We start from the raw sequence: 67,816 nt of genomic DNA, 5'->3' as shown, positions 1-67,816 counted from the left end.
CCAGCTGCCTCCAAATGGCTTCACCCAGGCAGGGGCGGGGAGGGAGCTCGGGCCCCCTCCAGTTATTGCCCCTTTCAGCAGGAAAAAGCCCTCACGGTTTCCCCCATCTGTGGCTTGTGCAATAAAGTCTGTGTTCTCACTCAAAAACGCTTCCTTTCTCGAAAAGCCCTGCTCTTGCAAAAGAAATCCTCTGCGCTTTCAGAATATTGCCTCTGCTGCGCGTTTTTAAAAATTCATCCAGAAAGTCAATTGATTTCCTTGTTCTTGCTTGTGTCTGCCTCCCCCTGAGGCAGGCCAGGGCCCCGATTCAACAGGCAGAGGCCACAGAGCAACAGGAAAACTGCGGAAAAGATAAAAAGCCTCTGTTATTAACTCCAAACTGTACAGTGTCACAAGTGGGCCCAGGCTGCTGGGGGGGGGGCAGGCGAGCCCCAGGAGGTCCTGGAGCCACGTGGATGGGATGGGGGTCAGCTGCCTCCCCCGGCCCCTGGCCCTAACATTCCCTCCGGCTGGGAGCCCTCCCTGCACCTCTGCGATGTCAGCCCCAGTTGTCCTGCGCACCAAGTGCATGGCCTGGCCAGGGAGACCGGGGTTGGTGCAGACAGCCCTGGGCGTGCACGGGAGAGAGGCAGACGGCACGGCGGCGGAACAGGGCTTCCGGTCACTGACGACGTCAGCTCAGAAGCTTTAGACCCACGGGCCTTGACCCCACCCTGGGGTAAAATAAACCTGAGGCTTCGTTGCTCGGTGGTAAAGAATCCACCCGCCAGTGCGGGAGACCCAGGTTCAATCCCTGGTCCAGGAGGATCTCACGTGCAGTGCAGCAGCCAAGCCCGCAGGCCGCGAGTGCGGAGGCTGTGCTGAAGCCTGGGAGGCAACAACTGAGCCCAAGGGCCACAGGCGCCAGAGCCTGTGTGCCCCAGAGCCCCTGCTCTGCAGCAAGAGAGGCTGCTGCCATGAGCAGCCTTCACACCACCACCAGGAAGCAGCCCCTGCTTGCCGCAACCAGAGAAAGCCCCTGCACAGCAGTGAAAACCCAGCACAGCCATACATACATACACACAATTATTTAAAAATGTAAACCTGAGGCTTCCCCAGATCCCTGCCCTGCCTCCTGGGCCCAAGTGGCCCCCTCTGCTTGCCTCTCAGGTCCTCTGTGCTCAGCCACTGCCTCCGGGGGCACCTGAAGGCTCTCAGCAGACACAGTGTGGGGCACCCTTGGATGCCCAGGTAATGCCACCTGCAGCCAAGAGGGGCCGTCTTATGGACACCCACCAAGCCTGCCCTGGGACGGGGATCTGAGTTCTTGGGGTCTTGGCTTAAACGGAGCAAGCGGCCATCTGTGACTGTCCCTGAGTCCGTGGGCATGGCCCACTGGGCCCTCACGTGGCCCAGCTCCTCACCTTTCTTGTGGGAATAGTGCGAAACTTTCAGCTTCCGGTTTTGGCTATCCTTGTATAGGAGTCAAAGAAAAACAGAGTGTGGAGGGCCCAGGAAAATCAGCTCACTCAACCTGCTTGTTTAAAGAGAGAGAAACTTGGATCCTGGAAACTAGGTCTGAGCCTCAGCGTCCAACACAGTGTGTGATCAGGGAGGGAGGGCCGGGGGAGCGTGAAGGTGGGTGGGAGAGGGAAGGAGGTGGGTGCCGGAGGGGGGGATGGATGGGTGGGTTAAGCATAAACAAGAGTGGATGAATATGTAAGCAGACAAAAGATGGGGGATGGGTCAATGGAGGTGAAAAATGGGTGGGTGGACGGGGACTCTCAGCGTCAGGCACTCACCGCTCTGGCATCCTAATAATTTTAGTCCATAATGTAATGAACTTGTCTGGAAATAAAACCTTCGGAAAAACTCTTCCAAGTACCCGACTCTAATAGACTCTGCGGATGGTGGAGAATGTGATGATTCCCTCCACCCAGGAAACTCCATGGGTGATGCAAAAGGCCTGGGGTCTCCGTGTGGGGGTCAAGAAACGTGAGCAAGTAGGTTCAGGGAGTGGACGCAGCGCGGAGGGACCACGCCCAGGAAACGCAGGAGGAGCTCCTGGGTCGGCCTGAGGAGGGACAGCACGCGCCTTAACAGCTGCCCGCTACCACGGGCCCAAGTCCGCACCGGGCCTGGTGCGGCTTTGTCTCCAGCAATTGACAGGCTGTTTGTAAAATTCATATGGATGCGGAAGGCCTGGATGAGGCAGAGTGACTGAAAAAGCACGAAGTTGGAGCAGCAGCGTGACCTGATCTCAAGACGGACTGTAAAGCTGCGGCGGTCAGACAGTGAGGTACTGGTGTGACGCAGACAAGCAGGCGCAGAGCAGAGCCCAGAAAGGGACACAGACATCCACCTTTTGACAAAAGCAGCTTCGAAGAGAGAGGACAACCATTTCACCCACGATACTGGAACATTTGGACATCCATACGTAAACAAACTAAGAGCTAAACACAAAAGCGGGCTGAGAAGTGGGGAAGTTGGGGGGCCGGCTGCAAAGAGACGACAGGAGGGACCTGGCCTACGGAGGGCCTGAGAAGTGGGAAAGGACTGGGGGGGTCTCTAAAGGTGGGCGCGAGAGCTCACGCATCTGGCAGGTCACAGCAGGAGGGAGCTCCGGCCTGAGGGGCCCCGCGGGCGGATGAACGTGTCGCTGAGCACCACGGGCCTAAGCCGCGCTTGACTGTATTTACTGCAGCTGGCCGTGGGCCTGGTCGCAGGCAGTGCTCGGGGCTCTGCGCTCCGTCCTCTTGGTCTGGGCAGGGACCCATGAGTCCACCGGCCCAGAGTGTGCAGAGGAGCAGCCCCTGGGCACGTATCCTGGGCTAGGCCACGAGCGGGACACCGCTTGCCCTCGGCGCTCCTCCAGATGCTGCCGGGCGCCCGCACTGCAAGAAAGCCCAGACCCCACGGAGAAGCCGCCAGTCAGCCCTCAGCCCCGCGTATCAGCGCGAGACGGAGCAGAGGAGAGGGAGACAGGAGTGGGGGACAGCAATCCCGAATAGAGGGGAAGGTGACGACGTGACAGTGAAGACCCCAGCGAGGCCGGTGTGAGCAGGTGGGGAGGAAGGCAGGAGCAGCGGCGAGTGCAAACGCCCTGGGGCAGCAGCCCGCCTGGAAGCCGGAGGGCGCGGGGCCGGGGCGGGGCCACGCGGCTGCGGGAGAGGCGGGGCCGTGGCCGAGGGCGGGGCCGTGGCCGAGGGCGGGGGTGGGGGGCGCACCGGGCGAGCAGGGCGGGGAGGCTGGGGGCGGGGGGGCCTTTGGCGGTCTCTCCCTCGAGGGGCTGGGACCTGGAGGGTCTGAGCGGAGCCCCAGCACAGCCCAGAGTTACCTGGCCTTCAGTTTATGTCTCCTTAAAAAAAGCTAGAAGTCAGATTTGAATGTAAAACCTCTCCAGTTTAAATCTTGGCGGCTGATTCTGATGATCTGTTTAACTGCGGCACTTTCATCCGAAGCCCATGTCTGGGGCCTTGCTGACACGGCGTGTGGAGCAGTGACTTGGGGGCTGACCCAGCGCTGGGCCGCCCTCTCCCACCCGGCCAGCCCAGACGCAGCACCAAATCCTCCCAAGGTCAGGAGACGCCTAATGCCACGGGCTCAGCGGCCTCAGAGGGCAGCTGGGCTGCCTCACACCTAATCTCCCTGACGATGGGCGGGAGGGACCCAGGGCCTGGGGAGGGCCTTGGGGGCCACACAGGGGCCCCCTGCGCCCTGTGCCAGCCTGGCCTCCGCCAGCCGCTGAGCATCAGGGCTGCCGTTTGCCTCTCCCCAGCCATGGCTTAGCCCAGAGCCTGAGACCCAGGGTCCCGTCATCTCCCCCGCCTGTCCCCCAACTCCCAGGCCGAAGCTCTCCGGCTCCAGATCCAACTTCAGGCCCGGGACGGCACGGGGGAGACCGGCAGTCTGGGACCCCATCCCCTCCAGCTGGCCCAAGCATCCCCTGTCTTTCTCGCTGCTTAATCCCAGGCTCTGGGAGAACACGTGGCCCCTGGGAGGAGAGGAGATGCAGACGCTGGGCCCCAAGCGAGGTGTGAGCAAAAGGCGATTTACGAGCATCTGTAACTCAGCTGAAGGTCGGCCTTGAGGCGCCGCTCCTCGCAGGGGGATCGTGGGCTCCCTCTGGGGTCTGAGTTCTTCCGTGTGTGTGTGTGTGTGTGTGTGTGTGTGTGTGTGTGTGTGTGTGTGGAGCACCTGCCCTTTCTCCAGGCATTGCCCCCTGACCTTCGGGGGTGGCCCCATCCTCAGAGGCCCACCACGTCACCCTGGTCCTTGTGGCCTCTGTTCCCACGTAACTGTCCGCCCTCCCCAGAGCCCCCACCAGGAACCCCCCACCTCCCACAGCGTCCGTCCCAGCTGCCTCCATCGCAGGCAGCCTCCTTGCTTCCCTGTCTCCCATCCACTTTTCCCTCCCTCAGGGCTTCCAGGAACACAGACCACACCGTGGATCACAAGGAGGGGGCCGTTACACTGAGCAGCGGGGGAGACGGTCAAGCAGTGAGGGGACCTGGGGAATCGGTCCCCTGGGCGGATACCGCCAGGTGCGGCCCCGCCTCACGTCACCACGAGGTGCATCCCCGAAGGTTGCAGAGCCAAGTGTGCAGAGCTAACATTTCCTTAACCATCCTCGGAGGGAGGCACAAATCACCAAGGGAAAGACGGGTGAACCCACCCAGAGCAAGATGAGAGAACTCTGTGATGAAGCACACCATAGGCACAGCCGTAAGACCACCAGACACGGGGTGTTCGCAGCACGTGCAACCAGCGAGGGGTTGATACCCAGGCTACGTGGAGGTCCTGCACTCCTGCACGACAGGAAAGGAAGAGGGACACTCGGGGAGCTGGCCGGGGCGGGAGCGAGGTCCCAGGAGAGGAAGTCTGGCGGCGGGCTCTCCCACAGGCACCTCCATCACCAGGATAGGCAGGATAAAGCCTCAGTGAGACCCCACTCCAGAACCACCAGGTGGGCAAAAGTTCAGGTTCCACAGACAGGAGTGTTGGTGAGGCTCTGGAGCACGGGGAACTCTGCCAGTGAGGGCAGGGCAGAGGGTACCGTCATTTCAGGAACTGTCCAGGATGCTCCTGGACCCAGCCACTGAACTCCTCGCCAGCACGTGTCGGGACCGGCGTGCGATGGGAAAGCGTGGGAAGAGCACGTGTGTGCCCAGTGGGCCATCAGTGAATGGCGTTCGCACAGGAACCCTGGACCGCAGTTAAACGTAAACAGGCCATCGGTGAGCTGGACCTGGACTGACTCACATGAGTCTCGGGAGGGTCAGACCGAGTGGAAGAGCGATGCTGAATGTCAGGGGCTCCCGGCACCATTTATATCAAGTTCAAACCTTGACTCTGTGGGCTGCACGGATGTAAGCATGCGTAGTAAGTACACAGAGGCACGGTGGGGCTGAGCCAAGTGAAGGAAGGCCCGAGAAAAGGGCGTGTATCGGAACGCCACGTCTGCTCAGCCCGGGTGCTGGGTTCAGAGGTGCCCGTGCCTCTCGGCCAGTGGAGAACGTTCCTAATCGTTCTGAGAGCCGCCTGACCTCCACTCCCAGGTCAGCTGCACGCCCATCTCTGCCCCCCACCAGCCCCACAGTGAAGAGAGGGCTTCTCACCCCGGGCCAGGCTCCCGGCCCCCCTTCAGGACTGTCTACCCTGACCTGGCTTTCCATCATCAGTGCCTGGGCCAGCAGCTTGCCTACTTAATCGAGACCCTCCTGACCCGGAAGTGGCAGGAAGCAGCAAGCTCAAGCCGCTCAAGGTCTGGGGAGGGTGCAACCCGAGAGAGGAGTCCCAGGTCACAGGCCCTGAGACGCGTCCTCAGCCAGAGCAAGTCAACCGAGAGGTGGTCCCAGGAGAGTGACCCTGGAGGTCGGAGGTCAGCATGGCCCCGAAGCGCTTCCACCGGGCTCGTCGGAACTGGGGAGACAGAAACGGCAGGAGGAGGGGGAACTGGGGCAGCACCACACGTCCAGCAAAGAGGCGTCTCTGGCACCTGCCCCGCGGAAGCCACCCGTGGGAGGAGCTGGCCAGCGAGGAAGCCACACCCGAAGAGAGGGCACATCCAGTGGGCAGGCAGAGGTGGCCTGCAGAGCGCTCCCATTTCACAGGTGAGAAAACTGAGATCCCGGGAGAACATGGGGCCCCCGCGAGGCCCAGGGCAGGGGAGGAACAGAGCCTGCAGGGTCCAGACCCAGGGCCCACTGCTGCCCCCGCCCCCCAGGCTGCACCTCCTGCTCCCGGGCGGGGCCGTGTTGCAGTATCGATGGTTTGCCTGCCCGGCCCCGCAGCCCCCTCAGCTCCAGCCCAGGCTCTCCCAGCCCTTCACTGCCCTTGCCCTAGACCTGCTCAAATGGGACATGTCCAAACACCCTCGTTCTCTGCACCTCGGCCGTGGCTCAAGCCGACACTTTTGATCATCCCCACTTCCCAGCACTACCCCCGCCAAGGCCAGGAGCAAGTGCAAGAGCCCCATCCCCCACCTCCAGCCAGAAGCCACACCCAGAATCCCCAGGTGTTCGCCCCTTTTGCTCCCTGCGAGGAGGCAGCTCCACCCTTCAGAGCACAGATCACACCCCCTGGCTTAGCCCCTCATAGAAGCTCCTCACACCCCTCCCACCAGCACGTCCCCCTCGCCCAGCCCCCCGCACCCACCGCCTCTCACGTCCCTTCCCCTTGGCCAGGGGGCTCCTGGTTGTCCAGTGGCCACGTGGCCTGTGTTTCCGATCCACCCCGGGGCCTTCGCACTCGCTATTTCTTCTGCCTGGGAAGCTCTTCCTCCAGGTGTGCACGTGGCCTCACAAGGCCGCTCTGGCCATTCGAGCCGAAACCCCTCCTTCCAAATAAAGACCCCAGTGGAGGGACTTCCCTGGGTCCAGTGGCTAAGACTTGGTGCTTCCAGTGCAGGAGGCTGGGGCTCAATCCCTGGTCAGGGAACTCGATCCAACATGCCACAGTGAAGACGGGTGCAGGGAAAACAATGAGAGCCTCGATGGACACAGGAAACTGCCCCTCATGGGAGCAGGAGTGGCCTCGTCGTCGTGAGAGAGGCCCAAGCGTGTGGCCGCGCGGCTGGGGTGACGGAGGGGCTCGGGTCCGCCTCGGAGTCTGGACTAGGGTCCCTTGCGGCCTTGAGCAGCCTGCTTCTCCTGGTCTCAATGAAAGGGTAGACCAGATGGCCTCAGGGCAAGGTCTGCTGGGAATGTGATATTTGAACTGTCTCCCGGTGGACGTCCAATCTGTCTGGCCCACTCCCCACCTCCATGAGAAGGACACTCACATTGACCGGTCAGGAAACCAAGGCCCTGGCCCTCGGGCTAAGCCAGGAAACCGGACTCTCTGTGCCAATTTAACCTAACCCAGCCCCCTGCCTGGCAAAGCCCCATTACGGCTTGTCAGCGTGCAGCAGCACCCCTCGCCCAGCCCAACTTCTCCAGCCCGGACGAGTGGCAGAACCGCTCGAGTGGATCTAAGACGCTCCTAATTGGAATCCTGACGATTTGGAAACTAGCGATACACTCAGCTCACCCTTAATTGGCATGGTGCTGCCAAAGACGCCATGGTGAGAGCGGAGGCCCGGCTCTGACATGAGGCATCATTAGAGCGCCTCAGGCAGCTCTGCGCCAGGGGCCAGTCCCCACCCCGCCCCTCCCGGAGCCACGGCCCAGCAGACCTCACCCCAGCTCCCCGGTCTGTGACAGCTGGGCCCCAGACGGCTGTTCCCTGTGGCTCCTGGGGGGAGCCCAGGCCTGTTTCCACACAGATCCCCACCTGGGAGGCTGGGCAAATCCTGGGGTGCTGGGGGGTCTCTGCTCTCCCCCAGCAGCAGCACTGCCTCTCCGGGCTGGCCTCAGCCAGTCTGATGGGGCCTCACAAAGTGCGCGGGGAAAACCCATGCAGGAGCCCTCCGCTTCCCCTGGCGGGGGTCCACGGCACACACATGGCTCCCCACCCTGGTCTGAGCCTCCCCTTCCACAAGCGCAGACGGGCATAACGTCGCTGCTGCCCCCCCCTCTCCCACAGATGGCAGTGGGCCACACTCACCGCATGGCCAGGCCTGTGGAAGGACAAGGGGTGTGTGAGGGGCCTAGGCCTGCCGTCCCTCACCTTGGGGTGTCCAGGCTGGCCGCACGTGCCCAGCCGGCTCTGGACGACCAGTCAGTACAGCCCAGCATGCGGGCTCCATGAGGAAGCCCAGAGCCACGTCTGTTCTGCAGGCCTGCAGAACAGGGCTGCACCCTGGGAGTCAGGGTGGGCCACCGACATGCTGGGGAGACTCAGCTTGGAGCCCCCTGAGCTGCTGGTGAGCTTGCTCAGAACTCGGGCAGTTCAGCTGGCCTGCTGCCCACTCACAGCAAGCTCCCCCCTCCTCCCAGGGGCCCTTATCCTGAGACGGGGGGGGTAAGTGGGCAGAGGTGCCCTCTCTGGGCACAAACACTGCTGCGGCACATGGGACAACTGGTCGACCACCTTCTCTCTTTAGACCCTCCCTCCCCTTGGCCCTGGGCCCCACGCCATCACTGAGCTGCCCAGCAGAAGGTGGAAATTCTCAAGACTTCTCCCCAGCCCTGCCCTCTCACCCGCTCCTCTCCCATGAGAGACCCCCCACAACCGTCCCCCATGGGAGACCCTCAGATGGCTCTCTGGCCGGGCCTCCTCTTCCCCTGGGCCACACCACCCGGGGGAGGGAACCAATCTTGTGTGCAGCGGGTGCTTCACACGCTTGCTTGCGGGACAGCTGGGAGGACGGTGGGATTTCGAATCCAGGCTCCGCCCCTTGCAGGCTGTGTGACCTTGGGCAAGCTGCCGATCCTCCCTGAGCCTGGCTATTCACCCATAACCCAGGAGGGAACACCTGACTTGGAGGATTGCTGTGGCACATACAGAATACTGTCTGGAAGGCGCCCAGCGCACCCTGAGCGCGCAACACTGCATTTTTAAAGTCTTCCAGCCCTGCCTGGCACGCAGTAGGTTCTCAATAAATGCAACACCCCCAAAGGGCTGCCCATCTGGCTGGGTCTTTGGCTTCTCCCGGGAACAGGAGTTCGGGGAGAGGCCCCAGCTCCAGGGCTGGGCCCTGGGTAGCTGCCAGACTAGACCCAGAGGCCGCCCCCTCTGCCCTCAGAGCTGGGTAGGTGACTCAGCCAAAGCCCCGGTGGCTCTGGGTCCCCCGGGGAGACGAGGGAGGGTCAGAGGGCTCATGACTGTGATTAACTTGTCATTTCTCATCAGACACCATCCCCTGGTCCTTCATGTAACACTGCTCCAAACCCTGCCTTTTCTGTTTCTGCCTTTCTCTTGCTGGATTGCTCTGGCTTTGCCCTTAATAAACCTCATTTTATTCTTCTAATTTACTCAGACAAAGTTGGATGGCTTTAATATCATCTAAATTATTAGCCATTCTGTCAGTTTAATGATATCTGCAAATGTTCACCCCCACGGATTTACCAGCCTGTCCTCTGGGTCAGAAATCCACGAGCTTCCTGGAGGCTGCCTCCAGCCGGGGTCCCAGAAGCGAGACACAGCGCCAGCCTCGAGGGCACCTGTCTGCCCAAACTACATCTCAAGGACCAGGCAAAACCTGGGGAGAGCCCAAAGCATGTGTGTGCACTTGGGGCAGCTGCTGGCCGCATCCACGTGAGAGGAGAAGGGGCCCTGTGGTCTGAGACCAGTGAGTGGGTGAAGGCACGAAGGGGCCCCCCCAAACAGGCTATGCAGAGCGAGAGTGTGGGTGCTGAGTGGCTGTGGGGAAGGTGGGAGGAAAAGGCCACGCCAGGCCCCTGCAAGGTGATGCTGAAACCACAGGCTGAGGAGCTGGCTATGAAGCCCGGATGTTAAAAGAAGTACAAGGGGACTTCCCTAGTGGCATACACTGGGTAAGAATCCGCCTGCCAGTGCGGGGACGCGAGTTCAAGCCCTGGCCTGGGGAGATTCCACGAGCCGCCGAGCAACCAAGCCCATGCGCCGTGACTTCTGAAGCCCACTCATCCTGGAGCCACGCTCCGCAACGAGAAGCCACTGCGGTGAGCAGCCCACGCCCCGCAGCCAGGAGGGGCCCCCGCTCGCCGGTGCCAGAGGAAACCCGCGCCCCGCAGCCAGAGGAAACCCGCGCCCCGCACCCAGAGGAAACCCGTACACAGCAACGAACACCCAGCACCGTCACAAATAAATCAGAAAAGGAAAAAGAATCCGAGGGGTGAGTGCCAGGCACAGCGGGGGCTGGTATGGGCACCAGTGCAGGGAGCCCTGCCCACCCAGGCCGAGCAGGCTTTTCGGGGCACACACAGCTTCAAGAGCTTAAAAGGGATGTCTGATTTTTAAGTTACTGAGCACTTAGCCTGTGTCAGGCACTATTTTAAATATTTCACAGAAAACAGTGAATCCACTGGACGCTCCTGTGAAGACAGGCATGGTGATGCTACACGGCTTTGCTGAGACATAACTCACAGGCAGATCACCCACTTGGAGGGCATGAGGGGGAGGCTCTAGTACCTGCACAGAAGTCTGCACCCACCACAAACAATCAATTTTAGAACATTTTCTTCACCCCAGAAAACAACTCTGCGCCCCTCAGCCGTCACCCCATCCCCTACTCCCAGCCTTGCTGACCAGGTTTCACGTAAACGGGATCGCACACTCTGGGGCTTTGGTGTGACAAGTGTTTTTCATTGAGCATCCTGTTTTCAGATTCATCCAGGCAGAAGCACATATGAGAAACTTGTCCTTTTTTTCTTTTTTTGCTGAATAATATTCCCCCGTGTGAATAATATTCCCCCGTGTGAACAGACCACATTCCATCATCTATTCATCAGCTGATGGACACTGGGGTTCTTTTCACCTTTTGGCTGTTGTGAACATGCTGCTGTGAGCATCTTGTGCAGATATTTCTGTGAACATGTGTTTCCCTTTCTCATGGGCAAATACCAATGAGTGGAATTGCTGGGTCACAGGGAAATTTTGTGTGTAACCATTGGAACAGCTGGACTCCCTGGAAAGGAAGCGATTCTGAGGATGAAAGGCACAGAGCGGGCCTTCAGGGCAGGCGCTGCGCTGTGTCTAGTGGGTGGCCGGGGAGTGGGGATTTTTTCCCTCGTTCATTTCTGGGTCCTCCGGCACCAGCGGGGCCTTTCATGGGCGAGTAAGTGGACGAATGAATGAAATGAGCTGATCCAAGGGGGCCGGGGAGAAGAGGAAGCGGAAAAACGAGGGGAGAGCCGGGTTTGCAGCGCTGAAGCGGGGCGTGGCTTAGACTGGTCAAGCCCACCTGCGCGGGGTGGGCCCGGGGAGACCCCACCCACCCCACCCACCCCGGGACCTCCGCCCCGCAGCCCGGGAGCCCCGCCTTGGCCGAAGTCACTGTCTTCCAGCCTCTCCCCGTGACGACACCGCCCCACACTGTCTGAGAGGTTGTAACAGCCTGTTAAAAAGAATAATGAGCGAAGTAAAACCCACTGAGACGCGGTCCAGCGCGGCCCACAAATCCTGATGCCCGCAGACCCAGGGGGGTGGGTGGGGGACGGAAGGGCCGGGGGCGGGGCGGTGGACCGGAAGCTCCCTGCTGTCCCGGGGCACCTCCTGCCTCCCGGGCCGCAGGGCTGTGCTCTCAAGGGCTGCACGCTGGGCCCTGGCCCCCGGCTGCTCGTTAACCATCTTAACCCTCGCCTCTCACCCCCGGCCCCGCTCCACGCCTCCGCCTCGCCGTGTCTATGCAGTCGGCTCCCTCGCCACCCGCCCCTCCCGCGCTTCCTGCCTGAACCCCCTCCTGGACTGTCTTCGAGCGTCACTGGAGCACATGGACTTCCCCAGCAATGACATTCCAGGGCCACCTGCTCTTCCAGAACCTTCCCCCATCAAGGGGGGAGGGGAGTCAGCTGTGGCCCCTCCTTCCGCCTGGACAGGCCTCTGACGGCTCCGGGGCCGCGCAGCTGCAGATGCCGCCCGGGCGGGGAAGCAGCAGACGCCTGTTTCTTGTCAGCTCTGGAAGCCGCAGCGCCGGTGCGGGCCGGGCTGCGCCTCCCCGGGCCTCTCTCCTTGATGTGCAGATGGCCGTCTTCTCCCAGGCCCCACGTGGTCGTCCCTCTGCGCGTCTGTGTCCTAATCTCCTTATTAGGACACCTGTCAGACTGGATTAGGAGCCACACACGTGACCTCGTTTTACCTTAGTTCACCCTTTAAAGACCCATCTCCACCACAGTCGCAGCCTGAGCTGCTGGGACTCTGGACTCCACAGTTTGGAGGGGACGCAATTCCGCTTGTAACACATGCTGACTGTGAGGCTGGGGCAGGGGGCGGGGGACCGGCAGGGAGGGGCCAGGAGTGGGGCGGCCCACCTGGAGGGGAAGGAGGACTCTGACCCTCAGCCAGCACCCATGCCGCCCCATGAGCGCGCCACCTTGCAGGCAGGCAGCCCTCCCCAGGACTGGCTCCATGCCAGGCGTCCCACCTAGAGCTGTCACAGCTGGCCTGGGGGGAGGTGGGGACGTAACCATCCCCCGTCCTGCAGGGGGAGACCAGAGGCTCTGGCTTGAGCAGGGCCCAGGCAAGACTGAACCCAGGCTGGTCTCAACCACTCTCGGCCAAGCAGCGAAGCATCTGCTCGGCCTGGACGCTCTCCCCGATTCCAGGCCTCGGCCAGCCCCGACTGGCAGGCGGGCTCCACACCTGGGCAGGTACAGAGCCAGAAGCCAGGAACTGTCCCCAAGGGCGGCAGGAGCAAATCACAAAGGGAGCAAAATCACGCTGCTGCCAGGGGCCTGGGCCAACGGGCTGCTGGCCAACCCCCCTCCAGGCAGCAAGGAGGGTGGGCCTGAGAGGCTGGCACCTCAGGGCTGCCTGGATCTTCCCACGAGGCAGAGGACATTGGAGAATCCTGGCTGCAGGAGGGGCTGAGGTCGGAATTGGAGCCGAGTCCCGGGGCCGGGTACCCAGCACCAACCCTTCCCTTGTGACCTTCTGGGTCTACGTGGATAGGGGGGCAGGTGACACGGGGGCCACCCCCACCTCTCTGCAGACAGACATCAAATTTCCCAGACCCTGTGGGAACAGAGCTCCTCCATGGCTAGCTGCAGGGACTGACCCACTATCCTGACTCCCAGTCCGATTGGTCTAGCTTAAGTCAGGTGGCCAGCCCGGGGCCAGTCGTCAGGGGCCCAGGTGGGCCTGGGGGGATGGCAGGGAAGACCTCGTGACTGCTGGGCTCACCCCAAAGCCACAGCCCCCATCAGTGTCAGCTGGTCCTCAGACTAGACCCGCCACCCCTGCGGCCGCCTCCCTGCCCGACCCCCCACGGCGATCCGCGTGGAACTGCTCCGTGCAGTTGCTCCCTGGATGCTGACCGGTCGGGCCAGCAGTGTCTTGAAGGTCATGCCCAGTGTGACCCTCGGCTGCCGGGCTGGATGTGTGGTGTCCCGAGGCAGGAAGGTGACAGGGATCTTGGCCAGTTGGTCAGAAAAAGGCACGTTCTGATTGGTTCTGAGTGCCTGACTGTAGGGACTTGGGTGGATCGGAACACCCTCAGGGACAGGGTGGGAGGACCCGGACGGCAGCTTGGGACAAGCCGTTAAGGAATCGGAGGTGGCCAGCAGAGGGCAGGATGAGCTGCCCGCTTTCAGACGCCAGAAGGGCAGCAGGAGGAGGAAGGGAGGTCACCCGTGCATCTTCTGGGGGCAGAGCACCACCGGCAGAAGCAGGTTAGACCCAGCACTTGCAAGACCTTCCCACAGCCGAGCTGAGCAGCGCCAGACACGCCGCCCTGGAGACAGTGAGCTCCCCGTCATCGGCGGCATTCGAGCAGCAGTGGGACAGCTGCGGGGCCTCATGCAAGCTGAGCAGTTGGCCCCCACCCTGCCACAGGCTGCTCTCTTCCGCTGGCCGCCCTCCGGGCCGGCCTGGGGAGGGAGCGTCTCTTTCTCTCTCTAAAGATGAATCCTCACTGCTCATCATTCTGTCATCTTGCGTCCTACAGGAACAGCTGTTAAGAAATCACATTTGTACCTTCTCAGAAGCTCTCTTGAACTTGGAGTGCAAATTAACTTCATGTGATCTGAAATATAAAAGGTCGCTTCCCCACAAATTAAAAGCTGGGAGCTGCTTGCCAAGCTCGTGAGCACCGCGGGTTGTGCCGGGACGTCCGCGGGGAGGGCCGGCATCCACGCGGCTGCTGGTGCGGTCACGCGGGTGGCTCTTCACCGTCCTCTCTCAAGGCCGTTTGCACCGGTCATGACACCCTGCAGGCTGCGGCCCCTCCACCGGCCTCCGGGGACACCCGTGCAGGGCTGGGGGGGCCAGGTCCCTGAGCAGCCCCTCCTCCTGGCTGCTCCCATCTGTGTCGTGGGAAGTGGGCAAGACACGCAGAAGGGCCTCGGTCTCCCCATGTGGCATCATGACTACAGCCCCCAGCCGCCCCAAGCTCCCACGTGTCCCCACGCCCGGACGGATGCCACCTAAGCCCGTCGGACACCAGAGGCCCTGGCTACCCCCGGCCCCTCCCCAGCTCCCTGCCTCTCTGCCACCACCAGGACCGGAATCGCCTTACCGCCCCCAGCTGGGTCCTCTCGTCCCCACACCCCGGCAGGACTCAGGGATATCACTGCCCCACCTGGCCCTAGAAATGCCTGCTGGGCATCCAGAGAACCAGGAGAATGCTCTCACTCACAGGCCTGGTCCTCCCAACTGCCCCCCTCCCCGTGAGCTGGCTCCAAGCCCTGGGATGATGCCTCACCTGTCTGTTCTGGGGGGGATCCCCACCCAGGGCTCAGCCCCAGAGACAGGGGACGTCCAGGGAGTGTGAAGGTATGATTGTTTGGCTGAGGTCAGAAGGTTGTTCCAGCACGTGTGAGCAGGACTCAGGGGAGCCCGCGCGGCTGGAACACGGGAGCGGGGAGGGGGCTGGACCCCGGCCAAGCATCCGGGCTCTGAAGCTGGAGAGGTTTGCCTCGGGCGCCTCCGCTTTGTCATCCGTAAAGAGGTGAGTGGAGATCCATGCCTGGTGCCCGCTGAGTGCCCGACAGGGTGTGAGGGAGGGGCCAGGGCAGGCACATTCGGAGGGCCTGGGGAAGACTAGGGAGCGTGAGGAACGTGGACCGTGGCCCCGGGAAGGAGACTTCGTCCCACGCTCTCAGCCGGCTCCTCAGCCTCCGCGACCGGTGTCTGCGTGGGCTCGGGGCCAGCTGGGGGCAGAGGCTCACAGGTTGGTTCCCTTCCAATAAAACTGCACCGTGTGGGCACCGTGGCTGCATGGGGTCCCCACAGGGGCCTCCTGTAGGGAGGTTCTCTGGATTTCTAGAACCTCCGAAGTGATCTTTGTTTCAAATCACGATCACTTCTTCTTAAGGAAGATGCGGCTGGTCCAGGAGGAGGGTTGGGGGGAACTGGGGGGTGGGGCGGTCAGTCCTGCCTGATAAGACCCCTGGTCACAGCCAGCCTTGGAGACAGTGGTCTGGCAGCTGCCAGCTGTCACCTCCCAATAAGGGCTACTCAGCGAGAGGTGGCCAACCCTTCCAAGATGGAAGCTCACCTCCCCAACCAACCAGACTGGGAGTGACCTGGGGTGTGGCTGAGGGGCACCAAAGCCTGGATGGTCCTTGCCCCTGAGATGGGACACAGCACAGACCGAAGCCCTGTGTGGAGACCGGGAGGGGCCCCGGGCCTGCACTCCACCCGGGGCCACGGGAAAGGCAAGGGGGTCAGAGAGCAGAGCTCAGAGGCAAGAAAAGGCAGCCGGCTCCCGACGAGCCAGCACTCCGGTTCCAGCCCTGTCAGCTGAGCTGGACCCCTGACAGGGGTGGAGGCGGCCCTGGGACGGTTGAGTCACCATCAGCTCCACCACGAGCGTCTCCCTGTGCCCCCGCCATCCGCGCGGCCACCTTGTCACCAACCCCACCGTCACCACGGTTGCCAGCATCGCCGCCAGCATTGTCACCCTCGGCATCAGCAGCATCGCGCTCACCAGCATCATCGGCTCCTGCTCTGGGCGGCCCCTCTCCCAGGCCTGTGTGAGTGCTGGCCCCTCCTCCCTCTGCACACCTTCACTGGAGAAGAGTCACTCACGCCACAGGTGTGAGCGGGGAGAGCCCTGCCTAGCGCTTTCCCCTGGGAGCCCCGCCCCCTGGTCTGGGCGCCCGCAGCCCCTCTCCCCATCACAGCCCTGAGTGCCTGAGACTGGAGCTGCTTGTTGAGTGTCGGTTCCTGCAGCGAGGAAGCAAGCCCCTTGAAGACAGCCCTGCCCACCCACGCTCCCCCGCCCTGGCAGAAGCCTCACTCCTTAAGCGGGTCAACAACCAGACACTCTCTCAAGGCTCCCTCGGTGATCCAGGGGCTGAATCTCCAGGCTCCCAGCGCAGGGGCCTCGGGTTCGACCCCCATCGAGGGGCTGGATCCCACCTTCCGCAACTGAAGAGTCTGCGTGCGGCACATACTCAAGACCCCGTGCAGCCACACAAATAAAAATAAACTCTCTTTCTGGGCTTCCCCGGTGCCTCAGTGGTAAAGAATCCGCCTGCCGTGCAGGAGGCCCGGGTTTGATCCCTGGGTGGGGCAGATGCCCTGGAGAAGGGGACGGCAGCCCACCCCAGTGTCCTTGCCTGGGAAACCCATGGGCAGAGGAGCCTGGCGGCTGCAGTCCAGAGCCAGGCACAGCTGACCACTGACACGTTCCCTGTTTCTCTTTGAAAAACAAAGACGCTCACGACCAACGGGCTGCGCTCCTGCCGGGCCAGGGGCCTGGCCCGGGGTGTGGCCCCCGCGGCTGCTGACCCTGGAGCACGGCAGGGTTCAGAGCGTGCCTACAGGGACTCCGCCCTTCAGAGACCGGCTGGCCGCCTCGCTCCTCTGAGGCCAGGCCAGGACTGGAGGCCGGGTGACCCCCCGACGCAGCGCGGAGGCGTGTGACCCGAGGCCCGGGTTCCCGGCTCCTGACCGGGCTCTGGCTTCGTGGCCTTTGCAGCATCGTCCAGAGCCTCCTTCCTGGCCGCGACGCCCCAGACTCCTACCCCCTCGCCCGCTAGCCGGACACAGGCGGCCACCAGTGACCACTAGAGCGGCGTGCCCTCCTCAGAGGTCCCTCTGCAGTCCTGAGCCAGCACCACCTGCCCTGCCTCCCGCGGGGGACCTCAGCCCTGGCCTCCTGCCCACCAGACGTCCGCTCCAGCCCTGCCACCAGCCCAGCTGGCGGACCAGGCTGAGGCCTGGCTGAGGGGCCCCTGACGCCCGCACTCCGCTAAGTCAGCGCTAAGCAGGACATGCCCCGCGACCTGGGGCTGGCAAACCCCCATCTCATCGACGTCCTCCCAGCAGTCCCGACCCCAGGCACAACCACCCCCCCTAAGTTAACGAGGAACCTGGATTTACCCTTGTGTCCTGGACATGTGGCCAGGCACGCCCGTCCGGGGCACCCCCGAGGCCCTGGCTTTCTGAAGTTGGGGCTGTGGAGGCCACACACACGTCCACATGCTGGGCACATGGTGCCCAGGCCGACGGCCTCCGGGTCCCCCCAGCACACCTGCCCTTTGCATCTGACGCCCACTGAGCCCACCACGGCCCACTCCGAGGATAGCCCTCGGCCAGGCCGCTCTGCTTCCCAAACCTCCTCATCTGGCGTCCAGAGCTCCCGTGGGGAGAGAAAGCCGGGAACATAATGAGCCCGGAGAACCTTCGTTATTAGTTCTATCTTCTGGCTGGTGTGACGTTTACAGCCGAGAGTCAGCCTGGCAAGGCTGCAGAGTGCCGGAAGCTTCTCTCGGATCTGGGGGGAGTCAGGGTGAGAATGGGCCCCGGAGACTCAGTAACTGATGAGAGAGCGGGGCCTGGGGTTGGGGGTCGTCGAGAGCCATGCCTGCTTCTCCTCACATCCCCCCGGGGACACAGTGGAAGCAGAGGAAGGCCCTCAAGGTCAGCAAGTGGCCTCCTCGCAGGAGGGCAGGGGGCCTCAGCCCAGGAAGCGGCGCCACCCCGCACAGGCGGCGGGAGGACGACCCGCCCCTGCGCCCCTGCGCCCCCTGCGCCCCCTTCTAGGGCGTCTGGTTTCTGCCCGGCTGCCTTTGCGTGGTCCCTACCCCCCACCGGCCGCCAGGAGCTTCCCGTAACCAGGGCTGTGTTTCTCTCAGCTGACACAGGAAGGGAATATTGCAGCCTGGAGGCACTTAGAGATTAGATGCTTTAATTAATTTTTAGTGATCAATGCTCTCAAGGCCTTTTGGAGATGAGAGTCCTGCGGTCCCCACTGTGTGACCTCACTAATGGAATAATAATCCGTGTAATGGGTTAAAAACACACCACCGAGCCCCTCAGGGTGTGCGGGGAGCAGGAGCTGCTTCCTGCTGAGGGCTGAGCGACACTGCCTCTGGGGGACAGAGGCGCAGCCGGCAGGCCGGCTGTGTCTTCGCGTTCACCCCCCAGGACTCGGGCCTGCTGGGGGGCAGGCATCCTGGATGAGGAGCTGTGGGTGGGGCTCTGCCTTCGCCCCCCAGCGGAGGGCCACCAGAGGTTCCCCGAAGACACTGCCAGCAAGCAGAGCCGCCCCCGCCACCAGACCGGGGCTCAGGGCTTGCACAGGCTGCCCAGGATGGGCCCAGCCCCGGCCTGTGCTCTGACCCTCCACGGCATGTCCAGCCACTCTGCCCCGTGCTCCCCACCTCCTGGCTCACCTGTGCTGGGCCCCTGCCCAGTGCCCTGCCAAGGCTGCGAGCTGCTCTGCACCCTGGTGTCCTATCCACGCGCCTCCTCCTGACCAAACTGAGACCCCAGAGGCCTGGGCTCTGACCCCAGTTCTGCTCACTACCGTCCATGTGACCAGGGGCCGCAGCCTTCCCGAGCCTCAGTTCTCCGGGGGTGAGAGGGGGCTGCCAAGGGGGTGCGGAGTTCAGTGTTCACAAGATAATCTCAGCGGGTCCAGTAGAGAGTGCCCGGCACATGGAAAGTGCTGGAAAAATGGTCAAGCCTGACTAACCCGTCTAGTCCACCATGCCTGGGAAGGATGGACAGATGGTTGGGGAAGGGCTCCTTCTTCCCAGCTGAGAGTGGGGCCCGAGGCCCACCATTTCCAGGCAAAGTCCTACAGACTGCGCCGGGTGCCCCCCGCCCCCCACGGCCCGGCTCCTCCTCCAGAAGGAAAGACACGGAGGAGGAGGATGAGACGTCTGAGAAGTTGGCAAGTTGCAGGGCAGCGAGTGGATTTCTGAGAACCCCAGGTGCAGTTTAAGCTACAAATGAAAAATTATGGTGATGAGAAAGAAGGAATATTTGATGAGGCAGCCTTGGGGGAATTGGAACTTGGCTGATGTGCAAGGAGAGGCGGGCTGAGGGGGAGGCGGGGAGGGTGCGAGGCCCACGGCGGGGGCAAGGGAGGCATGGAGGCATGTGTGGGCGCGACCCTTGCGAGGTGCCCCCCTCGGCCTCACTCCCTCCCCGGTGCCCACTGCCGGCGGCAGGGCCCGCCTGGTTGGCCTAGTCACTGCACACCCCTGTGCCGCGCACACTGGGCGCCTGCTGGATGCTCCTGGAGCTGTTTCCTCGGGCCCCTGTGCCCTGCAGTCAAGGGCTCTGGGCCGGGCCCCCGCCCCCTGTAGTTGTGGGGTCTGCTTGCCCCCAGAGGCAGTCTGTTCCCCTCCCCTGGGTCTCCCAGGACACATCTGACCGCTGGAATGCTGCTGGGGTGAAGTTCCATGTTCCCAAGTTTGCCCTGAGAAGCCCCTGAAAGGCTCTCCTGAGCAGCCCTGTCCCGGTAAGGAAGCTGGCCCAGCCTTCCGAGGGTAGGGGCCCAGGAAGGGAGCCGTCCAGTGCTGCAGCCTCCAGAGGCGGCCCTGGGGGTGTCGGTGCAGGCGGGCTGGCACCGCTCCACTGCAGGGAACCGGGAGCCCCTCTGCCCGGTGCTCTGGGAAGCCCCCACCCCCAGCCCTCCCGACTCTGACCCCTGGGGGCATAACCATGGGCCCTCGCGGGTGGGTCTACAGCCCTCCATCACCTGGGCGGCTGGGAGCCAGGCAAGAGGCCCCGCTGAACTTGCCTTCGAGGGCCACGGTGCCATCCTCGCCCCACCCTCCCATCCTCTCAGGAGGACATTTGAGACTCAAGTCACACAGCTCCCGGAGGGCGGAGCCCAGCCTCACACCCAGACCCCCTGCGTCCCCTGTGACCCCAGGCCCTCATCCCCAGAGGCCTCAGCCACAGCCCTCCCTTCTCAGGCCACTTCTGCCTCCCACCTGCCCTCCCAGACCCCAGACCCCGGGCCCCCAGCCCCCTTTCCTCCACGCTGACCATCCCTGCCGCTGCGTCCTGACTCACCACGTGACCCGAGGCATCCAGGCGGCCTCTCTCTGAGAGCATGGCGGGGGGCACCCAAGACCTCCCTGCACGCCCTCCCCTGACTCTGTGGGCTCCGCGGCTGCTTATCGAGAGTGCATGGGGGACTTCCCTGGCGGTCAGTGGATAAGAATCCACCTGCCCACGCACAGGACACAGACCCCATCCCTGGCCCAGGAAGATTCCACGTGCCTCGGGGCAGCTAAGCCCGAGAGGGGCGCTGAAGCCTGTGCACCCTGGAGCCCATGCTCTGCAGCAAAAGAAGGACAGCAAGGAGGGGCCTGTGCCCCACAGCTAGAGAGCAGCCCCCGCTGGTCAGGACGAGAGAGAGCCCCGTGGCGATAAGACGCAGCGCAGCCAACGTTAAATCAGCTCGTGAACATTTTTAGAAGGAGCAGGCAGGGGCCCCTGGCGTCCCTGTGGTTAGGGTGCTGCTGAAGGCCCAGCTTCAGCCCCCAGTTGAGGAACTAATTCTTGCAGGCTGCACGGCAGGGCATGCCCCCCAAAAGCCTGGGGATTCAGGCCCTTGTACACCCACGGCCACAGCACCATTATTGCAGCCAAAACGTGGAACAGCCCCAGATGCCCATCAGTGAATGAACGGATAGCAAAGTGTGGTCCATCCGCACAACGGGATACGACTCCGCTCTGACAGAGGAAGGAGGTGCCGGCATCTGCTGCGAGATGGACCTGGAGGCAATGTGCTTGCTGAAGTCAGCCAGTAACAAGGGACAGACACTTTGTGAAGACATTCAGAGGCGGCCCCCGCTGCAGTCAAATCCATAGGGACAGAGAGTAGAGGCTGAGAGCCAGGGCCTGGGGGAGGGCGAGGGGGAGTCAGCGCGTAATGGGGGCAGAGATTTTGTTCCAAGTGAGGAAAATATTTCAGGTACGGATGGTGATGGTTACACAACGTTGTAAGTAACTTTAATGTCGCTGGATTGACATTTACAAATGGTTAAGATGGTGTAATAACTACTGTGTTCTATGTGTGTGCGCTAAGTCAGTCTGTCTGACTCTTTTGCGACCTCATGGACTGTAGCCCGCCAGGCTCCTCTGTCCATGGGATTCGCTAGGCAAGAACACTGGAGTGGGCTGCCATGCCCTCCTCCAGGGGATCTTCCCAACCCAGGGACAGAACCTGAGTTTCCTGCACTGGCAGGTGGGTTCTTCACCACTGGAACCACCTGCATTCTGAGTGTTTTGCCACAATTAACAGAGAGGGAACAGGGGACCGGCGCCACGCTGCTGGCTTCTGGTCCAGCCCAAAGACACTGGTGGCTTCTGCCTCCAGGACACTGCCTCCAGGCTCTGGGGGCCCTGGGCTGTCACATGAGAAGTCCAGCTCCTCCGGAGAGGCCACAGGTGAGAGCCCCAGCGGACAATCCCAGCTGAGCCCAGCCGTCCAGCCATCCCGGTCATGGTGCCAGGCACGTGAGTGACTCTGTCTGGGACCCACGAGACCGGCCCATCCCGGGCTGAGCGCCCCAGGCGGCCTCCAGTCAGCATCACGGAGAGCAGGAGGACCCGCTGAGCCCAGCCCGGCTCCTGCCCCACAGTCTCGCGCGGCAGCGAGTGTTGTCCCATGGTTTGCTACACAGCACGCGTAACGGGAACACGCAGCAGGACAGACAGTCCAGATGCTGACCCAGGGTGCGACTGACCCTCTCGCAGTGCCCAGAGCACGGGGACATCTGGGGGCATTCAGGTGAGTCAGAAACGCACTTCCCTCGGAGCTCTCCAGGGCAGCGACAGCGGCGACTCGAGGCAGCAGAGGAGCTCAGTGAGGGCACCCGGCCGGGGAGAAGGAAGGAGGGCCTCCTGCTGCAGCCTCTGGGCTCTGAGCTGGCCGGGACTCTCTGAGCCCCTTTCTCCATCCACGACGCGAGGACCATGAGACGCCACAGTGTCAGGAGGAGACGGTCCAGGACACAGAGGGTCACCAGCACCTGACGACATGCCCCTCACCTGTAGGAGGGGGCCGGCCCTGAGGGGTGCCCCACGGCGTTGCCCAGGGCCCTGCAGCAGAGAGAGCCACAGCCGCCCCCAGGGCGACCTGCATGGAGCCCTGCCCCCAACGGCTGCCCCTCCCCCGCCTCACCCCCCCCCACCCTGCACGCACCTCCTCAGAGTCTCTTCCTGGGGTTGGCTGGTGGGGTGTCCCCGAGTCTTTCCCAGGACGGCCCTGAAGCCTGTCTTGCAGGTCCGGGAATGGGGGTGGAAGCAGACAGGTCTGTAGGCGGCTCTTCAGTGGGGGCAGCTGTGCACGCTTGGACAAGTCACCTAACCTCTCTGGGCCTCAGCAAATCGATGTCTGTGGATGGAGGGCTTGGCTTCTGGGTCATTACCAGCCTCTTCCTCGCGTGGCCCTTGACAGGGGTCCCTGTGGGGCCTCTGGTGTGCCATGTGACTCGGCAGGCACTGCTTTCCCTCTCTGGGCCTCAGATTCCTCCAGGTTCAGCTGAGGGGTCAGCCTAAGCACCTGAGACCTGCTGAGCTCTTAGGACTGCGCTTATTCCCTGAGGAAGCTCTGTCTACGGGGCAACTCGGCTCTGCCCTGCTTCCTCCCCAGAAAGGATGGAAGGACAAGCTGGTCCTGGGTGCCTCCTGGGTGGGGAACGTGGGCGGGATCTTTGCCCCCACACCCCTCCCCACCCCGCCCCGCCTTGGCTCCTGCATCAGAGATGGGAATGATGGCCGCCCTCCCACCCTCCCGGCAGTCTCTGGGGCACCCCCACCCCGTGCCCACCTCCCGGGTGTGGTCACTGCAGCCCCTGGCCCAGGCCCTCCACCCCACCCAGAATGCGCCTGCTCTGGGCTGGAGAGCCTGCCGGCCGGGATGGGCAGCCCTGGGGTGACCCCATGCACCATCACGGGGGTGGGGCCCCCCGCCCACCCACCCCCGGCATGATTCACAGTGAGGTGGGCTGGGAGGACACAGGCCGGGCAGGAGGAGCCGGCCAGGCGTCTGACCCTAGGCCAGGAATGCGGCGAGCTGCCAGGGCCGCTCATCCTGGGCGGGCACCGCAGGGCCATCCATCATTCCCAGCTGCCCGGAGAGTGAGCCCAGCTCTGGGCACTGTGCCGGCCAGCTGGCCCCACCTGCCCTCCGTGTGACCTCGGTGTCCGCGGGCACCAGCCACTATGCAGCCCACCCCTGGGAGGTGCAACAAGAGGGAAGCTGGGTGTTCCCAGTGCCAGGGGAAATCCGAGGCTGGGGAGGGGTGCCTTAGGGTCCTCCTGGGGTCCTTATGCAAGGAGGGGGCTAAAAGGGGAGAGTGGGCCCCTCAGATGGCTCGTGGTAAACCATCCTCTTGCAATGCAGGATGTGGGACGCCCGGGTTCGATCCCTGGGTCGGAAGATCCCCTGGAGAAGGACTTGGCAGCCACTCCAGTGTTCTTGCTGGGAAATGGCGTGGACAGAGGAGCCTGGTGGGCTACAGCCCATGGGGTTGCAAAGAGTCGGACACGCCTGAGCGTGCACACACACACTGCGGGGAGGAGTGCAGGTGAGCAGGTCGCCTGAACTCACTTAGAACCGCCATTTTCATAAGTGGAGCTGCAGGTGGTCGAGAATGAGAGCAAGAATCAGAACCCGGGTCTGGACCCCCCACAGCATCCGCCTCCCCAAGACAGGCGGCACCTGGGCACCGGCCCCGCCCCCAACCGAGATGGCCACGCCCTCCCTGGGCGGCAGGGGCCCCTGCTCCCCGCCCCACCCCCTTGCTCAGAGCAGGGGAGGGGGTGGGGAGGGGGTGGGGAGGGGGTGGGGAGGGGGGCGGGAGGGGCCGTCACCCTGACAAAGCCACCTAGCCACCCTAATGAAGACCTCATGCACCTCCAGTGACACTTAGCAAATCCAGGCACAAATAAATAACCCCAGTGCAATTGAATCAACCTTCAAATGATCAGCACAGCTAAACAAATTATCCCTAGGCCGGACGAGATTAAAAGGCCGGGCAGCAGGCCGGGATCACGAGCAGGCGGCGTAATGAGTTTAAGCCAAATGCCCCTGTGTTTGTTTCTCTGGTTTCAGGCCGCTCTGCTCCCGAAGTGCAGGCCCTTGGGGGCCACAGCCCTGGGGGGCTGCTGAGGGACAGCAGACACGCGGCGGCGGGGGACAGACGGGAGCTGGGAGGCCTTCGGGTACAGGAGAGAAGCCCCTCCCGCTGGTGGAGCCACGTGCGACGTGCGGGGAGATGGGCCGGGGGCCGGCAGGTTCCCACCCCAGCCCTCACCCCGCGCCCCACAGCGCCACGGCCCACGTTGCATCCAGACCCCGGACACCTCTGCTGTGCCAGGCCATGCCCCAGAGAGTCCCCGGCCCCCAGCCCCATGCTGGGGTGCTGGGGTCTCCCTCAGACACACAGCGGGTGAAGAAGCCCCTCGATAGGCCCGAGGCCACGCAAGGCCTGTGTGTCGACAACCAGGCAGTCAGCCGTGAAGGTCACCGTCTCCAGCCGCGCTGGCTGAAGCCTGCTGTCCTCGCTCGTTTGGGGAGGGAAGGGATCGGCCAGCGGTGCTCAGGACCAGTGCTCACCCCCCAGAGTGCATGGCGGGCGGGGGGCCACAAAGGACTCGCTGGCGGCGGCTGACCCCCGGAGGGCCCAGCAGGACCGCAACCTGGGCGGATGTCAAGCCCCCACTGGGTGCCCCCGCACACCGGGAGTCTGACCGGTCGCACTGGAGGGTTGGCCAGGATGGAGGCGCGGTGCGGCCCGCCTGCCCCCGTTGGCGAGGACAAGGACAGACACGGCGCGCAGGAGCATGAGGCCCCTGCAGGAGCTGCGCTCACAGGGGTCCCTTGAGCGTCTCTACAGAAGTGCCTGCCGTGGCCGGGACGGGCCATGCCCTTCGTGGCGGGCGGGAGGAAGGCAGACTGAGTGTCAGCTGACGGGGTCAAGGGTCGGAGCTCATCGCTGGAGAGGCAGCAAGCGGGGCGGGCGGGCGAGCGGGGCCGCCGGCACCCCAGGAGGGACCAGAGACACACAGCTGCAGGCGCACAGGAGCACCCACGTGCAAACGCTCGCCCACGCGTGTCCGCACAGCGCACCGTCCCCAGCAGCCCTGCCAGCGCGCACCGTGCGGCTCTGCACAGGGGCGTGTTTTATTGTTCAGCAGCTCAGTTGTGTCCGACTCTCTGCAACCCCATGGACTGCACCCCGCCAGGCTCCCCTGTCCGTGGGATTCTCCGGGCAAGAACAGTGGAGTGGGTTGCCGTTTCCTTCTCCAGGTGATGTCCTGGAAAAGGCAAAACTGTGGGGACAGAGAAGAGCCGGGGGCCAGGGGGAGCTGGGGGCGGGGCACGGGGTCACAGTTATGGGTCGACACATGTATGTCAGAACTCAGGATGGCATGCCAAGGGCAGCCCCCGCATGGACATCACGCCTCAATTTTTTAAAGGACTGAACACCCGCTCTGAGAGTCCTGCTGTTCAGGGAAAGTCATGGCCCCGAGGGCCCCAAGGCTGAGCCCCGGGGGAGGCTTGTTCTCCGTCCCCCAGCAGCCCAGTCCTGTCTGAGTGATGCTCCGGGGCCACATCCAAGCAAGGGGCAGCTCGGACCCTGCAGCAGCCCCTGCAGAAAGCCTGGAGAGGCCCGCCCTCCCCGCGGAGTCTGCGCAGCTCAGGCTTCTGACCGTGGACAGCGGGGGAGGCACCTGGATTGCTCCCCTTCTCTCTGCAGCACCAGGAAGCACAAAGCTAAACCTGAGGCCAGTCTTAGTGAGCGTGGGGCCCAGAGGCCGGTGGGACCCACGGCCGAGACAGTCTTGTCCAGTGGGACTTCCTAGCGCTGAGGGCAATGCCCACACGGGGCTCACCCCACGGGCTCCCAGGTGTCAGGGCTGGACCTGAGCTTCCTGCTAGCCCTGCAGCCTGCGGCTCAGAGTCCAGGCCCCAGGACAAGCTCGGCAGGTGACTGTGGCATAAAGTACAGATGCTGACACCTCTGAAGGACAAAGAGCTTCGTCATCAGGTGGCTCCTTGGATGGGGAGAGAGGCAGAGAGGGAGGCGTGAGGAGGGGTGGGGGAGGGGTGGCGGGGAGGGAGGGAGGGGTGGGGGGAGGGAGGGAGGGGTGGGGGAGGGAGGGAGGGGTGGGGGAGGGAGGGAGGGGTGGGGGAGGGAGGGAGGGGTGGGGGAGGGGCCGGGGGAGGGAGGGGGGGCGCGGCGGGGAGGGAGGCGGAGAGCAGAGGCGGCCTCTGACCTCTGGGAAGACGCAGGATGGCTGCTGAGGTGGGAGGGCCTGAGGGGAGGAGGCGGACAGGGCCGGTCCTCCGCCCACACTGGGGTTGGCCGGTCCCTGCTCCACACGCTGAGCGAGTTCTGCGGCCTCTGCTGCCCCCCAGGGGTGTCTGCAGGTAACGCAGGGACTCCCCGCCCAGCTCCTCCGTCCCAGACCGTACTCAGACCCCAGCCTGGGTTCACCTGGGGCTCTGGGCGCGTCTGCACAGGACAAAACCCCCTGACGGCCAGCGGCACCTGTCCTTCCTTCCCCTTTGTACCTCTCTTCTGAAAGATGCTACAGATTCAAATGGGACAGAAATGCATGGCCGTGGAGGCCAGAAGTCCCGCCTAACCCTTGGCCCCCACCACCCCAGAAGGCCAGCGTCCCGACGGGCCTTTCCACCCGGCAGCGGCCCTGTGTCTCAGGACCTCGCAGCGTGTGCATCCGCGTCCTTGCGTTTCAGAGCTGTCTGCCTGGAGGAGCGTTCCCCCTGCGCTCGCAGCCTCCTGAAAGCCTCACCTGCTCCCTTTGTGGGGCGGGGCTTCTCCTGCTTCGGCCTGACGCTGCCTTGACCTGCAGCTGCTCGCTCGGCAGTGGCCTCTTGTCTGCAGTGAGGTGGTGGGCATCTGGGGGCCCTCAGACCAGCTCCCCGCAGAGGATGTCCACTGACTGAGCCAGCAAGCATTTCACCGCTGGATGGATGGAGAGGCGGGCGGAGAGTGCAGGGATGAATGTATGAATGGATGGACATACAGATGCGTGCACGGATCTGAAGGCTGAATGGTCTCCCACTGTAGGGACAGCCCGCGTGGGGTTTATCCGTTTGCCTGTCCATGGACACTTGGGTCGCTTCCACTCCTGGCTACAGGGAACGATCCCGCGGTGAGCATGCGTGTGCGTGTTGGCATATCACTTCAAGGCCCTGCTTTCAGTTTTCCTGGGTGGATCCACCTTGATCACATCATGATTCCGTGTTTTGAGGAAACGCCACATGGTTTTACCCAGCGACCGCACCATTTACAGCCCCCCGCCCAGCGCCCAGCGCCCAGCTCCCCCCCACGCCAGCCAACGCTTGTTCTCGCCACGTCTGTGCATACGTGAGCCACCCCAACGGGTGTGACGGCCCCGTTTAAAGGCAGTCACTGCCGGGAGGGGTGGGAGTGTCCGACTGCTTCTTTCTGCCCTTCGCGTGAACCATTTCCGTGCCCTTCTTTAATTTACAGAGCTGAGGGCTCACTCCTGACACACAGACCTGAGTGTAGGCGAGCGCTCAGCCACCATCACACTCGGGACACGGCAGATCCGTCCTCCCCCGGGCGTCCCCCATTTTCATTCAAGCCTGCTCCTCACCCCCGCCCTGCAACCCCTGACCCCTACAGAATCCTGCCTTTTCCAGAACGTCGCCCGAGCTGACTGAAGAGCACACTGCCTGGGATGCTTGGCTCCCTTCCTGGCTGTTCTTGAGGTCCATCCCGCCATCAAAAGCCCCGATAACTCCGTCCTTCCTGTCAGAGAGCAGTGCTCCGTCCGCAGATGTACACAGCTTGTCGTCTGTTCGCCTGCTGGAGACAGCCGGGTCTTATTCGGGTTTTGGTCAGTGCGAACGCCTGTGTGCAGGCATTGGTATGGGCATGATGTCTGTGTCTCCCAGGTAAACACCAACGTGTTAGGGAGTCGTGTGGCAGGCGCGTGTTCACCTCTGTGAGGAGCAGCCACACTGCTTTGTAAGGTGCCCGTCCTGCTCAGCAGCCCCAGCAGTGGTGCAGGGGGGCCCCAACTGCTCCGAGGTCCCGCCAGCACTTGGCGTGGCGAGTCCCTGCGGAGTTCACCGTGTGTCTTGCTGGAGATGCTCTAGTAGCCACATCTCTTGCAGTCATCGGCCCACACTGACTCACAGAACTGCAGATGCTGGATTTGGAAAAGCCTTCAAACTCTTCTGAGTCCAGTCCCCTCAGCGCAGACACCGTAGCACAATCATTACCCCCAGTGACCGTCCGGCCTCAGCACCTCCGGAGGGAGCAGTCCCTGTGCTGTGCCCAGTCTGCCTTCCCAGACCCTCCGCGGGGTACAGGCCCCCAGCCCAGCGCGCAGATGCAGAACGGCCTTCAGAAGGTGAGCCTGCCTCTGACCTCCCCAGACAGCTCCACGCCCTCCCTGCTTGGATGAGACCAACGCCGGGTTCCCCATCGCAGGCCCGGAGCTCAGAGGATGGATCAGAGGCACCGGGAGGCCACCCAGTCAGTTTGCCCATTTTCAGTTCAGTTCCGTTCAGTCGCTCAGTTGTGTCTGACTCTTTGCGACCCCATGAATCGCAGCACGCCAGGCCTCCCTGTCCATCACCAACTCCCGGAGTTCACTCAGACTTGCGTCTATCGAGTCCGTGATGCCATCCAGGCATCTCATCCTCAGTCGTCCCCTTCTCCTCCTGCCCCCAATCCCTCCCAGCATCAGAGCCTTTTCCAGTGAGTCAACTCTTCACATGAGGTGGCCAAAGAACTGGAGTTTCAGCTTTAGCATCATTCCTTCCAAAGAAATCCCAGGGCTGATCTCCTTCAGAATGGACTGGTTGGATCTCCTTGTAGTCCAAGGGACGCTCAAGAGTCTTCTCCAACACCACAGTTCAAAAGCATCAATTCTTCAGGGCTCAGCCTTCTTCACAGTCCAACTCTCACATCCATACATAAACACAGGAAAAACCATAGCCTTGACTAGACGGACCTTAGTCGGCAAAGTAATGTCTCTGCTTTTGAATATGCTATCTAGGTTGGTCATAACTTTTCTTCCAAGGAGTAAGTGTCTTTTAATTTCATGGCTGCAATCACTATGTGCAGTGATTTTGGAGCCCAAAAAAACAAAGTCTGACACTGTTTCCACTGTTTCTCCATCTATTTCCCATGGAGTGATGGGACCAGATGCCATGATCTTCGTTTTCTGAATGTTGAGCTTTAGGCCAACTTTTTCACTCTCCTCTTTCACTTTCATTAAGAGGCTTTTTAGTTCCTCTTCACTTTCTGCCATAAGGGTGGTGTCATCTGCATATCTGAGGTTATTGATATTTCTCCCGGCAATCTTGATTCCAGCTTGTGTTTCTTCCAGCCCAGCGTTTCTCATGATGTACTCTGCATATAAGTTAAATAAGCAGGGTGACAATATACAGCCTTGACGTACTCCTTTTCCTATTTGGAATCAGTCTGTTGTTCCATGTCCAGTTCTAACTGTTGCTTCCTGACCTGCATACAGATTTCTCAAGAGGCAGGTCAGGTGGTCTGGTATTCCCATCTCTTGAAGAATTTTCCACAGTTTATTCTGATCCACACAGTCAAAGGCTTTGGCATAGTCAATAAAGCAGAAATAGATGTTTTTCTGGAACTCTCTCGCTTTTTCTATGATCCAGCGGATGTTGGCAATTTGATCTCTGGTTCCTCTGCCTTTTCTAAAACCAGCTTGAACATCAGGAAGTTCACGGTTCACGTATTGCTGAAGCCTAGCTTGGAGAATTTTGAGCATTACTTTACTAGCATGTGAGATGAGTGCAATTGTGCGGTAGTTTGAGCATTCTTTGGCATTGCCTTTCTTTGGGATTGGAATGAAAACTGACCTTTTCCAGTCCTGTGGCCACTGCTGAGTTTTCCAAATTTGCTGGCCTATTAAGTGCAGCACTTTCGCAGCATCATCTTTCAGGATTTGAAACAGCTCCACTGGAATTCCATCACCTCCACTAGCTTTGTTTGTGTGATGCTTTCTAAGGCCCACTTGACTTCACATTCCAAGATGTCTGGTTCTAGGTGAGTAACCACACCATCGTGATTATCTGGGTCGTGAAGATCCTTTTTGTACAGTTCTTCTGTGTATTCTTGCCACCTCTTCTTAATATCTTCTGCTTCTGTTAGGTCCATACCATTTCTGTCCTTTATTGAGCCCATCTTTGCATGAAATGTTCCCTTGATATCTCTAATTTTCTTGAAGAGATCTCTAGTCTTTCCCATTCTGTTGTTTTCCTCTATTTCTTTGCATTGATCACTGAGGAAGGCTTTCTTATCTCTCCTTGCTCTTCTTTGGAACTCTGCATTCAGATGGGTATATCTTTCCTTTTCTCCTTTGCTTTTCACTTCTCTTCTTTTCACAGCTATTTGTAAGGCCTCCCCAGACAGCCATTTTGCTTTTTTGCATTTCTTTTCCATGGGGATGGTCTTGATCCCTGTCTCCTGTACAATGTCACGAACCTCATTCGATAGTTCATCAGGCACTCTATCTATCAGATCTAGGCCCTTAAATGTATTTCTCACTTCCACTGTATAATCATAAGGGATTTGATTAGGTCATACCTGAATGGTCTAGCGGTTTTCCCTACTTTCTTCAATTTGAGTCTGAATTTGGCAATAAGGAGTTCATGATCTGAGCCACAGTCAGCTCCTGGTCTTGTTTTTGTTGACTGTATAGAGCCTCTCCATCTTTTGCTGCATAGAATATAACCAATCTGATTTCGGTGTTGACCATCTGGTGATGTCCATGTGTAGAGTCTTCTCTTGTGTTGTTGGAAGAGGGTGTTTGCTATGACCAGTGCATTATCTTGGCAAAACTCTATTAGCATTTGCCCTGCTTCATTCCATATTCCAAGGCCAAACTTGCCTGTTACTCCAGGTGTTTCTTGACTTCCTACTTTTGCATTCCAGTCCCCTATAATGAAAAAGACATCTTTTTTGGGTGTTAGTTCTGAAAGGTCTTGTAGGTCTTCATAGAACCGTTCAACTTCAGCTTCTTCAGCGTTACTGGTTGGGGCATAGACTTGGATAACTGTGATATTGAATGGTTTGCCTTGGAGACGAACAGAGATCATTCTGTCGTTTTTTAGATTGCATCCAAGTACTGCATTTCAGACTCTTCTGTTGACCATGAAGGCTACTCCATTTCTTCTGAGGGATTCCTGCCTGCAGTAGTAGATGTAATGGTCATCTGAGTTAAAGTCACCCATTCCAGTCCATCTTAGTTCGCTGATTCCTAGAATGTCGACGTCCATGAGGAAATGGAGGCCCAGAGCACGGAAAGGCACTGTCCGTGGTTGTCGGACGTTAGTGCCGAGGCCCAGGCCCAGGGCTTCCTCCTACCCCATCCCCGCGCCTACCCACCACCCTGGAGCCCTGTCTCACACCCCTACTAGAAGACACTCCAGCTTGGCCAGCCTTTATCAAAGGCGTACGCTGGCTTTCTGTCCTCTCCCTGTAAGAGAGGAGAGGACGAGCAATGACCAGCCTGGCAGGCTCTGTCGTTCAGCTCGACACGGGCGACAAGATGGCTTCTCACCAGGGGAAGTAACTTCTTAAAATGTTGAAAGAAAGGCTTTCAGAAATTGCACTTGGATTAGGGTTTCCTTTATTAAAGAACTAAACAAACAGTGCAAGATATGAGTACAAGGAAGTTTTCAGTGTCTCTAACGGGGGCAGGAAGCTTCACTCCAGGAACAGAAATTCTGAAGCCTGACTGAGTTCGGCAGAAAACAAGGCGACGAGCTAAACTCTTCACTCCCCGCCCTGCTGAAACGAGGTCTGAGAACAGAGGGTTTTCTTTGTGTTTACCATGTGACATTAAATAAAAATACTCCTGCTGACATAAAGCTCCAAAGCTGGGGCACCGCTAGGTCACGCAGCGGGCACCCGGCCGGAGAGACGGCACCGGCCTCCCCAGGCAAATGCTGCTTCCACTGCGGGCCTGCGGAAGAGGATTTATGCCCTTTCGGGGGAAACACTCGCCGGACCCTTATAAACTGGGCTCGGTGTCTATGGTGTTTGTTTCCCTCAGGAAAATTCAGAATTTCAGGGAGTCCCAGGGTTTTGTTCCTGCAATAAAATACATGTGATTTTCAATGGGTGCCTTTAATCTTTGTATCCTTCCCCCTCCCTCCCTAGTTCGTAAAAAATTCATGGTTCACCATCTTTTCCCAGATAACTGGGTGCAGTGAGAGGTCGCTTCTGGGTCCCAGAGCCTCCTGGCTGGAACTGTGTCATTTCCATGCTGCTACTTAGTCAAGGCTCTTTGCAGCCGCCGAGCGGGGGCGCCCCACACCACACAGGTAACTGCCGGGCACGCGGCCACACCTGGAGGCTAGGCTGCACCCTGCTGAGGGCAGACAAGGAGCAGGGGCAGGCTGGGGGTAACAACCGGGGTCCGCAAGCACGAAGGCGCTCCACCCTTGGCCCCAGGGCTGCCGGGTGGCCAGAGGTCTGCAGACACCCTGAGGCTGACCGTGGTTGCCACGCTGGCTCTCTCGGCCCCACAGCTCTTGTGCCTGCTTCTGAATGCACGTCCTGCTTCAGCAAGAGGCGGCTTCTGCGTCATCGCAGCCTTTCTCCAGAGAGGGGGCCATGGCATCAGGACTTCACGGCCCCGACGGTCCCTAGGATGCTGCTCTGATACCAGACTCGGCATCGAGGGGAATCAGGGACCGAGCCTCTCCTGGTCTTTCTGCTTCTTGCAAGGCCTGGCGCATGGAGTGGCTGGTGTCACGGATCACGCGAGGGCCTGTGCGCAGGGCACTGCCAGTGACACTCAATGACTCATGAGGGGAAGGGGACCCTAAGCGCCTCGTACGGGACAGGCCCTAAAGGAGGCCCTTCTGCAAGTGGGATGTCACTTAATACTCCCAAGTGTTGAACGAGCAAGAATGGGTTCCTCCAAGGGGGAAAAGCACTGACCCAGGCCACAGCACAGATGAGCCTCGAACGCCGAGGGAGGAGGCCAGACATGACAGGCCACAGAACCTCAGCCCATCCGCAGGAAACGCTGAACCAGGACAGGATGAGCCGCAGAAGCAGAAAGTGGATGAGCGGCTGCCAATGGGAAGTCCTGAATATTCTGTCAGTCCACTCACAACCTCTTCTTTGACGCATATTATTTAGGAGTATTGTTTGAGCTCCTAGATACATGGGTTAATGCTTTTGCGTTAACTTTTCCTTTTCTTTTTTTGACGGACCCACACGGCTTGCAGGATCTTAGTTCCCCGACCAGGAACCGAACCCACAGCAGTGAAAGCTCCGAGTCCTAATCACCGGACAGCTGGGGAACTCCTGACATTAACTCTTTTTAAAAACAGTGGCTGATTCGAGGACAGGCGCGTGACCCGGGATGGTCTAAGGAGATTCGGTCACGGGACTTGCGCTGGGGGCCCAGCCCATCCACGGGTGGGGCCCGCGCCTGCAGAGCTGAGAGGTGGAGGGGGACGTCGGGGCTCTGGTCTTCTCTGTACAAGCCCGTCTGCTCTCCTTTTGGGCAGAAGATGGTTTCACATCTGTGTCTGCCACCTACACTTGAAAAAAACCCTAGCGGATGCAGCTTGCTCACTCACTCGAAGATCTCTATGACCTAAATGTAACGAAATCCCTGCCTCTGATGGCTGTGTCTCAGGCCTGTGTCACAGAAGTGATCTGCAACGGCTGCGACCCAGACTGGCCGAGAGAAGTGAGAGCAAGCATCGTTCATGCAGGTAGAGTGGCTCTGGGACTTCCCCGGTGGTCCAGTGGTTAGCACTCAGCGTTTTCACTGCTGCAGCCCCAGGCTCAACTGCTCGTCAGGGAAGTGAGATCCCGAAAGCCAGGAGGTGCAGTCAAATAAGTAAAGGGGTTCCACTAACTGCCGCGTCTCATAAAAGTTTAGCGGGGTGTTGCCTCTACAAGACCGAGACAACCCTGGCAATGCCTTACCTGTTCCAAGACGGCAATACCCGGAAGTCCTGCTGGTCCAGGTGTCAGCTGCCTGAGTGCCTGTGGTCGGAGGCTGCAGAGGAAAAGAGGCCTTGTCACAACACAAGGGGTTTCATGAACGAATTGACTATTTGCATAACTGGGCTCCGCTCAGGCATCCCTCACTGTGTAGCTCCAGAATCTACTTCTCTCCACCTCTTTCTCTTGTCTCTCTCTCTCTCACACACACACCCCCAACACTGAACGCCCTGGGAATCGTGTTGTGAGGCTGCGGAAGTGCGGTGCAGATCAAGTCAGATTGTAAACCTTGCAAAAGATGCAACATTTCAGAAAGTCCATAAACGAAATGCTGAGGGATGTTCAGACCTGGCCCAAAGCCATTGGCAAGTGTGGGAGGGCCTGACTGCAACTGAGACCAGGGAACTGACAGAGCTGGTGTCGGGCTGGGGCTCCGACTGTGAGTGACCTGGACAGCAAAGGGCTAGGAGAGGCTCCTGGGGAAATGGATGGCGAGCGTATGTATCTCAGCACAACGGACACTTTTTATGACCGAGCTGAGGAAACCATACACGACGTGAAGGGGAACGTGGAGAGCAAGCGTTCAACTTGTTGGAAAGATTATGACCTGCCAAACCCGCACCAGACTGATTCTTCGCTGGTTCTACAACTCATCACTGCAGGAAGAACCGAAATGTCCCTGAACCCAAGACACATTCAAGACACTCCCCTCCTTTATTTTCAAGGTAAATTCTCAAACTCTTCTGCCCCACTGACCTCATTACTGCGTCACCCCCATTTCCAGCGAGTTCACCTAAGGGACGGATCTTTCTTTCCAGTTCGAGTCTCATCTTGCACTCAAGCAGTCGAGGGCAGGCGGTGACCTCCCGCTCCGACATTGTAACTGTGTAAATTCTGCTCACACACCCACTCAGGCCACCAGGAAGCCCCCCGCCTTGACGGCCATCGCCGCGGTCTGGGACGGCTGTCACCTCATGTGTCCTCCACACTCAGTCTTCACCAAAGATCTAAACCAAAGACACCATCATAAAAACAGTATCCAGCTTAGGGACCTCCCTGGGAGTCCAGTGAGACTAAGAGCTCACCTTCCAGCACAGAGGCTGTGGGTTCTATCCCTGGTCAGGAAGCTAAGATCCCACAAGCCTCACAGCCAAAAATCCAAGACATAAAACGGAAGTAATGTTACAACAAATTCAACAGAGACTTAAAAAACGGTCATCAAAAAGAGTCTTTAAAAAACTATCTACTTTGTTCTTCAGCATCTCTTTAACAAAAGCAATAAGCTTATTCCAGACTTCTGGGGTTGTTTTGTTTTGGGTGGGGTTTTTTTCAGGGGGTCAGATTTCTTGTACCTATTTGCCTTCAGAGAGAGAATGCATGAATTGGTAAATAAAAGTAAATGAACCTTTTACAGGTTTCACACGGCAATACATTGGCAATTGGCTTTTAAGGCATGTGCGGATGGATGGGTTTTTAAATTTAGAGCCAACAAAAACCTAGACCCTCCTGAGAAACTGTATGCCTCTTCTTTTGAATATTCGAACCATGAAACTCCTAATCTTTCCCTTGGTGAACTGGCTGCAAAAAAGCTCAAAATACAAGGTTTCTCTTCACTTCTACGTCTGTCTTGATCATGTTTTGCAGGCAAGCCTTTTGCTTTCATGCCACCAGAAATCACTGTGCACGGAGCATGTTTCATTTGACATAACCTGGATTGTGCATGGAGTTATTAAACCCTGAGAAAAAGCAGTAAGGATAGGAGGGTGCCACCCAGGGCTTCCCAGGTGGTTCAGCGGTAAAGAATCTGCCTGCTGAGGCAGAAGGCACAGTTTCAATCCCTGGGTCAGGAAGATCCCCTGGAGGAGGAAATGACAACTCACTCCGGTATTCTTGCCTGGGAAATCCCATGGACAGAGGAGTCTACTGGGCTAGTCCACGGGGTCGCAGAGAGCTGGACATGACAACAGGGCTTCCTAAGGGGTTAAGTGATGTGGACAGACCAGGCCGGGGGGAGCCTTCCTTGAAAGGCTGTCAGGAAGCCGGACAGGTTTCGGAGGGGGTGTTCATCTCTTCAGCGAGAGGCTCAAGACTGATTACTGGAGAGTCAGCACAAGACCCCCCCTCTGCCAACATCACTTCAGCTCAGAGAGAGAGAGATGCACGCGGGGGTGGGGGCTCTAAGGCCCCTGGGGGACCAGAAGCCATCCTGCTGCAGGACAGCACTGCCCCCGCTAGTCCCCTTACCTGGGCGTGCGCATCGTGAGACCAGTAATCAAGAGTAAGTTTCGGAAGCCCAGATCCCGCCCCTCTCAGCTCTGTGACCTTGGGCAAGTCCTGTGAGCCTGAACATACGGTCTCTACAACGGGGATGGTAACGTGTCTACTCAGCGGGGTTGAGATTAAGACACATCACTGTAGGAAAGCACTTGGCACAACTCCTGGCACACACTAAGTGCCAAATTAATGTCAGCTGTCATCATCCCCTCGGCCGTGGACGGCTGGCCCGGAGGGGCATTCGAGGGTAGAGGCTCCTGGAACCACCTAGAGGGGTTTGCGGGCCTTAGTCAGGGAGCTCCCTAGAGGCCCAGTGGTTAAGACTCCGCACCTCCAACGCAGCAGACGTGGGTTCAATCCCTGGTCAGGGAACTAAGGCCCCACATGCCGCGTGGTGCAACCAAAAGCGTTTGCTGCAATCTCAGTAACTTTCGAACATACGCATTTTCCGTGTGGGCCTTCGTTGCCGCGAGGACTTCTCTCTCGCTGCAGCGAGCGGCGGGTGCTCTCCAGAGCGGCGGGTCTCTCTAGGGCGGCGGGTCCTCTACTCTCTAGGGCAGCGGGTCTCTCTAGAGCAGCGGGTATTTTACTCTCTAGAGCGGCGGGTGCTCTCTAGCCGCGGTGCGTGGGCTTCTCACTGTGGTGGCTTCTCTCCTTGTGGGTTTCGGAGTACAGGCTAAGAAGCTGTGCACAGGCGGAGCTGCCCCGCGGGATGTCGACTCTTTCCGGACCACAAATTGAACCTGTCTCCTGCACTGGCAGGCCGATTCTTTACCACTGAGCCCCAAGGAAGCCCGCGAAAGATTTTTTTTTTTTTTAAAGGCTTTTTTTACTGCCAGGCAGAGCGTACTGACAAAGATTCTCTCCTAGACCAGACTCTACTCCCTGAACTGGTTTTAAAAACACTCTCCGCCACATTTTATTCATTTAATCTTGGCTGCACAGGGCCTCCACTGCAGCGCTCGGGCTTGGCTGCAGGATGTGGGCGCCCATTCCCCGACCTGGAGCGGAACCCTGCGCTGGGAGCAAAGTGTCAGCCACTGGCCCACCAGGGAAGCCCTCTGAACTCTTTCCCAACCAGGCGCTCACTTCTGGACTTCTGTGATGTCTCTGCATCTTCCAGTCTTAGCAAGAACTGCTCCCCCGGTCCCGCATGTCTGGTAACCAGTTCCTCGTCCCCCACCGTCCCCCAGGTGGTCTGAAGCGCCCCTGGCCTGCCTCCAGCAGGAGCTCTCCTGGGTTTCCCTGCCTAGAAACCCCCCATCCCCCTTCCCTTAGTGACTGCCCGCCCACTGACCCTCTCCTGATCCTGGGCTGTAGACCCCCCTGGTTCCTGCTGCTCTAAGTGAAAAGAAGCAAAGAATGTTGCGACCTACAAGCCGTCACATCGCAGCTGCCCGACGGTGCACCCTGAGGGGACTCGGGGTGAGAAAGCACCCCAGGAAGCTGAGGTGCACATCAAAGGAACGTAGGAAAGCGCTGAATTCCTGGAGATGCCTGGTTTTCCTGTATTAAGCAACCTTCTGACTTTCGGACTACCCGGTCTTTGTCGCAAAAACCGTATATACCCTGGCCCCTCCCTCACCTCTTTGGGGCAGTCCCTCAGTTATCTGGGATGCTGCGTCCTGGGCCTGAGTCCTCAGTTTTCTCCAAGGAATAAAACAAAACTCCCGACTTTTAGGTCGTGCGTTTTTTTTCAGTCAACAGGCATTTGGGATGAACCCAGAGGGTCCCACACTGAGGCCTCTTGCGCCCTACATCAAGGGTCCTGACTGGGATGTTTTCGGCGCTTAAACTGGCGTCCGGCCCTGCTTCTCTCAGCTCCCCGTGCTTCCCTGAAGGTCCTGGAACCCATGGCCAAGGGGCCAGAAACCCCGTTTCTGAGGCTCCTCAACCACAGAGCTGCAGGGTCTCCCTCAGGAGGGCGCGAGGACGCCCTTCTGGAGAAGTCAGGCGCCCCTCGCCTGAGGGCCAGGGGCCGAGAGGCCCACGGGTTGGTGCTGCAGCCTCTTTCCGCAAACATGGCGCCCAGTCTTTCCGCCCGGGCGCGCGGAACCCCACAGCGCAGAGTCCCGAGGCCGCAGCAGGAGCCGGAAGTCCCGCAGGCTGCACTTCCGGCGGGGGGAGGGCTCGGCGCTCGCGGGGCGGGGCCTGTCGGGGACGGGCCCGCGGAGCCTGCGTGCGTCACTTCCGGGCGCGGCGCGGTGAGCGCGGGCGGCATGGCGGGTGGCGGGGTAGTGGGCGTCCCGCGCGGCTGGAGCCGGGCGGAGAGGCTGGGCGCCCGGGGGCGCCGCCCGGCCCCCGCCCTCTTCCCCGCGCTGGGGTCGTTTTGCTGCTGCTTCTGTGGGACCGACGGTTTCTCAAAACGCAGAAAACGATTAGTGGGCGGACCGGAGGGGCGGCGGAGGCGCTGCCCTGCTCTGCCGGGTTTCCGAAGCTGCGGCGCCTTCTCCCCTGCGAGGGCGGGCCGCCGGGACTCAGGGAGCGCCCTCGGGGTGGGGTGGGGCCCCCGCGCGGGGAGGGATTGTCCTCGTCTGCCTCCACAGGGAGAAGCGTACTTTGACATCCAGCCTGTGTGTGTCTGAGTGAATCCAGAAAGTTCCGGGCGAATAAAGCCTGTGTGGGCGAACAGACAGGCTTGTGAATGGGCCAACTTGTGTTTCTCTTTTGATACCAAATAGTGTTTATTCTGGAGCTCCCAGGCTATCTGCCATTGACTGATTTCCTTTTTTGTTTTTTTCCTTAACATAAATGAAAGGTGCCATTGAGCAGACTCAGCCATGGAAGGTAAACCATTGTTGACATCCAAGCAGAAGACTGCAGTGGTGTGTGGAGTCCCCACTCAGGTGGTCTGCACAGCCTTCAGCAGTCACATCCTGGTGGTTGTGACCCAGCTGGGGAAGATGGGTACCTTGGTCTCCCTGGAACCCAGCAGTGTGACTGGTGACATCGGCAAGCCTGTGCTGACCACTAAAGTCCTCCTCGGGAAGGATGAGGTAATGTGGTTGGGAAGGGCTCCCAGTGCCCGTGCTTTGTCAGGATGTGGAGCATCTGGAGGCAAGCACAGGCCCCGTCCCCCGCCACCTCAGCCCAGGGCAGCACTGTGCGAGGCCCCCAGATAATTTGAGGGTGTCCGCCTGCTGCGTGCAGCCCGTCGGCATTTTATCAGACAGATGCGCAGAGGCAGTGATTCTGTAACGCAAGCCTCATGGTGGTGAGTTCCTGTTCTGCCCCGTTCTGGAAAGATCATCTGTGAGGTCTGACAGCGTTTCCCTCTGTGGACTCTCACGGCCCTTTCAGTAGAGATAAGCAGGAGAGAGAGGAGCCGGGAAGCTGGCCTGGGCTCCTGAGAGGTACTGGGTGAAGGCAGTTAAAGAGGCCTTCTCCCCTTGCCCTTGTCAGCCCCTCGTCCATGTCTTCGCAAAGAACCTGGTGGCGTCTGTGTCTCAAGAAGCTGGAAACAGAGCCGTTCTCCTCGCCCTGGCCATGAAGGACAAGAGCATGGAGGCGGTGAAGGGCCTGAAGGAGGTGATCCAGACGTGCCAGGTGTGGTGACGCTGGAGTGGCCACCCCTGCCGCCCGGGAGGCCCTGCGGCAGCTCAGACGCCTCGAGGCTCTGAAGGCGCTCCTTTAGTTAGGCGGAGGCGCTCTCTGGCTGTGGCCCTTGGAGCTGGAAGAAACAGACACCTCAGGCTGACGTTGGTTTGGAGGCCGACGGCTCCTGTGCGGGGAGGACAGGAAGCGTGTCCTGAGACAGTTGTGCGTCCTCCCCAGGCCCAGAGAGCCCCTCGCGTGTGAGAGCTGACGAATGAGTCATGGCCCTCAGTTGTCGGGGGGGGGGGGGGGGTTTATTATTAAAAATAAATGCGTATCCCCAAATACCTTACCATTCTTCTTAACGACGCTGAGAAACGTCAGGCACTCGATACGCGTTCACTGCAGTGAACGGCCGAGGGAAGGAAAACCTATTTGGCGAAAGCTCGATCAGAGGTTCATGTGGTGAGATGGTTCCAGGAGCTGACTCTGCCCCTCCCTCGTCCTCCTTCTCTTCCCATGGCTTTTCTGATCCTTCCGCTGCCCAGACGCGGCTCACAGCCTCCTGATGGGCTGGCACCCTAGCCTCCAGAGCCGTGTGCTTAAAGGTGGAGGGTAGAGGCGCATCCCCCCCCAGGCGCTGGTGCTTATGGCAATGGCCGGGGGGCAGAAGTGCAAACTGGGACGTTAGGGGCTGCTGAGGGCTGGTGATGGTGATGGTGAGACCACGCTGCTGGTCTGAGAAGGACTCGGGTGGGGTTGCTGAGCATGGGACAGGACAGCTGTGTTCAAAGGCTCGTTCCCTCAGCAGATGCTGGGGCCCCTGGGGAGGCACGTCCACAGCCCCTCGGGACCATCGGGTAAACCCGCAGGCACACACCAGCTGTGGGGTAACCCGGTGACCTGTGTCAGGAGGGCCGGGCAGTCATACAAAGGTCCACCAGACTTCTGGAGCGGTGCAGATGCCCCTGTGTGGGGAGCTTGAGGGATCCGGAAGCCAGGCCCCCACCAGGGGAAACAGGCAGATCCATGCCGGGCAGCTCAGGGCTCTTCGGCGGCTACATCTGGTGGGGGCTCCGGGTCCCACCTCCCTGCTGCTCGCTCTCAGCCCCGGCCTTTCTCCTGAGAAGACCCTGCCCGGCGTCTGCTCTTGGAGGGCCTGCACGGTTGCTTTAAAAGCCTGAAAGCAGCTGGCCAGCTGGAGAAGGGGAAGGCCTGTCCACCCACGAGAGGACCCGAGGGGTGACACAGGTCACGGCAGGTGTGGGGACACGCACTGAGTAGAAGAGGTGCTGGGGGGTCCGCAGGGCCTGGGAATGGTAGGGGGCGACGGCTCCCGGAGAACTGGCGCCTGGCCGGGCACTCGGGGCAACGCGAGCTCCGCTGGGCCAGAGCCGCCTCGATCCGTATCAGCCTGTAATTATCACGCTTGTCATCTGGGCATCAGACGAGTCCGGAAACGTGCTTCTCCTGCTTGACCAGCCAGGAGCCTGAACCTCGGGTCAGGCTCCAGCCTGGGGCCAAGGTGATCGGCAGCTTTGGTTTTCCGACTCGGCCCCTAAATGTATGAGAGGTCCGGCTCACGCTGCCCGTTGGTGAGCTTTGGGCTCACCCTTCAGTCCTGGTAACACATTTAATCCTCTCGCCCACCCCATGAGGTCTACACGGCAGTTGAAACGGACGCACGCTGCCACCAAGCGGCAGGGCTAGGGTTTGAAGCAAGCAGAGGGCCCTGAGGCCACACCCTTCACCCGTCCCCAGCCCCCTCCCTGACACTCCTTGGATGGGCCACACTGGCTTCCCTAGTAGCTCAGCTTGTAAATAAGCTGCCTGCAATGCAGGAGACCAGAGTTTGATCCCTGGGTTGGGAAGATCCCCTGGAGAAGCGAAAGGCTACCCGCTCCACTACTCTTGCCTGGAGAAGTCCATGGACAGAGGAGCCTGGTGGGCTCCAGTCCGTGGGGTCACAAACAGTTGGACATAACCAGGCAACTTTCACTTTTCCACACTGTTTACCTGGCCCCAGCCCCACGCTGGCACTCCCTGGTCCCTTTTCTAAGGGACAGGCCATCCTAGTCGACGCTGAAGGCGGACGTCCCTCCGTGCTCTGCGTGCAGGGCTCCGGTGCAGCCTTGTGCGGAGGCCTCCTGCGCACCAAACCCTGGTGGCGCCCCTGCCATCTGACCGAGGCCTGGTGACTGCGTTAAGAGGCAGGTGGGCAGTGGAGGCAATCGAGGCTCAGCAGGACAGGGCAAATTGCTCAGACCCCCAGGGGACCGCCCCCAGGAGGCAACACACTTAAGCCCGTCATCTGTGCTGTCCCACAGCTGTCTGCCTGGAATGTGGGGGGATGCCTGACGTATAATCGAAACCAGGGTCCCCAGCACTGTCCCGAGTGGCACGCACTCACAGCTGCCCAAAGCTGTCTGGTAGCTATCGAGAGCAAAGACTTCCGTCACTGAGGCCAGCGCCTCGCTGCTCTGCTCTGCCTTGTAAATCAAGACGAGCGGCTCGTGTGAGAAGGCACTTGGCCCTTGCCTTCCCCGGTGCTCTGCTTGCAGCTGCTGTAATTCAGGAGGAGAGAGACACGCTCCAATAAAGAGATCCATAAAGCCGCGGTTTCCGCAGGCAGGGCTGTCGGCTTCGTGGAAATTGTTATTCCTTTAGATGGAAAGGCTGCACGTGGTGCTTTACCCAGCAATCAAACTGTAGTTACAACTCCCAGCAATTTATGGCCGAATGCAGGTAACACACGTGGGGTCGGTGTGCCAGACCCTGCAACGCCGACAGGTGCACGAAGTGCCCTTGTTCAAGGCCGTGCCCTTGGACCAACGCAATGTGGGGAGGACGCGCGGCGTGGTCTGTGTGGACGCTCGGTGTGGGGTGGACACCCCTGCTGCGGAGCTGCAAGCACAGAAGCCCACGCTCTCCGCTTGCTGCCTTTTCCAGAGTGGACGCGGGCCTGCAGCCCCAGCTCAGAGTCAAGGGCGAGTGGGTCCCTTGGCGGTCATCCTCAGTTATCCATCCAAGCAGCGTGTCCGGGGTTTGATGGAGCCCTGGATCCCCCTGAACCAGTTATGACAGACAGCCCACGGAATGAGGCAGCGGGCGCGGGCCCAGCTGGAAAAGCTGGCGTCGGCCGTTCTGTTTCGCGCCTTGGAAGGAAACTGGAGATCAGGAGGGGGTGCTGGGCAGGGGACGAAGGTGATGGCCGGGTCCGCGAGAACGCGCTCAGAGCTGGCTGAGTGGCGCGGATGGTGAGTGCGCTGCCGGCTTTCACAGCCACAGCTGGAGGGCAGGGGGCAGACCCAGCTTCCTGTGGGCACCAGGGACATCAGGAGGGCACATTCCGCACGGACTGCGAGACGTGGGAGGTGCCGGAGCCCTGGGAGGTGCGGCTCCCTGACGTGGGGCAGTTGAGGGCAGAAGGGGCGGAAGACAGAGAAATGGGGCAGCGTGAGTAGAGCAGGGCCGGGTGGGGAGCTCCGGGTGTCAGAGGCCCCGTCACCCCCTCAACCCTTGCCGCACCCAAAGCAGGCCTCAGACTCCTGGCCACACAGACGGGCCGGGCAGACGCAGGGCCCAGAGCCACAGCGGTCACTGGCCCAGCAAGACCCGCGCCCGGGGGTGGGGGCCAGGACAGCCAGGTGGGTGGTCGGTGGGAAGGACTGCCGGCCCCAGCCCTGGGCAGGGCACAGCGGAGGGTGTGGCTGGCCTACCCGGGCAGGTAGGGCCGGCCTGGCAGGGCGGCTGGGGCGGGAGGCAGGGAGGCGTCTGCTCAGTCTGGGGCAAGGCCAGTGCTTTCCCAGCAGCAGGCTTATCGACTGACCCCGGCCGCCGGGAGGAGGCACGGCAGAGGCCTGGAGGTCTGGCGGTGGTGCCGGACAGCCCGCCACCCCCTCAGGCCCAGAGGCCTGCGTCAGACCTGCCTCAGGGGCCCCCAAGGGCGTGACCAGGGAGGTGAGCTCTGTGTGTGTGTGTGTGTGTGTGTGTGTGTGTGTGCGCGCGCGTGCGTGCATGCGCGTGTGTGCGCATGTGGGCACGCCCGCACACCCAGGAGAGAGATGTGTCTAGGCTGGACCCCTGTGCACCCCTGGAGAGAAGCGTCCACACCCTGAGATTCTGAGCTTCACAGTGGTTCTATCCCCAGCCCACCTCCACCCCAGAGGCTGTGCCCCCAGCCAGGCAACCCATGCCCTGGGTGCCACCGGGTGGTCAAAGAGGGCCTCAGCCCGGTCAGGCTGGGCCCAGGTCTGCACCCCTGCCCCAGAGCCACCGGGAAGAGTGGCCCCCCAAGGCAGGCGCCAGGGCTGGCAGTCTGCTCTGGGGCAACGGGCAGGTATGGACAGGCCCTGGGCAGCCACAGGCTCTCCCGGGGACCGAGGCAGCAGGCCTGGGAGGGACTCGGCTGGGCATGGGCAGGAAAGAGGGCGGGATGCAAGGAGAAAGCCTCGTGTGGGTCCCCACGTGTCGCAGGGCAGGGCTGGTTGGCTCGGTGACCGGGCAGCAGAAGGCCACCCACGTGTGCTCGCTGGCGGGACCCTCGCCCAGTCCCCGGCGGCGGCAGCCGAGGCTGCCTTTGGGAGAAGCCAGCAGAGCCTCCTGGGCCCCATGCTGACCAGGGCTGCCCTGCCGCACACGGCCATCATCACCCACAGAAGCCAGGGCCCAGAGAGGCCGCAGCTGGCCGAGGCCGCAGACACTGAGGGGCCTGCAGGCACCCAGGCCTGTCTCTGCCCAGGCTTCTGGCCCAGGGCCCCACCCAGGCAAGGAGCCGGCACCTTGGACAGAGGGAGGCCACGCTTCCAAAGCTGCCCCCACACTAGAGCTGGAAGGCCTCTCAGCCCCTGCCCCGCTGAGGCCCAGACGGAGTGCAGGAGGGGCTTGGGCCCCCCAGGCTGGTGGGCGGCCAGGCCAGGACTCATCCCCCGCAGGCTGCAGAGGTGTCCTGGGGGCCTGACAGGCACCCAGCGCAGGCCGTGCAGGTGTTGGCTGAGCCAGCGGCCGTTCTGCAGGCAGCAGCCACAGCCCAGGGGTGCGTCCTTTCGCCGCCCGTGGGCGCTGTCAGCGAGGGCTTGGGGGGCATCAAAGGACCCTGGCGGGCTGGCCCAGGGCAGGTGGCTCTCAGCACGGGAAGGGCCTGGATGTGAGGCGGGCGGGCGGGGAGAGTCTGCCCCCGCGTGCCCCTGGACATGTCCCCAGGCAGCAAGCCAGCCTAGAAAGGGGCTGGTTCGGCCGGGACGCCTGGAGGGAGGTTCGATGCCCGACCCATGCTGAGCGCCCCAGGCGTCAGGTCCCTGAGGTGAGGGACAGGCGCTGGGAAAAGGGCACTGAGGTCTGTGACAGGACCGTGGCGTCCCAGCCTCCTGCAGCCCGGCCGGGAGCCGCCTGGGGCCCCGTCACCTGTCAGGGGACCCGCAGTCAGGGGCCTCGGCCTCTGGGTGGGCAGGTTTGCCCCGAGACAGGTTCGGTTGGTGTCCAGCCCCAGGAGGGCGAGCAGGCCCAGCCGGACCGGCCACCTCTCCCAAGGAAGTGTGGCTGTGACAGCGGTAGGGCCTCCTTTGGCCAAAGAGTCCCATGGTGGCCGAAGAGTCAGCCTCACCCTGGCCCCTCCCAGGACAGAGATGCTGAAGCCCTTGCCTCCCCAGACCCAGGACCCTTCGCCGGTCGTGTGCGGTTTTGACACAGTTGGTCCTTCCGTCTAAGCTGGAGAAGCCACGCCTCACCCCCCCAGGGCCCCTGATCCTGCTGCACCTGGTGCGTGGCCCTGCTCTGCGGTGTGCGGCCTGGGGCCTGGGGTCTGGGGCCTGGGGCCTGGGGCCTGGGGCCTGGGGCCTGGGGTCTGCGGCCTGGGGCCTGGGGCCTGGGGCCTGGGGCCTGCGGCCTGGGGCCTGGGGCCTGGGGCCTGGGGCCTGCGGCCTGGGGCCTGGGGCCTGGGGCCTGCGGCCTGGGGCCTGGGGCCTGGGGCCTGCGGCCTGGGGCCTGGGGCCTGGGGCCTGGGGTCTGGGGCCTGGGGCCTGGGGTCTGCGGCCTGGGGTCTGGGGCCTGGGGTCTGCGGCCTGGGGCCTGGGGCCTGGGGCCTGGGGCCTGGGGTCTGCGGCCTGGGGCCTGGGGCCTGGGGCCTGGGGTCTGGGGCCTGGGGCCTGGGGTCTGCGGCCTGGGGTCTGGGGCCTGGGGTCTGCGGCCTGGGGCCTGGGGCCTGGGGCCTGGGGTCTGCGGCCTGGGGCCTGGGGCCTGGGGCCTGGGGCCTGGGGCCTGGGGTCTGCGGCCTGGGGCCTGGGGCCTGGGGCCTGCGGCCTGGGGCCTGGGGCCTGGGGCCTGGGGCCTGGGGTCTGCGGCCTGGGGCCTGGGGTCTGGGGCCTGGGGCCTGGGGTCTGCGGCCTGGGGTCTGGGGCCTGGGGTCTGCGGCCTGGGGCCTGGGGCCTGGGGCCTGGGGCCTGGGGTCTGCGGCCTGGGGCCTGGGGTCTGGGGCCTGGGGCCTGCGGCCTGGGGTCTGCGGCCTGGGGTCTGGGGCCTGGGGCCTGGGGCCTGGGGCCTGCGGCCTGGGGCCTGGGGTCTGGGGCCTGGGGCCTGGGGCCTGGGGTCTGCGGCCTGGGGCCTGGGGCCTGGGGCCTGGGGCCTGGGGCCTGGGGTCTGCGGCCTGGGGCCTGGGGTCTGGGGCCTGGGGCCTGCGGCCTGGGGTCTGCGGCCTGGGGCCTGGGGCCTGGGGCCTGGGGCCTGGGGCCTGGGGTCTGGGGCCTGGGGCCTGGGGTCTGGGGCCTGGGGCCTGGGGCCTGGGGTCTGCGGCCTGGGGCCTGGGGCCTGGGGCCTGGGGCCTGGGGTCTGCGGCCTGGGGCCTGGGGCCTGGGGCTCAAGGAAGGAGCAGGTGGGGCAGGGCCTGCCGTCTGCACACAGCACCCCACGGAAGGGCTGGCGGAACCCAGACTCACCTACGCAGGCGAGAAAGCAGAGGTGAAGGGGCCTCCGAGGAGGCCGGGATCCTGGCAGGAGGCAGGGCTGAGGCAGCCGCTGGGGTGACCTAATCAGGCGGGCGCCCAGGCTTATAGCGTGCGGCCACTGTGCGGTGGGCAGGCGGGGCTGGGGGAGAGCTCAGTCCGGCCAGCCGCCTGGAGCAAGCAGCCGGGGGCGGGATAGGGTGTCAGGGGAGGGGCCCGCCCTCCGCGCCGCCCCTCTGCCGGCCCGCCCTCCGCCCAAGGCTGGGGGTGCCACGGGGCTGTGACTGCTCGTGGCCGCCCCTCCCCGGGCCTGGCGTGGCCTCCTGAAGGTAGCCCGGTCCCACCCCCACCGGGGCTGCCCGCTGGGTTCACTGGCCACGTAAACGACCAGCCTGGCTTCCCAAGAGGCCCGGCCGCCCAGGACTAGCCCGGGAGCTTCCTGCCCGAGAGGTAGGTGGAGGGCCCTGTGACCAGGGCCAGAGGGCGGGGTGGAGGCCTCGAGTGCGAGGCCGGGGAGGTGCCTAGCGCCCCAGCAGGTTACAAGAGGCTGCAGAGCAGGCACCCAGGATGGGCGAGCGGTCCTGAGGTGGCCAGGGGCCCCGGCCAAGCAGGACGCCAGATGGTCAGGCAGGCAGGCTGGATGGGTGGGTACCGGGCGCGCCCCTCACCCCGTCTGCTGCTGAGGGCAGGGCCGGTCTGGCTGGCCTCCCAGACCCCGTCCCCGGCGGGCAGGCCCATGGGCGCCCCCCGACTTCCTCTGACGTCTTTGGCTCCTGGACGAGGGCTCCCCGCAAGCCCAGGACACCAGAGGGGGCACCGCCCCAGGTCACGGGCTGGCGGCTGGCGTCTGCGCCCGGGCAGCTGACACCAGGAAGGAGGCCACCTTGGGGCCGGGCCTTGGAGTTGGGTCCCTGCACACGGAGGGCTGCCCAGAGCCCAGGCACACGGGCAGGAGGGTCCGGCTGGCACCCTTGTGGGAGGGCCAGTGGCCGAAGCCCAGCATGGCCGCGCAGCCCGGCACTGCCACCCGCCCATGTCGCCCGCCCACATGCCGCCCGCCCCTGGCACACCTTTGCCCTCTCCACGCCCCATGTGCCGTCCTTCCCTCTGCAGATAACTGACGCCCCCGGGCTCCCGGGCACCCCCTTGGCGTGGACACCGCCGGCCGGGCCTGCAGGGCTGCAGATGGAGCGTGCGGGGAACGGCTCCCAGGGCCCCGGGCCCCTCTTCCTCACCTCGCCGCTGGCCCGCGGCGTCTCAGGCGTCTTCGTGTGGGCAGCTCTGCTGCTCACCGGCCACCAGGTGAGCCTCCCCTCGGTGCCCCCCGGGGACCTGCAGCCCAGCCCCAGGGGGCCTGCTCAGCCTCGGGGCAGACCTGGAGGCCTGGCTGGCTGGAGGAGCACCACCCGGGGGCTCACCACAGCTGCGTGGGGCCGGGGAGGTGGGGGTCAGGGGACGCAGAGAGCCGGGCGGAAGACGGACAGCCTCTGCCCAGCAGTGGGAAGAACTCTGGCTGGACGCCCAGCCCCCCTACCCCGCCCCGGGGCGCTTCGTGAGCCCGTGGGCCCGTTTGCTGAGGTCAGCAGCAGGGTCCCCTTTCACAGCTGAGGAGACTGAGGCTGTGAGAGCCCGGGGGTCTTTCCCAGGCTCGTGTTGCTGGGAAGGGAAGAGTACTCTGCTCCCCGGGGTCAGAGCATGGCTGGAGGGGCCCAGAGCTGGGGAGCCAGGTCGCCCCAGGTGGAAGTGCCGGGCCTGGCAGAGAGATTGAGGGAGTGGCCGGGGTGGGGGTGAGAGGCGGTGCTTGGGGGCAGCGCTGGGCGATAGCAGAGTGGCTCGGGAGCCCAGGACCAGCCCAGGGAGGCATGAGCAGAGGTGGGCGGGAGCGGGCTGCCCGGGCTGGGGGCACTCCCCGGACTTGCGGGGGTTTGGCCCTCACCAGGGGTGCTGAGGAGCCAGAGGAGGCTGCGGGTGGGCACCAAGGGCAGGGTGGCCCTGTAGGATGGCTCGGCTGGCACTGTTGCAGGCGCTGGGCTGGCGGAGTGAGCCTGGGGCAGGGGCAGTCGGGAGGCTGGCTGGCAGGACAGCAGGTGGCCAGAGGCCTCGAGGCAGGGCCGTGGGGGCCGATGTCCCCCCAGTGAGAGTCACCCCCGGGGTGGTGCACGTCTAGGCGTGGCCCCAGATAACCGGTCTAAGGGGGACGAGGCAGCATATGAGGGCGGGCCAGGTGCAGCTGAGAGCGGCAGGAGGAGGCAGCCCCTTCCTGTTGGGGCCATCCAGGAGGCCTTCCTGGAGGAGGCAGTATTTGCCCTGAGTTTTAGCAAGCTGTCCCGGGGCATCTGGACAGGGAGACAGGACAGGTGGGTGGTGCGTTTGCATCACACGGAAGCCAGGCCTTCTTCCTGGTGGCAGCATGGCTTTAGGTTCCCAGGCAGCTGTGCTTTGTGGGACAACGAGCACCTGGGGGGGGCACCCACCATCCTAAGTCCAGGCTGTCCCAGTTCCAGCCACAGTCTGGTCCTTGGCTTGGCCCTCTGTCCAGCCCTGACCTTCCGGGAGCGTGTGTCTGGAGCCCAGCGTCCCAGGGCCCCATGGCCTGGGCAGGGCTGACGGAGAGCCGGTGGGTGGCACTTCCCAGGCCCCCACCGCCCCTCCTCCCCCGACCGCGACGGGGAGTCCCTCACTCTCCATCCAAGGGGACAGAGAGCGACTCAACCCTCACTTTAAAGATGGGGTACTGAAGCCTGAGAGGACAGCAGCTGGCCAAGGCCCGCAGCGGGCAGTGCCTGCCCAGGGGCCCAAGTCTGTCTCCTGATGGCTGGTCAGGCCGTGCCCTTCCCACTGCACCTGCTGGGGAGGGAGCAGCTGATAAGGAGCCTGACTGACGCCAGCCTGCCCCCGCCACCCCGGGCTGTGCCCCCAGAGGCTGGGCTTCTGCGCTCAGCCTGCCCTCTGCCTGCCCCTCCCCCCCCCATGGCTTCCTCCAGGAAGCCTCCCAGGGGTGCTGGGGACCACGGCCAGCTACCTGTTTGCCTGGCTCCCTGTGCTTCTTCCCCTCACTGCTTTTTCATGTCCTCGTAGAAAACAAGGACGATGTGGGAAGGTTACAGGCAATCACGGGGACCACCCCTCTGTCCCTCTCGTCCGGGGACGTCCTCCCTTTGTCTCTGCCCAGCTGCGGCACGCACCTGGGCCCCACTTGCTTTGCCGTCCTGTAGCATTCTCTCGGAGCAGCTCCCCAGGCTGGTGCCCGGGGCTGAGGGTTGCCCTCTGCGAGGCAGTCACGGGCCCACCACCAGGCTCGGTCTCCCATGTCCCTACAACGAACGTCCTTGAACGTGAATCCTGTCTTCGTCTCTGAATAAATCTGTTCCGTGGGCTAAGTCCAGAGGAAGGGTGGGAGGCATCAGCTGTTCTAATGCCCCCATGTCGCCGTGCCACACTGCTCCTCAGGCCAGCACACACGCCCAGCCCTGAGGCGAATGAATGAGCGCACCCATGACTAACCGCGTGCTCCTGCGCTCAGCGTCCGCCCGCGGCAGGGCCCGGGGAGGCTGGCTCTGCCTTCTCCCACTGGCGGGGGCCGGGGGCGGGCAGCGAGCCCAGGCCTGCCTTCTCCGCCCAGATCTACCTGCACCTGCGCGCCTACACGGTGCCCCAGGAGCAGCGGTACATCATCCGCCTGCTGTTCATCGTGCCCGTCTACGCCTTCGACTCTTGGCTCAGCCTCCTCCTCCTGGGGGCCCACCAGCGCTATGTGTACTTCGACTCCGTGCGGGATTGCTATGAAGGTGGGTGCTGCCGGCTCTCCAGGGCCCAGGGAGCGAGTGAGGGGCTCCCAGGGGCTTGCACAGCCCCTGCCAGCCTGAGTCTGGCTTAGTGAGGGCCCCGGCGGGTGGCCAGATCAGGGGTGCTGAGGAGACTCCCAAGGTGGGGTGGGGCTGCAGCTGGGCCACCCGGACCCTGGGAGAGGCTGTGGGCCAGGTCGTGGGGGAGTCAGAGCCACAGGGACCTGCTGTGCCCCCGCCCCCGCCCCGGGGAACGTCCCAAGGCCGGGCTGCGAGCCCCATGAGGAGGGGGTCTGTGTCTCCTGGGCAAGGGAGCCCAGGAGCTCTGTGCAGCCAGCGGGCCTCGTGGGCGGCCCAGGCTCAATGCCCACACCCTGCTTGCAGCCTTCGTCATTTACAGCTTCCTGAGCCTCTGTTTCCAGTACCTGGGGGGCGAAAGCGCCATCATGGCTGAGATCCGCGGAAAGCCCGTCCGGTAAGCTTGTGGCCAGAGCCCGCGGGTCCCCCACCCCCTGCTGGGCAGCCAGGCCACTCTGGGGGTGTCCTCCGGGAACACGCCTCAGGGACTCCTGCACCCCAGGACCAGCTGCTTCCACGGCACCTGCTGCCTTCGGGGCATGACCTACTCCATCGGCTTTCTGCGCTTCTGCAAGCAGGTGAGTGCCTGGGCCCTCCCAGCCAGCCCCCCACGGCCCCTGCGCGACGAGCGGGCTGGGCTGGCTCCTCACCAGTGGCCCCAGCCGCCATCCTCAGCCCTTCCCCGACCCCCAGGCCACGCTGCAGTTCTGCGTCGTGAAGCCCGTCATGGCCTTGGTCACCATCGTCCTGCAGGCATTCGGCAAATACCACGACGGGGACTTCAAGTGAGGCCCGGCTGGCATGCGGGCATGGCGGGGAGGGGGCACCCTGGGGGGCCGGAGAGGGAGGCAGGGCTCAGCGCAGGGGGAAGGGCCGGGGGCAAAGCTGTGGCAAACAGACCCTTGTCATAGGTGAGCCCTGGGGACCCCAGCGCCTCGAGGCCACGACCCCACGGCCCCCGGGCAGCCAGGACGGAGTTAAGGGCACCCAGTGAGCCAAGCTCCGCCCTCGCACGTGCCCCTGGGCCAGGGCCACAGGCACATCCCACACGCATGCGCACTCCTGCACATTTACCACACGCATGCACACTCCTGCTCACATTCCACACATATGCGCACTGCTGCACATATACCACGCATGCGCACTCCTGCTCACATTCCACACGCAGGCGCACTGCTGCATATATCCATAGTCATGCGCAGTTCTGCTCACACCCACACGCATGCGCACTCCTGCTCACATCCACACGCATGCGCACTCCTGCATCTATCCATATTCATGCGCACTCATGCTCACATCCCACACGCATGTGCACTCCTGCACATATACCACACGCATGCGCACTCCTGCTCACGTGCACACATGCTCACACATGCACATGTGCAGACACACGCTCTCACAGAGGAGCGCACACATAAGGCACACGTGTGCGTGTGTGCACGCTCACACGGTCACATGCACACCAAGGCCTTGCACAGGGCTGTTCCCATTGCGGAGGTTGGGGAGGGGCAGTGGGTCTCCTGTCTGGAGGGGGCGGGGTCTGCAGACCAGCGGCCGCCAGCTCCTCGGCCTCCCACCCTGGGTGCCCCGTGCGGCCCTGGAGGGGGGCCCAGGTCTGAGTCTCTGCGGTGCCCAGGCTGGGGGCTCAGGCCAGTGGCACAGCGGGTAGGGTGCGGTGGGCACTGGGCTGTGGCCGCCCTGACGGGCTCCCGCCCTGGCCCGCAGCGCCCGCAGCGGCTACCTGTACGTTACCCTCGTCTACAACGCGTCGGTCAGCCTGGCGCTGTACGCCCTGTTCCTCTTCTACTCCGCCACCAGAGAGCTGCTGCAGCCCTTCGAGCCCGTCCTCAAGTTCCTCACCATCAAGGCCGTCATCTTCCTCTCTTTCTGGCAGGGTGGGTGGGCACGTCCCTAGTGCCCCCAGGCCCAGCCCCACGCCCAGCTGCAGCCCCAGTCAGCAGATGGCCCTCTCAGCAGGGGAGACAGCGAGGACCCCAGCAGATGGGGCCTGATGTGGGGAGACAGGACGCCCAGAGGGGTGCTGGAGCCCTGTGCCCACCAGCCCCTGGGCACTTCTGGTCTCCACTTCTCAGAGGACAGTGAGCAGCTGGGGCCAGGGGGAGAGCAAGACAGGCCCTTGGGGATTCTTGATGCCCACTGTGCCAAGGACCCAGCACTGGAGGCGCCCAGCCCCCCTGAACTGAGCTCAGACCCTGCAGACCCCTACCATGCTCACGCAGCCCCAGCTGGGTGGGGGGCTCTTGGCTGGGGTCGGCGCCCGTCCAGCCTCCTGTCCGGAGCAGCTGACTGAGCGGCCGTCACCACCCCCCAGGGCTGCTGCTGGCCATCCTGGAGAGGTGTGGGGCCATCCCCGAGGTCCAGGTCATCGACGGGAGCACGGTGGGCGCCGGCACGGTGGCCGCTGGCTACCAGAACTTCATCATCTGCATCGAGATGCTCTTTGCTTCCGTCGCCCTGCGCTACGCCTTCACCTGCCAGGTGTACTCGGAGAAGACAGAGAGCTCGCCAGGTATGCAGGGCCCGCAGCCCGGGTGAGGGGCGCCTGGACCGTCTCGAGGGCAGGGATGCTGAGGGGGCCCTTGGCAGCCCCCAAGCCACGCCTCTGTTCCCCATCTCACCCTGGTGGGCAGGGAGACGGCCCCAAGGAGGGAACGAGCCCCCAGCAGTGTGTCACCTCCACACAGTCCCAGGGAGGAGACCAGGGGCAGGATGAGCTGAGTGAGACGGCGGGACCCGGCGTTTGGGCCCAGGGTCCCTGTAGTGATAGACAGTTCCTGCCCCCTGGGCCTAAGGGGTCCCCACCAGCACTCCCAGCCGCTCAGACAGGCCTGGCAGGAGAGCCGGGGGGCTGGCTGGCACTGGTGCCCCTAGAGAAAGGCCCATGTGGGTAGGGATGGGCCTCGGCCTGGACTGGTCAGCCTGGAGCGGTGAGGAGGTGAAGGGGTCACCCCAAGATGGAGATAAGGTGGGGGCCAACCCAAGGCAACCTGGCAGAGGGTCTGGGCTGGGAGCGCCCCAAGGCTGGGCTGAGATCCAGGGGTCCTGGAGTCACCCCTGCTGGCTGACGCAGGACCGGGACATGCAGAAGAGAGGCCTCAGCCCTGGGCAGTGCGCAGGCTGGCAGGGAGGAAGCCAGGTCCTGGGGACTGGGAGCACGAGGGGCGGGGTGGTGCGTGCCCAGGGAGCGTGCAGCCCACCCGCCGCCCACCCCTAGCCCCCTCAGCACCCATGCAGAGCATCTCCAGTGGCCTCAAGGAGACCATGAGCCCGCAGGACATCGTGCAGGATGCCATCCACAACTTCTCCCCCGCCTACCAGAAGTACACGCAGCAGGCCACGCAGGAGGCCCCCCGGCCCGGCCAGGGCAGGGCGCCCTCACCCCGCATGCCCCCCCACAGCCCGGATGGCGGCCCCGGCGGGGGCAGGAAGGGCCGCCACGTGGAGGAGAGGATGCTAATACCCGCGGAGGAGCTGTAGGGAAAGGACAGGGCGCCCCGCCCACCGACCATCTTGCCAAAGGTCAGGCCTCTCCTGGGAGCCTCCTGCCCACCCACCTGTGGCTGGTGAAGCGGGTCACCTGGTAGCCCTGCCAGGCGCCCAGAGGCTGCTCCCTCACCCAGTGGGCCCGCAGCCCCAGAAGAGGGCACTCACGCCTCTCTGGTGACCCCAGGGACCTGCCAGGCTCCCCCGGCCTGCAGCTCAGGTGACCTCCCCGTATAGACAGACCCCGGGCGGGGCAGCGGTGGGGAAGGACGCTGGGCGGCTGGGAGCTGCGGGCCACACGGGAGGGCTCCACGCGGGCTGCGGGAGGCGGGGCAGGCTGTGGAGGGAGGGGCTGCGGTGCAAGCCCCCAGGTCAGCCGGCCTGCCAGGCGCAGGGTGTGCTGGCTGTGGGTCGGAGGGCGGCAGGGCCCCCAGCGGAGAGCACAGGGTCTCCTGGTGAGCTGCATGTGTTTATACATAAACAGCCGGGGTTTCCAGTGCCTCCAGCGGCCTGTGTCCCTGCAGGGTCAGCACTCCCGACGGACGGATCGCAGGGCGGGGGGGGGGACAGATGACACCACCGTCCTAAGTCTGGGTGCTGCGGGGAGGGTCTTATCCACCGTGGGGCGACCGGCCACGGTCACAGCTCGAGTGGGCGGGCGAGGGGCTTGGACCTGAGATGTGGCGGCCTGCCCCTCACGGGCCCTGAGATCCAGAGCCTCCGCTCTCCTTGTTTGAGGCCCTGTACTGCCCCGCCTGGGATGGGTTGAGGAGGCTGGGTGTGCAGAGCCCAGAGGCCAAAGACGGAAATGGTTCCTGGAGCCGTCTCCCCATCCTCTCCCCTGCCCTGTGCCAGGCTGGCATGCCGGGGGAGCCTGGGACCCGGGAGGGGGAACAGGAGGGGGGAAGTGAGGGCGGGCCCCAGGCATAGGGGGTCAGCACGTGGGGATGGGGCGGCAGCCACCCGGGAGGCTGAGTCAGTCCAGTGTTGTCTGGGGGAAGGAGGGCGGGGGCAGTGGCCCGGCTGGGTGGGCAGGAAGGCCCAGGCACCACCCAGCCGCGACGCCCCCGTCTCCCAGTCACTGGTCCTCACCTCACCAGGCAAAGAGCGAATGGCCAAGGGGCTCGGGGAGGCTCAGCCAGGCAGGAACGGCCTGCGGTGTCTGGGCCAGAGCGTCACCCCTGGGCCTGGGGACACGGGGCTCAAGGCCAGCAGCCTCTCCCAGGGCCCAGCCTGCCTGCCTGCCTGATAAGACAGGCTGGCCTCCTCCCTGCCACCCCCTGAGAAGTTCCCACCTGCCCTATCGCCCTCTGCGGCTGTCAGACTAGCTCGGGGAGGCCCCTCGTCTGTCAGCTGGTATGGGAGCAGCCACGGGGCTCCCCAGAGACGTGCCGGCCTAGAAGCGAGGTTTTCTGGAGGCTACAGGACAGGCACCTGACGCCCAGGCTCCGTGGTGAGCCAGGGGCGCGGCGGCCTGGAGGCCCCTGTCCGCATGGACCCCCGTGCGGCGTGAGTTGCCCAAAGCTGTGCAGCCAGAGGGCCCGTGGGCCAGGCCTTCTCCTGGAGACCCCCAGGTGGTGGGGTCCTAGGGGAGCACCTGTTGTGTGTGTGTGGCTCTCACAGACACCCACACGCTACAGACGCTACCGAGAAGCAGCAGGCCGGGGCTGGGGTCCAGCTGACGGAAGGCGGGGGGAGCTGCGTGCCCGTCCCCACACCTGACTCCATGGAAGGGCGCTCAGGGCACGCAGGAGGAGCCGGCAGAGGCCAGGCATGGACTCTCGCGGAGCGGCTGGCGCGGAAGCAGAGTCCCTGGGTTACCAGGTGCCGCCGGGTCAGCTCAGGCAGGGGTGGGCGGGAGGGCCCCCAGCGGTCAGAAACGCCGAGGAACAGCTGCCCTGCAAGCCTCTCTTCAGAGGCTGAGTGCTGACCTGCCCGACCCTCGGCAGGTCCGTGGGGCGTGGAAGGGGCGGCATCTGAGGACGGGTGCCCCACCCCAACAGGCCCAGCTGCACTGGCTTTCAGGGGAGCCTGCCTTCTTGTTTTCCCCCACACCCCAGACAGACCCCAGCTCTGCCGCCTCCTGTGGGCTCACTGGAGCCCCAGCCAAGACAGCCGAGCGGGCGTCCGCGACGGGGTCTCCCCGGCAGGGCAGTGGGGTCCCAGGGAGCCCACCCACCGCCGCCTGACCCCCGCCCCACGCAGCCCGGGCCGGCCACCCCCGGCAGCTCTGCTGCTGACCCGGCCCCGGGGGGCGTGGTCACGGCGCTGAGTGCCCGCAGCCCCCTCAGTCTGGGGAAGGACGGACAGACGGCTGTCCCTGAGCGGTAGCCACGCGGCGAGACGCCGTGAAACCAGAAAACTCTTTATTGAAAGGTACAAAAGCGTCACAGCAGAGATGTACAGCAATAAGTTAGGCGTGGCCGGCCGGGCGGGCCGCTTCGCACCTCGGGGCCACGACATAGGGTCTCTTCTCAATAATTTATATCATGATGAAAGCAGCACAAAAATAAATACTGAAATGAAACTGCTGAGTGGCCGGCGGTGTGGGAGACGGGTGTGGAGCTGACGCGCAGGGCCCTGCCGCCCGGGAGTGGGGGGACGGGCCTGTCTTCTTAAATAAAAAAACCATATATTAAAACTGTGACAATGAAACTCCAACGCTCTGAAAGGAGGAGGGGCACACGGGTCTCCCAGGCCTGGTCCTGGGAAGGGGGCGGCCCGGTGGGCAGCACTGGGCGGTGGGTGGCCGACTTGAGGCCAGGCGTGGGAGGGGGTCCCCCCCCACCGCCCGCACTGCCAGTCAGCTCTGCTCTATAGAGATTTACAGTATCAAATAGGAAGAAAAGGTACGAAAATCTGAACGATAAAATGTGTATATAATTTTTTATATATATATATACTTTTCTCTCTTTTAAATATCCCCATGGTTCTTATTGATATCCAATGTGGATTACCTACCACGGCTATGGTACGGACAGCTTCTCTACACCCCCGCCTGGCTCTGAAGGGACCCAGACGTCCCCCCTAGACCACGCCTCCCCCCAAACAGGGGGACACTTTCCATCCGCAGCCCTTGGGGCCCTGTGCCCTCCCCGCACGCCGCCGCCTCCTCCCGGGTGGGCTATCGGTGGGAAGCAAGCCGAGAAGGAGCCGGGAGCTGCAGCTCAGAGCTTCCGGCCTGCGGGGGGCTTGGGGCTCACCATCCACCCCCACCACCCGCCTCTGGGCCGGGCACCTTCCCAGGAAGGGCAGGAAAGGGCGCCCAAGCCTGGCCACGCTCGGGGAAGGGACACCCAGCAAAGGCCACCCGATCATCAGTGGCTCCGAGTGCCGAGAGGGAAGAGCAGATGAAGGTTCCAGGCAACGATTAAGCACCAAGGTGGCAGAGTGCCATGTCCTCCGCCGACAGGCCGTCCGCGTGCCCCCGGGAGGCTGGTCCTTGCCGCCTGCCCAGCCCAGCGCCCACCCCACCCCTGTCCTCACCTTCCCTCAGCAACACCACTCCTCGTCCGCCAACCCACCCTCCTCCCTGCCTTCCGTCTCATCCAGCAGGACCTCGGCCGCGGCCAACTTCACACCTGCTCCCCAGAGAACGTGCCCCCCCCCCGCCCCCCGGGGCTCCCCTCTCCTGGCCAGGTGGCGGCTCCTCCTCGCTGGGGACCGCCCCGGGCCACCCGACACGGAGAGGAAACCCAAAGCGTGTGCGGGCCCAGTGACCAGCCGCTCCCGAGGCCTCCAGGGCAGCGGCGCCCCGCGGGAGGGCAGCACACGTGCGGGCATGTTCACACGCACAGGTGACCCTCGCACATGCTTGCACGCGCGCACAGCCCTTCCTCCGCCCACTCAGGGGGTCTGGGCCTCTGGCCAAGGCTGCAGCAGGATCACAGTGTTTGGACCCTGCGGGGGCCGGTTCCTCCCGGGCGCCCAGGTGCAGTCAGCGTGTTGAAGGGGTGCTGGCCCAGCTGGGGGCCCGTGCAGGGTGTGGACACGCTGCCGCGTGCGGACAGGCAGCTCGAGGGAGGGGTGGAAGACGTCTGGGCCAGGGGCCTCCTGAGGGCCTTCCGTCCACACCCCCTGCCCCCGCCGGCGCCGGACAGAGTCTAGGAGGGCGGCCCGGAGAGGGCGGCGGAGCCCGGGGCAGGCGGGGCGTGCAGTGCGCGTGCGTGTGTGCGTGTGCAGGGCGGGCGGCGCGCGGAACCCCGGCTGAACCCCGTCTGTTTCCGCCGGCCGGTCCGCAGGAGTCCGTGGGGCTCCCTCTCCGCGGGACCACGCCCCTCGGCCGGGCGGGGCACTAGGAGGCGGCCGAGAAGGGCACGGAGGCGGAGGCGGCCATCTCGGCGGACTTGACGATGGTGATGACGCTGGTGGTGGCCACCTTGGGCGTGACGGGGCCGCGGGCCACGGTGCGGGCGAAGGTCTGCAGGGCCTCGTACTTGGACCGCAGGGCGTCCAGCTCGAGGCGCATGCTGCTGTTCTCGCGGGCCAGCTTCTCCACCTCCTGCTGCAGCTCCCCGCGCTGGCGCTCCAGCTCCTCCTTCTGCGTCACGCGCTTGATGCGGCAGCTGGCCGCGTAGCCGCGGTTCTTCAGCGTGCGGCGCCGCTGCTTTAGGCGCGCCACCTCCTCGCGCGTGAGGCCCCGCAGGTGCTGGTTCAGCTCCCGCACCGACATGGACACCAGCTCATCGTCGCTGAGCGCCGCGGCGTTCTCGCCCGCCTCCTTCTTGACCTGCGGGACCACGGCGCGGGGTCAGCTCCTGGGGCCAGGACTCTGGCAGTGAGCGGCGCGAGGGACCGGGCCCCTCTGCCCCCCCAGGCTGCCCTCCACCGGGCATGGGACAGGCACTGCGGCCTCACCGGGCATCGGGCACACACGGCGCGGGGCATCCCGAGGGAGCCACTGGCTACGACCTGCTGTGAAGCCGGCTACCCCAACCCCGCGAGGCCGGCCCAGCTGTGCTGCCCTCTGGGGACCTCCAATGCCTGGTGCGGGCTGCTGGTCAGACAACTGCCCCGCCTGCCCTGTGCGCCCCTCCGGTCCATGGGGTGTCCCCAAGGCCCCTTGACCCAGCGGAACCCAGCAGGGCCTGGAGGTCCGCAGGCCACACACACACACACACACACACAGAGAACCGACTCCGGCCAGCCCTAGGGGCTCTGCGGGATCAGAGACCACGCGCCCACATCCGGGTGCTGGGCTGACAAGCACATCCTGGCCAGCAGGCACCCACCCCTCCTCCCCAGCGTCTCCTGAGGCCGCAGCCCTGACTCTTCCCGCCTCCCTCAGATACTTCCTCCAGCCCGCAGGCCCCTCCCCACCCTGCTGACAGGCTCCCTCCACACACGCCAGGGCAGTCCCGGGCTTCTGGTTGCCAGAGGGGGCCTCTCCCAGGCGGGTGCCCGGGGCAGAGACGGGGCTGCGCCCACCCTCCCTTACCTTCAACGCCTTGTTCGCCTTGGGATTAGTCGTCATAACCTGGGCACAGTCACCCGGACAGAACCACCTGGAAATGGTAGCTGGAAATCAGAGAGACGCGTGCGGTCAGTTTCTGGGGGGGACTGGGGGGACAGGCCGCTGTCATGAGTGACCCGAGTGGGGACAGCCCCCTGCAGGGGCACCCGGGAAGCCCCACTCCCCAGTCCACACCATCCGGTCACAGCTCCCCGAAAGCGAGGGCATCCTGGTGGGCCTGAGCCTCTGCTGTGGGCAGAGGGGACGCCAGGTTACTCCCTCCAGCCCGGAATCTGCCCGTGGGGCAGCCTGGACACACCTCGTCCAGGCCCAGCAGTCACAGTGGCCGTCCCGCCCGCAGGGCCCCGGCCGTGAGCGCCGGCACCAGGCAGGAGCCGCGGCTGCTTCCTGCTCTTGCCCTGAGCTGGACGGCGGCACCTGGGCAGTGCGCGGGACGCCTCGCCTGGGGGTCCACGTGCGCAGCAGCAGAGTCCCTTCCCGGGAGGCCACGCCTCAGCCAAGAAGGGCGCCGGCCGCAGGGACGTCCCCACCCGGGCAGGACCCCGTCACCCTGGAACCGCCTGGCCCCCCACAGGAAGGCCTCCTTTGGGGAACCCCAGCCTTGCTGAGCTTGCCCCTACGACCGGTGGGGGCAGCCCCACCCTCCCTGGAAGACCTACCTCCGCCAAGGGCACTGTAGCGGTGACATCACCCCCTCCACTGAGGCTGCCCCACAGCCATGACCCGAGGCCCAGAGGGTGAGTGGGGGCTCCCGCCGCCGGCCAGCCTGGGACCGGGGGAGTGGGAGCCGCCGCCTCCAGTGCCCACCGCCCGTCTGGCGGGCGCTGCCCCTGCCGCCCGCCAGCCCCCGCCGCCCGCCCTTCCCATTTTCGCGTCTGCGTTGTGTCACACATTCTAATCATTCATGAAAAACCAGCCAAAGCATCCCAAGCATGATTCCCCTCTGATAGTTGCCATGGCGACCTTGGGAAGTAGCCAGCCCCCGATGGTCGTCATGGAAACGGGGAAGCCCACAGCAACAATGGCTCTGGGCGGCGAGCCGACAGCACAGGTCACAGGTCGTGGGGGGCGAGCAGGCCCCCCAGGCCCGACTCGGGGGGAGGGTGCGGAGGACGCTGCCCGACGCGTGCAGGAGTTGGGTTCACGGGACCAGGGCCCGCCCCCTGGCTCCGAACGCCAGGAGGTGAACTGAGCAGAGAGAGACGCCCAAGGAGGGTCTGGGGCCAGAGGCACTGCCCCGCCTCTGGCAGCCCGCCCACCCCTCAGCACCAGACAGTCTCTGCTCTCCCAGCCCTGGGGGCACCGGGCCCCTCGGCCCTCTCGAGCTCACGCGTGTGTCCATGGTGGACACACGGCCACCCGGGTGACCCCACAGGAGGTGAGAGCTGCCGCCTGACTGCAGCCTGACCCCTAGGGACCCAGGGCGTCCCGTGGGCCACCCCTCTTTCTGGCTTGGGAGTCAGCCCCGGCCTGGAGAAGCCACTGTGAGGGCCAGCAGGCCGGGTGGCTGAGAGGCCATGAGAAACTTCTCCACGTTGAGCGAGGAGGGGCCGCTATCATTCCAGCCCGCTCCCAGCACGCCAGGGCATAGCTGGGTGGTGAGTCACCAGCTGTTTACAGAGCTGGGCTCACATTCCCACAGGCGGAGGCCCCGCCCACCCCCGGTGGGAAAAGGAAGGGCAGGGGGCCTGCGCTGGACCAAGCAGACCCTCAGGGACGCGCCAGCCTGGCCGGGACAGCAGCGCCTTCCCAGGGACGCCTCCCCTGGGGACCTGCCCACCGTGACGTTGCCGGGTGGGGCACCCAGGGGCCCAGGATGCACACGGGACTGGGGCTCAGCACCCTGTAGGCTCAGCAACCCAGTCCACCGGGTCAAGTTGGCCACAGACCCCAGGCCCCACGTCTGCTGGCGCTGAGCCCACCTAGTCCACCACCTAGCCTTTGGGCCCAGGACCTGGGCGAGGAGCCTCGGCAGAGACGGGGGAGGGCAGCCTGGCTGGGGTCCCCCCGGGGCCTGCCCTCAGTCCTCAGGCCCCCACCCAACCAGACGGAGCCGAGGGGCTGGTCTCCAGCCTCTGAGACAAGCCGCGGGCGACACCCTCTCCTCTCTGCGGGCCTTGGCCTTCTCTTCTGAAAAACGAGGGGATCGGAACCAAGGGCCCAGTGCCAAGCATCCTCAGCTGGGCCATTCCGGTGACCCCGGAGACAACACCCTGACCCTGGGCGCTCACCCCAGGGGCTGCACCAGGACCCCCACCCCAGGGGAAGGGGGACGAGCCCCAGGCAAGCAGATGCCCACCGGCCCTGCGCGTCGTCACGACCCCCACAGACCCAGGAGCATTAGCGCTCAGCTTCCAACGCCCTCAGGGCCCGGGGGCTCACGTCAAAGTCAGGCTGTGGGTTGGCGGAGCCCTTCCGTGGGCTCGGTAAGGGAACACAAATGGCAGGCTACTCGGCTCTCCCCAAAACACCCAAAACACCCCCAGAGTCACTTCAGGCTTCAGAAAACAATAGCTTGCTTTTGGAAAGAGGTTCAGAGAAGAGTTTTGCAGGTGTGAACGAGAGTTTGTACAACAGCTGACTGGGAAGAGCTGCCCTGAAAGGGTGTCTGTGACCCCGCAGCCGTGCGGGCCAGCAGAGCTCAGAGGCGGGAACCGGCCGGGGAGGCGGCGCCCAGGGGCAGGCAGGGCGCCCAGGGCCAGCGCTGCTGCGTCGGAGCCTGGACCCTCCACACACCTTCCCGACAGCCCGGCCAGCGGCTCATCCTGGTACCGCCACCCGCAAAGCAGGCCCGCGCCAGGCTGGGACACTGGATGGGGCTGCTCTGCCCCCTCCTGCCCCGCGGAGCCACTGGTGCAGCGTACAGCCAGCGCCTCGCCCAGGAACACCTCCCAGCCAGCTTTTGGCTCAGAGGCTGCTTTTCAGCCCAAAGCCAGAAACTCCATTCCGAGGCCCAGCTGAACACGAAAGAGGACGTCCTCTGTAGGGAAGGGGACCCTAGACAGAGGCAACCCTGGGGACCACGCGGTCAGCGGTAAATTCGGGAGCGTCCCTCCCCTTCTGGGCCCATGAGAAGCCGGGCAGGGTAGGGCGCCCGGGTCTGACAGCGCAGGACTGCCCTTCCAGCCGGCAGGTGAGCCAGGGCCAGGATCACTTCCTGCCCTCCTCCTCGCAAGTCCCTGCCGCGGCTGAGACCTGGCTCCTGGGGTGACGCACGGCCTGGCCGGCCCCTGTGTGCTCCAGCCCTCACTGGGCCAGGCCAGGGGCTGGGGCCCAGGAAACCCGTTCTTCCTCAGGGCAGCCACTGGCGAACGGGGGCGCGACCCACCTGGGCAGCCCTGGGCTTGGATCAGCCAGGAGCAAAGGGGCCTCGAGAGTCTCAGAGTCTCACCGGACTGCACAAACAGCCTGCAAGCCCAGGCCGTGAGCCCGGGCGGGAGAAGCCGAGTCTCCAGCATCAGCGTCCAGCAGGGCAGGCTCCTGACACCCGCGGCGCTCAGCTCGAGAGAGGGGGTCGGAGGGGGCCTTCCGTTGCCAGGCCTCAGGGGTGTCCAGGGGCCGTGGCAGCCGAGAGTGAGCCCCAAAGCCAGAACCCCCATGCCGGGCTGCCTCTGCTCTGGGGACTGGGGGCCTCCTCTCGACAGACCCCTGGCCGACTGCCCCTCAGGCTGGTGCCACAGCAGGAGCCTGTCTGCCGAACAAGCGCCCGTCGGCTCATCCGACCCCGGAAGCAGGTCCCAGAACCAGGAGGGCACCCACCGCCTGCGCCAGCTCCCTGAGACGGGGGTGTGTCCCGCTGCGCCCTGCCAGCCACCCCACCGGCCCGGCCCGCACCCAGCCTGCAGGCTGGCCCTGGCTGGCTGCCCTCCGGCAAGACGTGACTGTCTGCCTGGCCTGGAGGACGTCTGGTCACCTTGCCTTCGCAGGCTGAGGAAGCTGTGTCATCCTGGCCACGTCCAGAGGTGACTCAGGCAGGGCTGACAGAAGGCTGAACGCAGCCCCACCCCCGCCACCCAGCTTCAGGCAGGGCACCTGCTCCCCTGGAGCCCCCACAGCAGGGGGTTCTACTCTGCCCCAGCCCAGCGGGGCCGACCAGGGCTCCAACCAGCCCCACCTCTCTGTCCAGCCAGGGACATGACGGCCGTGGACCACCCCAGCCTGCACGGCCCTGGAGACACCTGCTCTCGCGCTGCGCTCCTCCTGGGTCTCCAGCTTGGGTGGCGGCCCGAGGCCGCCCTCCCTCCACACCCACCTGCTGGCCTGGCCTGCGTCCCCACCGATGCTGCAGCCCTTTGGCACCGCCCGGGCATGGGCCCCCGAGTTCGGTCTGGACTCCCATCCCAGCGCCTTAGCTCCCACAGGCAGGCAGGGGGAGTCCCTCCTGAAGCCGTCACTCCCAGGGCCACCTGTCACCACGCCAGGCCGCCCCCACGGGCTTCCTGAAGCCCCCCGCCCATCTGCGCCGGGGACGCCCCCGCGTCCAGGCTCCCGCCCCTCTGCCATTGCCCCCTTCCTTCCCTCGCTTCACGTGTGGGAGGTGGGCGCCCCCTCCTGAGCACGCATCCAGGGCGGTGCTCAGGACCAGCGTTGGCCTTTCTGTCCAAGGCCTGCCTCCCTCGATGGGCAGAGGGCAGGGGCGCTCTCACCTCCCCACTCCCCGCGACTCCTGGCAGGTGGGAGGCCCGCTGCATGAGCAGATGCCAGCGCCTGCATGAGGGAGGGGCCTGGGGCGCTCCACCCTGCCTCCTCTCTGCCCCGGGCACCCAGGTGGGCAGCGCAGAGAGGCAGGCAGCCACACCAGGCACTGGGCATGGGGCCCGCCCCTCTGGCAGGTGAGGCGCCGCGAGGCTGCTTCCTTGGGGAGAGCTGTGTGTCTGTAGACTGAGACCCCGCAGGTTCATCTCTACCTGCTCTAAAATCCAACAGCTGTAAGATGACACTCTCAATTTCCTGAAACTGTAAGAAAGAGGAAACACAAGTCTGTGACTTATAAAAAGCAAAAGTAAATACCGGAGCAACGCATCTTCCACCAGCCGAGAACAGGGAGGCGGGGAGCAGAGAGGACAGTGAGTCACTGTTTACTGCCCCGAGAAGCAGCCACGCAGGGGACAGTCCCCACTGGCCGGGGCTCCATTTCCCGTGCGGACTGGACCTGCTGTCCAGAAAGTCCATCCAGAAACCTTTAGACTCAGGAACAGCCAGGACACAGGCAGGAATCCTAGGTTGCCTGAGACTGTAAACAAACTCTCCAGCTATGGCAGAGCCTGAGAGTGAAAGCACGCACCGCAGTGGACAAAGAACGGTCCGGAAAACGACCTCGCTTGGCGGCAGCCTCAGCCGCAGGGCTGGAACGCAGCAAGCCCCGGAGCCGACTTCCCCAGTAGCCGCGATTCAACTCCCATTTTTAGCAACTACCTTGAAAGTGAACGATGCTGAACTTGGAAGCTGTCCCTTAAAGGCCAGCCCTGCTCAAGCACGAGGCACAAACGCGCTCGGGCGAGAAGCCTCGCTTGTGGTTCTGAACCAATAAATGTTTTATTCTGGAATACCGAGAGGTCCAGCTTTAAGTTGTAAGAGCAGACACCCTCTACCGAGCTCAACCATCCCTACTGGACCCAGGGAGGGAAGTTCTAGGATAGGAGGCAGCCATCCACAATGCAACAAGCCGCTGGTGTGCCCCACCCACCCGCACGGCCCAGCTTCAGTGCTCCAGGCCCTCCCACCTGCTCGAAGGGATGCTTCTTAAAAAAGGGTCAACCTCCCCACCAGCCAGCAAAGACATCAGGCTTGCGGACTGGGCTTCAGAGACGGCAGGCAAGGCATTCGGTCACACTTCATTAAGACTCCTGGGCAGCAACCACTGTGCTGGCAAAACCTGGTCGATGCCAACAAAGAGGCGAGGGGAGGGCAATGGGCAGCCAAGCCACTGATCGGTCACTATGGGATGCCTGTGGACATCCGAGTCCCGGGACCGCGGGAGAACAGGCACCTGGCAAGAGGGGGCTGAATGGCAGTCAACTCTGAACGGACTGTCAGGGGGGAGGACCTCACTTCTCTAGGCTACCCTACCGTGGGGAAGGCAAACAAGAGCGTAATCATTAACACGAGACGGAGAGCAGGGGACTTCTAGCAACGCAGCCGCAGGCTGCTCCCGGAATGTGGGCAGAAGGGGCGAGTGCCGCTTGGTTGAGGGCTCCGGGACACGTGGCGAGCGAGGACACTGCTTCGGGGGACAGGAGACGGGGGGGGGGGGGGAGTGGGGGGGGCCAGGGCGGAGCAACCGTGCTTTCCCAACGCAGACCCGAGGCCAGGTGGCGGGGCAGGTGTGTGGAAGCGCGCGGTGTCCGGAACTCAACATAAGTAGCGAAAGGCCTCTGTTTCCAGTTAGAAGAGGCGGAGACCCCCCACTCAACGAGGAGAAAGAGGAGACGCGAGCCACGGACTTCGGGAAATGACGCGCTCGTCGCCCCCCTCCCCACCACAAGCTCCCACGCCGAGGCCTCCCTCGGTGAACCCCGGCAGGTCGGCTGCTCGGACAGGGACCCGGTCAGCGAGGCCCCTGCTCCGCGCCCTGCGCACGTCCGGCGCGGCGGGGACCCGGGCGCGCGCGGGCAGCGCAGGCCGGGCCTGAGCGCCGCCGGGGCGGGACCGCGCCGCCAAGCCGGGCAGCGCCCAGGTGCGCGAGGCCCGGGTCGCCCGGGTCGCCATGCGCTCCCTGGCACGTGGCCCTCGCCGCGCCCCCGCTTCCCCCAAGCGCATCTCCGGGGGCCCGGGGGGCAGAACAGGAGGGGCGGGCCTGGCAGGGGCGTCGGGCCCGCCGAAAAGCCGCGCTGCCCTCCCGACCCTCCCCGGGCCCGCCTGGCGCCCGCCGCCCCCGGACGCGGGCCGGGGCTCAGGGATGGGGGCGCGCCCCCGAGGAAGGGCCCCCCGGCCCGCACGGCGCGCTCGGGGCGGGACACCCGACCGCAGGTGCGCCGACCGGACCGAGCTCCCGCGGTCCGACACCAGCGGCCGCGGGTCCGAGGCGGCAGGGACTCGGCGGCGGGCGCCCCCCGGGCGGCCCCGCGGCCCCCCGCCCGGCCGCCCCTCACCTGGCGTCGCGCGGGGGGCGCGGGCGCGCGGCGGCTCCTCGCGGGCACGCGCTCTCTTCGCGCTCAGGCTCGCGCTTCCCGTCGGCCGCCGCCTCCGCCAAGCGCTCGGGCCCCGACCTCGCGGAGAACAACAAGTCCCCCGCGCCGCCCGCCGCCAGCCCGCCCGCCCGGCTCCCCAGCATCTGACACCGCTTCCGGGATCGGCGTCGGCGCGCGCCACGCCGCCCCGCCCACCGCGCGCCGCCCCGCCCACCCGCCGCGCGCGCCAGCGCCCCGCCCACTCGAGGCACCACCCACCGCGCGCCCCGCCCCGCCCAGGCCCCGCCCGGCGGAGGCTCCGCCCCCGAGCCCACCTGCGCTGAGCCGGCCCGCCGTACCTGTGACGCAGGTGCCGCGCGCGCCGCGCGGTGGCGGCAGCAGTCCCCAGACGTGGAGAGCCGGGAGCACCCCCAGTCTCCCTCGAACTCGTCCGCTCTCAGCTCGGTGGAAGGGCAAACTCCTGTCTGCAATCCACATCCGTACTCGCCAGGTGGCCTCCCGACCCTAACCTTAAACGCCCCCCACCCCCCAGGCCCGCGCATCCCTGAGACTCACCAGGACCCTCAGAGAACCCCCCCGATCTGCCCAGGGTTGGCCGCCGCGGGAACCCCTGTTGGGGAGTCCCTGTTGGGAACAGTCTGGTAGTTTCATCAAAAGAGAAGGTGGGTCTGGGGACACACCAACCTCCCTGTCTTGGGTGGGGGCCTGGCCCCACCAGTGAGGGAAGAGCCCTGACATGCCCTCCAGATAGGCAGCGCCGTCTTTTGATTTCCCAGTTTGACCTAGATGTGGGTAAAGAGAGCAAGATAAAATGGTGTTAAATGGTTTCAACCCAGAGCCTCAGTGTTAAGGGGCTCCAAGACCCCTGGCCTGGAAACAGTGCCCACCT

The 67,816-nt window shown here is 63.6% G+C and overlaps 3 protein-coding genes across 3 annotated transcripts; 2 read left to right on the top strand and 1 right to left on the bottom strand.

Moving 5' to 3' along the window:
• Positions 1-38,781: 38,781 nt before the first annotated feature.
• PSMG3 (proteasome assembly chaperone 3) lies at positions 38,782-40,299 on the top strand. The gene is made up of 2 exons (XM_068968938.1): positions 38,782-39,484; positions 39,891-40,299. Exons 1-2 carry the CDS (start codon positions 39,269-39,271, stop codon positions 40,041-40,043), a joined length of 369 nt encoding a protein of 122 aa, XP_068825039.1. The 5' UTR covers positions 38,782-39,268; the 3' UTR covers positions 40,044-40,299.
• Positions 40,300-43,276: 2,977 nt separating this feature from the next.
• Positions 43,277-54,318, top strand: TMEM184A (transmembrane protein 184A). The gene is made up of 14 exons (XM_068967418.1): positions 43,277-43,478; positions 43,560-43,669; positions 44,293-44,361; positions 44,574-44,747; positions 44,957-45,139; positions 45,711-45,779; positions 48,071-48,259; positions 50,580-50,745; positions 51,127-51,217; positions 51,323-51,398; positions 51,514-51,605; positions 52,546-52,715; positions 53,153-53,350; positions 54,056-54,318. Exons 1-14 carry the CDS (start codon positions 43,277-43,279, stop codon positions 54,316-54,318), a joined length of 2,052 nt encoding a protein of 683 aa, XP_068823519.1.
• A 3,635-nt stretch (positions 54,319-57,953) lies between these two features.
• MAFK (MAF bZIP transcription factor K) lies at positions 57,954-66,945 on the bottom strand. Its single transcript, XM_068968977.1, has 3 exons — positions 66,889-66,945; positions 59,762-59,841; positions 57,954-59,053 (listed from the first exon to the last, which is right to left on the bottom strand). The coding sequence occupies exons 2-3, from the start codon at positions 59,795-59,797 to the stop codon at positions 58,619-58,621; spliced, it is 471 nt and encodes a 156-aa protein (XP_068825078.1). The 5' UTR covers positions 59,798-59,841; positions 66,889-66,945; the 3' UTR covers positions 57,954-58,618.
• Between the last annotated feature and the right edge of the window lie 871 nt (positions 66,946-67,816).

This window comes from Capricornis sumatraensis, chromosome 3 (genome assembly GCF_032405125.1).
Source record: "Capricornis sumatraensis isolate serow.1 chromosome 3, serow.2, whole genome shotgun sequence".
Classification (NCBI taxonomy): domain Eukaryota; kingdom Metazoa; phylum Chordata; class Mammalia; order Artiodactyla; family Bovidae; genus Capricornis; species Capricornis sumatraensis.
The sequence above is the reverse complement of the archived record's forward strand: the minus strand, read 5'-3'. Positions and strand labels throughout refer to the sequence as shown.

Coding starts and splice junctions, on each gene's coding strand:
- TMEM184A (XM_068967418.1), top strand. CDS start 43,277: ATGGTGAGTGCGCTGCCGGCTTTCACAGCCACAGCTGGAGGGCAGGGG. Junction 45,140..45,710: donor GGCGGGCTGGCCCAGGGCAG/GTGGCTCTCAGC, acceptor GTTTTGACACAG/TTGGTCCTTCCGTCTAAGCT. Junction 51,399..51,513: donor TTCTGCGCTTCTGCAAGCAG/GTGAGTGCCTGG, acceptor CCCGACCCCCAG/GCCACGCTGCAGTTCTGCGT.
- MAFK (XM_068968977.1), bottom strand. CDS start 59,797: ATGACGACTAATCCCAAGGCGAACAAGGCGTTGAAG. Junction 59,054..59,761: donor AGGCGAACAAGGCGTTGAAG/GTAAGGGAGGGT, acceptor GTGGTCCCGCAG/GTCAAGAAGGAGGCGGGCGA.
- PSMG3 (XM_068968938.1), top strand. CDS start 39,269: ATGGAAGGTAAACCATTGTTGACATCCAAGCAGAAGACTGCAGTGGTG. Junction 39,485..39,890: donor TCCTCCTCGGGAAGGATGAG/GTAATGTGGTTG, acceptor TGCCCTTGTCAG/CCCCTCGTCCATGTCTTCGC.